Here is a 72089-nt window from a genome sequence, read left to right on the forward strand (position 1 = left end):
CTCTTTAAAAAAAATGGATAAAGGACACAAAAGGCAAGTAACAAAAATATAAATGCTTGAAAACGTTGAAAACCTCAGCCTCTCTAAGACTCAAAGAAATGTATATTAAGATATTGAGAGTAGCCCGTGTTATTTAGAAAAGGGGGAAATAGACTCTCTCAAGCATCACTGATGGAAATTTAAAGTGGTATGACCTCTCTAGAGGGAAACCTAGCAATAGGTAGGACAATTTCAAACCGGCAGACCCTTAACTCAGCTATTTTACTCCCAGGTATCTATTTTGAAGCAATAACTAGACAATTCACAAGGATATATGTGCAAGGATTTCCAGGGAAAACAACCTAAACTCCACAGTAGAGAACTGATTATATAAGTCAAGCTACATGGAGACATGTACATGATCCATGATATAGCTACATGCTACATGATGTAAAATGGTATTTACTGACATGGAAAGGAGTCCACGATATCCTAAGTACAAAAGCTAGATTACAGAACCATGTAGTATGTGATACAATTTTTTTGAGACTATATAAAAGACTATACAATTTTTTGAGACCATATACATATATGTGTATATATGTATATACACATATATATATATGTACATATATATATACACACACATATATATACACACATATATATATATATACACACATATATATAATTTGGGTTATTTTTGGATTACAGAATTTTGTTTGATTTTTAGTTTTTCATATTTTTATGTAATTTCCGAATTTCAAATAATGAACACTTGTGGCTTTTCAATCAGAGAAAATCAGTAATGCTGAAATGCTCTGAAACGTGAAACTCGGTCAGTAGACCTCAGGAGAAAGGAGGCTCCTTTCTCCTCTGCCGCTACCCAGAAGCCAATCCATCATGCCATCTCCAGATAGGATCAGGCTTCCACTATCTCAGGCACATGAGCATTTATCCTATTTTCAAAAGCTCCCAGAGAAAGAGGCTTCAAAATTCCCCCCTGATAATCCATTCCAGGGTTTATCAAATTCACCTGAAAAAGAAATTTCCCCTCATATCTAATCTGAAACACTCGTTCGATGACTCAAGCCATTGCTTTTCTCTCTCAGCTTTCAGTGAAAATAGGAAATGGTGACTGCATTTGTCCTTATCGAGAGCAATTATTTTCCAGAATGTCTAGAATGATACACACTCTGCAAGTTAAACGCATGTGTGTATTCTCTCTCACACCCTCATATACACATACACACACTTTCAGGACAGTCTAAACTGGCATGGCACATAAACAAACATTACATTCTGGGCCTTCAGCTCAACTGAAGAAGCCATTTGGAAAGCCCATCCCATCCTTGGCGGCTCTGAAGCACTTTCAACCCCAGGTGGTTTGTCTCATCTTTCCAGCAACGCAACCATCAGGAGCATAACCTTGAGCAGGAATCAGAGCTGGAGATGTTGCAGGAAGCTACCTCTTGTACTGTTCCAGTTGAGACAGGAGTGTATCACTCCCAAACCTTGAGAAAAGGAAAGAGAACAGTTTGCTGATGTCAACACATTGTGAATGATACATTGTGACAAGAGCTTTTCCACCTCTCTCCTTTTAATCCCTCCTCCCTCCCTCCCTCCCTTCCTCCCTCCTCTTTTTGTTGTTCCTTCTCTTCATCCTCTCCTGCCCTGTCCATCATCCTCCACACCATTGTAACCAACATTTATTGTGCATTTGCTGTGTGTCAGACACTGTTCCAAGAATGCTGCATGTAGTAGATTCTCACACAAACTCTAGGAAGTGGATTATACTAACACCATTTACAGTAGTTTCTTCCAAGAGCTCTCTCCTTTATTGGCTGGGCACCAGAGAGCCTCTAGATGCAGCACTGGAACCATAGAAGGGTTTTCCTGCCCTTAGAGAAGCCTGGGGGCCGGGGATAGTGGGGACGTGCTCAGGAGCCTAACATGACTCAGGGACCAAGGCAGCTGAGCAGGGTAGAGTGGTGTGCAGACCCCAGGCTTTATAGCCTAGAGCAAAGGCTATCATGTCTCCACCCACAACCGTGGACAGTCATGCATTCCAGATGACTTCCAATTGTCAGGGTCTGCATCTCTGCATCTGAGGGTGTTTGTTCCCCAAATCAGGCATTCAACCAATGACTCTTGGACATTGGTGTATAAATACCCAGCTCCCTCAGCTCTTGAGTGGGCTAATTTTGGGTCATGAATTATGTGCTTTTTCTTTTGGAGATCAAACCACAGTTGACAGTGTAGTAGCTGATGTAATAATGCATCCTTTATTGGCTTCCTTACTTCTCCTGGATTAGTCTCCATGGCCCAGGACATTATTTATTTGAGCACGAATCCTTGTCTCAGTGTCTCCTTCTGGGAAAAGGTTACTACGGCAGACTCTAAAACAGACCTCTCTTAATTCTAGCTCCAGTGCTTTCTTTCTGTATGATCTTTGAAAAGCTATCACTCTCTGAAAATGGGGAAATCTGGTATAGGGCTTAGACATTTTTATATATAAAGTTCTGGCACATAAGCCCTCCAGAAATGGTCATTCTTCCTGTTACTCTTTGCTGAAGGAGATGCTACTGTTATATGGTCACTGTTCCTATTCCTGAACAACTATAAAACATCTTTTCCCTCCTCATTAACACTTCTGGAAACTTTAACCCCAAAGGCTTAAAGCTGACTGTTCTCCAGCCTAGGACCAGGAAAGCCAACAGCAAATTTGACCCATTGTAAAGACCTGATGTAGCTGCTCAGAGTTCAAGTTCTATTTCAAAGAAATAATTGCAAGTGATTTTCCACGAATGAGTTTTGTCAAATTGTTCCACCCACCTGCTAATTCAGGGATGCTAATTCCTTCTTTGGGTAGAGTGCTTTAATGTTGTCAGAACCTCTCCATCCAATGTTTATAATTGCACGTGATTTTCATGTCTGATCTTTGTGCCAAGAAAGGATCGGTTGTGCTTCATGGTGACCCCCCACAATCTCAGTGGATTAACACAACAAATCTGTATTTCTTGCTTGGTCTCTCGTGAGTCAACTGGGGGATCTACCCCATGTCATCTCTGCAGGATCTACACTGGCAGAGCGGCCATCACCTGGAACATGGCTGCTCCTTGTGGCACAGGAAGAGAGCATTCAGGAGTGTCCCATTCTAGCAACTCATCATTGTGCCCAAAAGTAACACTCTCATTTCCTCTCACAATTCATTGGCAGGGTCTGGTCATGGGGTCAATCCTATCAAGCACCTGGAAGGCAAGCAACAAGAAATTGCTGTTGAATAGAAGTAGTGACTACCGCCATATTATTTCACCCATTGTATTATGGAAGACATAAGAAATGGCGAGTTCCAGTGCTTTCTTAAAGTCATCCAGAGAGTTTGGGCCTAGGATTCTGTTGTGGTTCCTTTTCCCTGAGATGCCTGAAGAAGACTACATTAGGAGGCAATGAAAGTCTGGTTTCTTGACTATCTCTTTCTACAACTCAAAAAGCCTAAATTATCTTTGTAATTGTCCTACACACAGCAATCTCAAGGCCAAGGACTGAATGGTCAAAAGAATTGAATTACTGGAAGAATTTAGGGATCAGGTGATAAGGGTTTTTTTGTTTTTTGTTTTTTTTGAAAGCAGTAGGTTGTGTAAAGAAAGTGGCCCCTCCCTCTGCTCTACCTTCTTGTCCCCAGAATCAGGTACAACTCTACAACTAGTGGAATTGTAAAGCCTATATTGCCAAAATGTGGTGTTCTCCTCTGCAGTCTCGAAGCTTCTACCCAGTAGCATCTTGGAGCCTGCTCACATCAGCCTTTAAGAACCAACTGTGTGCATCCTTTCCCAGTGCCACATTCGGGAATGTCACAATGGTGGCTTGAAGTTGGCCACAGGAGCAATATTTACAGCACAGAAATTGTAAAAACTACAAATTAGGGCCTTTTTTTCCTCCCAGACAGCTGGTTGTTAAAAATGTACAGGTTTCTATGCTTAATCCTTCACATGCAGTTGGCTTCTCCTTCATGCTCTTGCATACCACGTGGGCATACATGGATCCCTGAGGACTGGCGAGAGACTTTGCCTCAACCCTTTTTAAAATTCTTCCCTTTCCCAGCATATACTTCGATGTCCTATACTATTTGCCATGCATTGTTCTAATTACTTACATGTAAAAAGTCTCTAATCCCTACGAGGAAGGCACTATTATTTTACAGAAGAATAAACAGGCACAAAGAGGGTAGGTAACTTTCCCCAGTCACACAACCAGGATTTGAGCCCAGGTGGTCCAGTTCTAGCGTCTGGACTTATAACAACCATACTCCACTGTCGGGCTCTCAGAGCACACAAGAGAAGAAAAGAAAGATTTTGATTCATCAAAAAAGGATGTTAAACACCATTTTTTCCCCCTGAATATACAGTATCAATTATGCCTGGCCATGTAAAGTGGATTTTTTTCATTTAATATTCGTTCATGGCACACTGGCTATATGCTAGGCTCTGTGCTAAGTGATGACAAGAATACAAGCCTGACAGTAATAGAAAGTGCCATTTACTGTGCTCTTATTAAACAGGCACCACGGCAGGTGCTGAGGGGCTACAAAGATGATGATGACGACTGATACGATGACAGCAGTAAAAGCTACATCACCTGAATGCTTGATGTGTGCAACACACTGCTGGTCATTACACTTCACTCTTGCCACACCTTGTGAGACAAAGATTTTTCATTTTTTGCCCATGTTACAGGTGAGGAAACTGGGGCCCAGGGAGGTGTCAACACACCAAAGAGCTCACAGATCAGGCTGCTCCTGTATACTCTGTCTACAAGGCAGTAGAGTTAGACTCTTTGGGGTTCCCCTCCATCTCCTTCACACCACAGCTAGGTGCTTCCATCTCTGTCCAACTCAATTCTGAAAGATTCCCTTTTGATCTTCGGGAGAGCTTTGAGGTTGTCAGTCTAACATCTTGAATATAGATATAGTGAGAGGAAGTCCAATAAACCGAAAGAAAAAGGATTTTTCCAAGCTTTTTGTAAGAAACCTGAGTCACTAGCATTCTGAAGAAGCCTATAACAGGCACAGATGTACATGATATTCACCGAGTTCAGCACACGGTGCTACTGAGACCAGAAACTCATTACATGCTCAGTACAGGGCTGAAAACCAAAGTAGGGACCTCTTCTTCCAATGTACACCCGACTTTGTAATTAGAACCTCCTATGGGAACGTTTTCAGTACGAACAAAACCTTGCACTTGGAGTTACCACAGTTAACATTGAAATGAAATGCCACTATCAAACAGTGGGACAAACTTCTAAACAAACATGCTAGAACTTAAATGTTTATTTCAATGCTTTTATCTTTAAAGATGTCACTGTAGAAGGTTATTCTCTTGTTTAACTAACAGTGTTATCACTTAAAAATATTGATAGCCCTATTTTTAGAGTTGTTTTCAGGTTTAATCTAGAAAACACAGAAAATGCAACTCTGTGTGCATGTGTGTTTGTGTGTGTGTGTGCTTCTGTGTGTTCCTATGCACTCCATATTTCTGGTTCTCTTTAATAGCTCACCTTACTGAATAGCTTTGGTTCCAAATGACTTTATGCTCCTTCTAAAATTAAACTACCTGCCATAGATATTATGACCAATAATGGAAAGCCAAAGAATATGCCACAGGCTCTGCAGGGCAATTCCAAAAGAACGGTCCCCAAAATGACTTGAGGGGTAACTTCATTAAAATATTCAATGAATATTGAATATTCACACACTCAGTGGTAGGATTTTAAAAAAAAAATTTAATGTTTATTTATATTTGAGAGAAAGAGAGAGAGAGAGAAAGAGAGGGAGAGAATTAGTGGGGGAGGGGCAGAGAAAGAGGGAGACACAGAATCCGAGGCAGGTTCCAGGCTCTGAGCTGTCAGCACAGAGCCGGACGTGGGGCTTGAACTCACAAACCGTGAGATCATGACATAAGCTGAGGTTGGACGCCCAACCGACTGAGCCACCCAGGTGCCCCACTCATGGGTAGGATTTTTAAAAAGACTTTTTAGGGGTGCCTGGGTAGCTCAGTCAGTTAAGTGTCCAACTTCAGCTCATGTCATGATCTCACGGTTCATGAGTTCAAGGCCTGCGCCCAACTCTGTGCTGACAGCTCAGAGCCTGGAGCCTGCCTTGGATTCTGTGTCTCCCTCTCTCTCTGCCCTTCCCCCACTCATGCTGTCTCTCTCTGTATCTCAAAAATGAATAAATGTTAAAAAAATTTTTGTTAAAGTTTTTAATCTTACTGCTTTCAAAAGGATTCAAAGCAGTCATTGACCATTTAAATTCTCACATCAGTTTATCCTAAGATTTCATATGACCAAGTTTCAGAGAAATACTTGTTTTGTTTCAATGAAAAGGAAAAAGATGAAGTTTTATGTTGAAGGATGTGAAAAGGAGATCTTGGGAGGAAAAGAGCATAAAAAGTCTCATTTAAATATAGATTTAACATAATAAAAACATGACAAATACATGAGTATATAAAGATTGCATGCAAATCTATGGGAAAAAAGTAGTGAGATCCCAATAAACGGGTAAAGGGTGCAAACAGACTAGTTCAACCCTTCTTCAAAAAATGATTAATACATAGAAAAAAATATATTCAACCCTAAGAATAGTCAGAAAAATGTAAATTTAAAAGCTATCATTTTCCCCAATGAAAGTAGCAAAGTGTTTTTTGGATAAAATATTCCATACTGGCCTACGTATGGTGAGATAAACTCTTGCGTGTTCCGCTGGAGTAAATATAAACAAAGACATCTTTTCATGAAAACAATTTCGTGGTTTGTCTCAGAAGCTGAAAAATATCTGTAACTTTTGACTAAACAACTCTATAATAATTTCAGGGTGCTGGCTTCAGTACAATGCTGTTTATGAAAAGGACATCCTCCAAGTATGGTCTCCAAAAGACCAAAGGCAGGTATCCCAGAATAGTTCACTGCCTATGGTTTGAAGGTCATCATAACCTTGTCTATCAAAAACTAGCACTGGATTAACTGACCTAATGATTAAAATTTAATTCACGGGACAGAATGCTTTCCCACCTATTATTCACATGCTCTTTAAACCCACTAACTGCTAGGTGGGCAGCATGAAGTTGTTTTACAAGGAAAAACTTAGCAAGCCGTCTACCAGCCGGGGCTGTCTACTAATACTCGTGGTGTTATTTGTTGCGCCTGATTATGGCTCAACAGAGCAATCACTGTCTACAATATGTCAAAAGGAACCATGCAATTAAGTCAATTCAGGCCCAAAGTCAGTGAATTCAATGAGACGAACAAGGTTTAAAAAAAAAAAAAATGTCAGTTGGCATCACATGAAGCAAAACGGATTGACTGAACTTCTCACTTTTCAACTCATTTGCATAGTATTCTGAGCAGTCCAACCTGCAGCTGTTTCCAGCTACACTACCTCACTAGAGCCAAAAATAATTGTTAAAAAAATCAGCTATACATCAAGGAACCACTGCTTCCATTCTGACTGGCTGCCTCCCAAGGCACAGCCTACATGAACTGCAGGAGCCGGAAGGGGAATGGCATCCAGCCTTACGCCAGAGCAGAAATCCTGAGGAAAATGAGCACTTCACATCTGAATTCTCAAGAAAAAGCAAAAGGAGCAACTTCTAACAAAAGCTACTCTGCTGAAATCAGCCATAATTCGCAGCTACTTCCCATTACATATATATTTTTTAAACTCTTATTTTTTATTTTTATTTTTTTTATTTGAGAGAAAGAGAGACTGAGTGAAGGTGGGAGAGGGGGCAGAAGGAGAGAGAGAGAGAATCTTAAGTCTGCTCCAACCTCAGTGCAGAGCCTGAGGTGGGGCTCGATCCCACAACCCTGGGATCAGGACCTGAGCCAAAATCAAAAGTCGGGTACTCAACGGACTAAGCTACCCCAGGCGCCCCTCCCATTACATATTCACAAATGGTTATGACAGCCTCAGTGGCTACAACAGTTTCCTCAGAACTGGAGACTGTTGTGTTACTGTTGTCTTCCCTCTTTTTTGTCCTCTCTGGGTATAGTCATCCATTAGGCTAGAAATATGTGTTCTATTAACACCTCCAAAGAAAATAAGGCATGCCACCAGCCCACTGTGGAAGGAAAGTACTGCCTTGGAGGTAAGGAGTCCCAAGTCTGGTCTCAGGGATTTCATTTACAGTAAAGACCTTGGGCAAGTTACTCTGTTGGGCAGCTGTGCACTGCATGAAAAATGGAAAGTTTGAAAAGTTCCATATTCAATAGTATGAAATCCTTCCCTAAATGCAAAATAAAATAAATAAATGTAATTTAGTTGAAATGCATAGCTAAGCTTACAAGAAAGCAAAGGGAATCCTCAGAAGACCAAAAAAAATGAAGTGAGAGCAAGAAATCAGAATTTTTTAAAAGCGGTGGACAGTTTCCAGGGGACGTTTCCTGATATTCACTCCCCAGGAAGAAAGAAACGATGCCTTGGGCCGTTAAATGGTATCAAGTCGAAAAGCAGATACTCCCTTCGGCCATCCTAACTCCATGAATTAAGTTCAATCTCCAAAAGGCTACCTACACCTTGAGGAAAGGGGTGACAGCAAAAACAAGAACAAAATTGTTGTGTGAAGGCAGAGCTATGACTCCAGGTGAATGGGGAAGCAGTCTCCCCTGAGAATTTGTAACTTCACACCAACCTGCACTTATTCATTCATTCATTCATCAAATATTTATTGAACACCTACCATGTGTTGGGTTGTGAGCTAGACATCGAAAATCTAGCAATGGACAAAGCAGATCAGCCCTGCCTTGAAGGAGATTATATTCTAATAGCAGAAGACAGACAATAAAAAATATATATAAATCAGGTGATGATAAATGCTAAGAAGAAAAATAAATAAAAGTAAGGATGATAATAAGTGACTGGGTAGGAGTGGAGCTTTCTATAGTTGGGTGAAGGAAGGGCTCTAATGACATAACTTCTTTTTTCTTAATGTTTGTTTTTGAGAGAGAGAGAGAAAGAAAACAAGCAGGGCGGGGCAGGGGGAGAGCAGGTAGAAAGAGGGGGACAGAGGATCTGAAGTAGGCTCTGTTCTGATAGCAGATAGCCTGATGTGGAACTTGAACTCACAAACTGTGAGATCAGGACCTGAGCTGAAGTCGGATGCTTAACTGACTAAGCCACCTAGGTGCCCCCTGGAATTAGTATTCTTATATTAAAAAAAAAAAAAAGACCCCATAGAGCTCCCTAGCTCTTTTTACCATGTGAACACAGAGCCAGAAGATACTAGCTATGAACCAGGAAGGTTCACCAGAAAGCAACCGTGCTAGTGTCTTGATTTTGGACTTCTAGCCTCCAGAAAATAAATTTCCTTTCTTTATAAGTCACCCAGTCTGGACCCTTAACCAGTAAGGAATTGAATCAATAATCAAAAATCTCCCAAAAAATAAGAGTCCAGGGCTGGATGGTTTTCCAGGGGAATTCTACCAAACATTTAAAGAGGAGTTAACACCTATTCTTTCGAAGCTGTTCCAAAAAACAGAAATGGAAGGAAAACTTCTAAACTCATTCTATGAGGTCAGCATTACCATGATTCCAAAACCAGTCAAAGACCCCACTAAAAAGGAGAACTATAGACCAGTTTCCCTGATGAACATGGATACAAAAATTCTCAAAAAGATACTAGCCAACTGGATTCAACAATACATTAAAAGAATTATTCACCATGACCAAGTGGGATTTATACCTGGGATGCAGGGCTGATTCAGTATCCGCAAACCAATCAATGTGATACATCACATCAATAAAAGAAAGGACAAGAACCATATGATCCTCTCAATAGATGCAGAGAAAGCATTTGACAAAATACAGCATCCTTTCTTGATAAAAACCCTCAAGAAAGTCGGGATAAAAGGATCATACCTCAAGATCATAAAAGCCATATATGAAAGACACACTGCTAGTATCATCCTCAATGGGGAAAAACTGAGCGCTTTCCCCCTAACGTCAGGAAAACAACAGGGATGTTCACTCTCACCACTGTTATTTAACATAGTATTGGAAGTCCTGGCCTCAGCAATCAGACAACACAAAGAAATAAAAGGCATCCAAATTGGCCAGGAGGAAGTCAAACTTTCACTTTTTGCAGATGACACGATACTCTATACAGAAAACCCAAAAGATTCCACCAAAAAACTGCTATAACTGATCCATGAATTCAGCAAAATCTCAGAATATAAAATCAATGCACAGAAATTGGTTGCATTTATATACACCAATAATGAAGCAACAGAATGAGAAGTCAAGGAATCTATCCCATTCACAATTGCACAAAAACCCATAAAATACCCGGGAATAAACCTAACCAAAGAGGTAAAAAATGTATACACTGAAAACTATAGAAACCTTATGAAAGAAATGGAAGAAGATACACACAAAAAAAGGAAAAATATTCCACGCTCCTGGATTGGAAGAACAAATACTGTTAAAATGTTGATACTACCCAAAGCAATATACATATTCAATGCAATGCCTATCAAAATAACACTAGCATTCTTCACAGCGCTAGAACAAACAATCCTAAGATTTGTATGGAACCAGGAAAGACCCCAAGTAGCCAAAGCAATCTTGAAAAAGAAAACCAAAGCAGGAGGCATCACAATCCCAGACTTCAAGTTATATTACAAAGCTGTAATCATCAAGACAGTATGGTACTGGCACAAAAACAGACACTCAGATCAATGGAACAGAATAGAGAACCCAAAAAATGGACCCACAAATGTATGGCCAACTCATCTTTGACAAAGCAGGGAAGAATACCCAATGGAATAAAGACAGTCTCTTCAGCAAATGGTGCTGGGAAAACTGGACAGAGACATGCAGAAGAATGAACCTGGACCACTTTCTTACACCATACACAAAAATAAACTCAAAATGGATGAAAGTCCTTAATGTAAGGCAGGAAGCCATCAAAATCCTTGAGGAGAAAGCAGGCAAAAACTTCTTTGACCTTGGCCACAGCTACTTCTTATTTGATACGTCTCTGGAGGCAAGGGAAACAAAAGCAAAAATGAACTATTGGGACCTCATCAAAATAAAAACCTTCTGCACAGTGAAGGAAACAATCAGCAAAAGTAAAAGGCAACCGATGGAATGGGAGAAGATATTTGCAAATGACATATCAGATAAAGGGTTAGTATCCAAAATCTACAAAGAACTTATCAAACTCAAACTCAAAAACTAATCCAATGAAGAAATGGGCAAAAGACATGAATAGACACTTCTCCAAAGAAGACATCCAGATCGCTAACAGACACATGAAATAATGCTCAACATCACTCATCATCAGGGAAATACAAATCAAAACCACAATGAGATACCACCTCACATCTTTCAGAATGGTTAACATCAACAACTCAGGCAACAACAGATGTTGGAGAGGACGTGGAGAAAGAGGACCTCTTTTGCACTGCTGGTGGGAAAGAAAACTGGTGCAGCCACTCTGGAAAACAGTATGGAGGGTCCTCAAAAAATTAAAAATAGAACTATCCTACAACCCAGAAATTGCACTACTAGGTATTTATCCAAGGGATACAGGCATGCTGTTTCAAAAGAGCACATGTACCCCATTGTTTATAGCAGCATTATCGACAATAGTCAAAGTATGGAAAGAGCCCAAATGTTCATCGATGGATGCATGGATAAATAAGATGTAATACACACACACACACACACACACACACACACACAAGGGAGTATTACTTGACAATCAAAAAGAATGAAACCTTGCCATTTGCAGCAATGTGGGTGGAACTGGAAGGTATTATGCTAAGCGAAATTAGTCAGAGAAAGACAAATATACTATGACTTCACTCATATGAGGAATTTAAGATACAAAACAGATGAACATAAGGGAAAGGAAGCAAAAATAATATAAAAACAAGGAGGCAGACAAAACAGAAGAGACTCTTAAATACAGAGAACAAATTGAGGGTTGCTGGAGGGGTTGGGAGTGGCGGGATGGGCTAAATGGGTGAGGGGCATTAAGGAATCTACTCCTGAAATCATTGTTGCACTATATGCTAACTAGTATGTAAATAAAAATAAAAATAAATAAATAAATAAATAAATATTTAAGGTAAAAAAAAAAAAAAAGTCACTCAGTCTGTGGAATTTTGCTATAGCCATCCAAACAAACTAAGACACTTGGTGTAATGGAGATGGGAAAAGTGGCCAGGTTCTGCAAAGACCAAAAGGACATCCTGATTGACAGGAAGTAGGTTTTAGGAGAGGATCAAACGTGACTTGAAGACTTGTGGCCTGGTTCACTGGAAGAAGAGGGTTGGCTCTCCTCAGATGGGGAAGGGCAGGGGAGGAACAGGTGGATGACTGGTGGAGATCACCAGGTCAGGTGTGGACATACTCCGCTTCACATCATATCAGACCTACGAATGGAATTGTTACACCAATACGTTTTGACAAAATAGACAAGTTCCAAATAAAGTCTAACTTTCCAACCCTGATGTAAGAATAGGAAACCTGACTATTTGAAATCAATAATAAGCTTGAAATCAATTTAATCAGTGGTTGTGGGTTTTGTCTCCCCCACAAAGAAAACATTAGTAAATTCAAACCAACAACATTCAAGAATTAGAAAATTTCCATCCTAGTTATACAACCCCTTAACAGGAGAAGGGGACAGAGAAGAACAAGAAGAGGGAGGAGAACATGAGGGGGAGGAAGCTGAGGGGGGGAAGAGAGAAGGAACATCCTAATTAACTTCATAAAGCAAATGTATCACATAGAGGTGAAATTTGTACAAGAAAAAATATACAACAATCTCACTTATGAACATAAATGCAACATTCTTAATCACATATTGGCAAACCAAATCTACAGTATATGAAAAGTAAAATACCTATGACCAAGGTTAGTTTAATACTAGAAACCTTTTATTCTACCTTATCTGAAATTAAAGATTATGAGTAGTCATTTCACCACAAAGGAATTATAAATGGTGAGCAGGATGATGAATCCATAAATATATGGGAGATGTTCCAACTCATTAGTAAGCTGGAGAAATATTATTTTAAACATACCAATCCGACAAAGTTCTTTTTTTAATCTGACAATACCAAGGGTAAGCGATGATCAACCCAATAACAATAAATAATCATTAATAATAAGCAATAACAACCCCTAGCACCTAGATTATTGCTTTTAATACCATTTCTCAGGATTCTGGAGAGATGGCTGATTCCAGGCCTGTGACATAAAATGTATGAAATGAATCTGGCAATTCTTGTCATACCAGAAAATTAGGAAGCTGCTGACCAGTGTTACAGATGAATGAAAAAGACATACACACCAGGGCGCCTGGGTGGCTCAGTCAGTTGAACATCTGTCTTCAGCCTGGGTCGTTATCTCACTGTTTGTGAGTTTGAGACCCACATTGGGCTCTGTGCTGACAGTGCAGAACCTGCCTGGGATTCTCTCTCTCTCTCTCTCCCTCCCTGTATCTCTCAAAAATAAATAAATAAACTTAAAAATAAAAAGAAAGATTCTTTCCCTCTTTCCCTCTCTAGCCTGCCCATTCCAACCGCTCAAGTGCGTGCTCTTTTTCTCTAAAAAAAAAAAAAGAAAGAAAGAAAGAAAGAAAGATAAAAGAAAAAAGAAAAAAAGACGTACACATCAACTTAAAGAGAAGCTCCTACCAGCCAGAGATGGGACAGTTGATACTCAATATGTTGAAGAACTGCAATGGACTGAAGTATTAAATATATTTCAAATGTGGTACATAATAGTTTTAAAATTTTACTGGTCATATCTAGAGGATGCTGGACACTAATTTGTTATTTTAAAAACTATTAAATAAGGGGAAATAATCAGGCCAACTGACTGTTTACAAACTGTATCTAAGGATAACAAATGGTTGATGAGAAAAAGGATTTCTTTATAGAATATACCAGCTAAGAAATGAAGTGGGGGTGATAGAGTTTTAATATTTTATTTTATTTTATTAAAAATTTTTTTAATGTTTTTATTTATTTTTGAGAGAGAGAGAGAGGGAGAGAGTAAACAGGGGAGGAGCAGAGAGAGAGGGAGACACAGAATCCAAAGCAGGCTCCAGGCTCTGAGCTGTAAACACAGAGCCTGACGTGGGGCTTGAACCCATGAACCGTGAGATCATGACCTGAGCTGAAGTCAGATGCTTAACCAACTGAGCCACCCAGGTGCCCTGAGTTTTAATATTTTAATGCCGTAATTAAATAATGACTCTAGACAATAATCACTAATGGCTGTTGGTAACATCACAAAAAACTACAGTTAACCAGATACCATGTGCTCCCTGATGGATAGAAGTGCACCACATTATCTGAAGTATTCTTTTCAGAAAATTAAAGCTAAATGAGACCAATTCTCTAGATCTTATCACCAATTTACAGGAAATAGAGGGTTCAGAGGAACATGTTGATTGACATATTAGAATGTAATTATAAAATCTAGACTGTGGGAAAGTATACAGAATAAATGACCTGGTTTCTTCAACAAAGAAAACTGTAAAGAACATACTTAGAGGTGGAGTACCAAAGGTAAGCAAGACTGCTGTATCCTCACGCTTGTGAGAGCGGTAACTGACACAATCCCTCTGGTAAGTAACCGGTCAATATCCAGGGCACTCAGGGCTGCACAGACCCTACAGGGTAGTTCCTCCACTTCTAGGCTCAGACCTTGGAGAAACCCTTGCCTGTGGGCACCAAGAGACAGCATGGGAGTGCTCATAATGATAGCATTTGAACAGTAAGAACCCCCTGCCCAAATGTCCAACAACCACAACAGTAAAAGTAAAATGTGGTGTGTTCACAAAAAGAAATGTCACATTTCAGTGAAAAATGGGTGAACAGAGCTACCTGGATCAACATGGATAAATCTCACATCATGTCACATATATTTGAAGAATATGTACAGAATAACACCATTTCTACAAAGGTCAAAAACTTTTAAATCTAAACAATATATTGTTCAAAATCATGTGTGTTTGATGGGCTTCAAAGGCCTGACACAGGTTGGGCCTATCTATAGATAGTAAAACCATATAGAAAAACAAAGGAGTGATGGAAACAAAATTCAGCCAAGGGTTAACCTTAAGGACAGAGGATAAGAGGGGCTCAGTTACAGAACCGATGCACAGCTCCTCCAATGGCACCACCTTCTTATAGCGATTGTGGACATATGGGTGTTTGTTACATTACTCTTTATAATATATACATAATATGTGTTTCTATTCTTCTGTGTATATGTACTATTTCGAAGTCTCTTAAAGGGAGTGAACTAAATGACTAGAACATTTTCTATAATTTAAAATTCAACCCATGTGACTTATTTCCTTCACATGCCCATTGGGAAACATAATAATAATTTTCTCCTCAAACATGGTGAAGATTAAATGAATTAGTGCACATCAAGTGCTTGGATTAGAGCCAGGCATATATTAAGTGCTCAATAAACATAACTGGTACCATTGCCATTATCTTCTTATTTACCACCAGAACTGCCTGGAGAGCGGATCTTTAATTATGATCAAGGACAGGAATTACTAAAATCTCTCACCAAGGAGGAAGTTGTCATAGAATATTTTATATTATTACTTGCAGCAAAGTGAGTGCCAGCCAGGGACAACTTCATCCCCCTCCCTCTGCCCTATGGCTGGCTTGGTTTTGACTGAAACCACAGGCTGAGCCCAAAGGCTTATGCCCCTAAGAATCATGATGTAGAACGCTGAGAACATAGCACCATGGTTTTCCTCAACAGCCAAGTATTCTCAAGGAGCATCAAGAAAGCTGTGTCCTCCTGCCTAATTAAAAGAATGTGATGACCTCATTCAGAACTGTCTGTCCAACCTGCCCCAGGCCTTTTAAGCCTGTCAGACAGACACAGTCACCACCACAACTTGGTCTTCCTCGTTTGCTCTTGACCTGCATTCTCCCCAGTCTTGCCTATATTGGACACGGAACCCTTGACTCCACGATTCCAGCTGCTGCCTCTCTTGAGGCATTTTGAACTTGGTCTTGTCTTAGTCTCCCTATCATTTCCATTACATTTCTCCCTATCAAACAAAGCTTGTCTTGCCCTATGGTGCTCTGTCTTCTGGGATGCACTGAATAGGAAAAGGGTCTCCGGTTCCAGGCACAATCCTCCTGGCTTTGTAAGATGCTTTTGGTTGCAAGTAACAGAAACTCCAAGCTAAATTGACATAAGTTATAAAAAGAGTCTTGGCTCAGTAATTAAAAACCACAGTAATAAGGTGCTCAATGGTGGCACCAAAGATACAGTGTCCTCTCATCTTCTCTTCTATGCTGTTTCATCCTCAAGCTGACTCTCCACTTGAACTGCAAAATGGCTGAAAGCAGTTTTAAGGGCTACATGTTTCTTCATTTATGACTAGCAGGAAGGTGGGGGAATCTGTTTATCAGTAGCTCTCAGAGGAATGAGACATCTTCTTTTCCAAAAGTCTTTAGAAAATCTTTCTTTTCATTCACTGACCTGAATTGGGTTGTGTATCCTGAACTAAGCACTATGGCCAGGGGAATGGAATTTTCTGGTTGGGGATTAGGTAATCAGAGCCTAAGCCTGTGCTTTCAGAGTGGTCTCCTCTCCCAGAGCATGAAGGCTGCTGGAAGGGGCATGATTGCTCTGCTGTTTCACCCTTACCCCCAGATCCATTCTCTGCTCTGTTCTACACCTTCAGGGGCAAACTTTTCAGAGTGCATTACACCAGCTGTCTTGCTCTCTAGTTTCTAGCTGCATGTTATCCTGGGAACACCAATGGAAGATCAGAAGGTGGGAGGGGAACAGGGTGGGGGTAACTATTTTCCTCAGCTGCTCCCTGCCTTGCTCTGTCTCTGACAGAGGCCGTGTTCCTCTAGAGGGTCAACTCCTGTTGGGTGTCCCCCAATTCCTCCAGCTGCAGCTCTAGCCAGGCCCTGGTCCCCTGTTCCATTCCTCCTTCCATCAGGCCAAGGGATGAATTGGGTCTCTGGCTCTCTGCTATTGCCAGTCCCTTAGCACTCCATCCGTCTTTGTTGGTCCCATCCCACTTCCATCTCTGCAATGGACCCTTCAATATGCCCTGTGGTTGTATCTTCTGTTTCCATCCCAGATCTTGACTAGTACAATATCTGAATGAAGATTGGGAAATGTTACCAGGAGGAAGGTAGAATGGATAACAGCAAATATCCTCTGCTATCCACTATTCCTGCCCTCATACATGGATGGGAAACTAGAAGCCTTCCCTTCATTGGTGTCTAACAGACAGTTTACTATTCTAGCTTGTGATTCTGCTATGGATGACATACAATGTCAATAATATTTTAAAACATACACACACATAGTAGGAGTCCTGTCTCTTTCTAGAGAAATGCTCTCATCATTCCCTGAGAGCAAAGGACTTGCTTCAGGAGCTCAATCTCAGGCAGAACAACCCTCAGATCTTCACATCTGGTCTTTCTGCCAAAAAATGGTACCTGATTGCTGATAGCACATTTCAATAATCAACTGGAAAACAACAGACAGGAGAATGGGGGAGAGAGAGTGAGTGGACAAGGACTCTCCGACTGGAACAGGGCCTAAATGGGTGAGTTATCCCACAAGAAATGCACACTTCACAAGGCTCCTGGTTACTTGACCAGACTTCAGCAATGGTGGCAAGTGTCCCCTCATTATCACCAAGCCCTCTGAGGCTGTGACCCTGGGGAGGAGATCTTATGCTCAGAACAGCACCGGGAAGGTCAGGCTAAATCAGTTTTGGGGAGGGAGGCTTTGTATAGGAAAAGGGGTATAAGATATGGGGTTGGGAGCCTGCTACACAGGAGAATTCCTACTGGGTAGAAAATATTGCAAGATGCCCACATACAACAGGGAAAAGTGTATTAAATCATGTAAAGGGATGGGCTCAGGACTGCAGAGAAATCCTATTCCAAAAAGTTACCATTCTGGAAAGAATGAGCCCTTGCAACCGGTCTAACTGGTTGTCAACTAAGATGAATTGAAGAGGAAAACTGCTGGGCTTTGTCATGAGGAATGTTCGTGTATGTATACACGTCTGTGTGTATGTGTGTGTGGGTAGGTATGTGTGAGGTTCCCCGTTACAGATAAGGTTCTCCTTTCTCCTCTCACCTCTTTGTAGTTTCATGATCGTGCTTTACTGGGGGAGCCACCTACATCCATTGGACCCCATCCTGACAGCTGGGGAAGGACCTGCACACCCACACAGGGGCGAGCACCTGGCATCCCGCCTCATAACAGCTGTTCCAACCACGTAAGAAGCATGGGGGTCACCGGTCATTCTCCATGAGAACAAAGGGCCAAGGATGCAGAGATAATTGTATCAAAGGGATTCAACTTCCTAGATGACCTCATTCCAAAGATCTGCAGAGCCCAGATAAGCATCACAGGGCTCTGGCAGAGGGCCCCTCCAGGGAAAGAAAAGGGACAGGAAGCTGACTTTCCATAGTCTGCACTGCCTTCCTTGACCAAGATACAGGGCACCTGTGGCCATCAAAAGTCATGATGCCTCCCCCCAGCTCCCGCCAACTCCACAAGAAAGACGAACGATGGTCATATCACCCCCAGTGTAAGGACTCCACTGAACCCACAAGGGTCCCCTAGGGAGCTTTTCTGTCTGTGTCCCCGGCCATACATTTCTCTTATTTTCATTCAAATAAATTTGCATGACATTCTTGAAAACGTTTTCTTTCATGTTATCAGAATATACAGAATTAAAAATAGTAAAAATAGGTCAAAAAGTGGTACATTTTAGAATATACTTTTTGAGCCTAATAGCTATAGTTAGCAATACAGAAAATTAAATGATGTTTCTAAGCTTTTATTGATTCAGGGTCTAATCATTTTTCAGCCCTTTCTGTGCCAGACACAAATTCAAGCCCAGGAGACAGGAAGATAAAACATGTCCCCTCTTCTGAAAAAGCTCACAGATTTGTTAGAAGTCACAGATACTTAAACAAATGGTTATAGGAGTGCTACAAAGTAATTTTATCCCTAGAAATTCTACTAATATTATATTACATAACAAATAAGCCAGAAGACCCATTTATCAAAACTTTGTTTTATATTTTTCAGTTTGGCCCCAGAATTTGTTATTCAATACTCTTACCCCAAAACAATCGCCTTGTTTCAACAGAAGCTTATGCAATGTTGGACAGGTTCTAAACCTGTGCTGTCCAATGGCACAGCCACTAGCCACAGGTGGCTATCGATTCCTTGAAATATGGCTGGTGAGACCGAGGAACTGAATTTTAGAATTTAATTTTAATTAATTTAAATTGAAATCGCCACCTGTGGCTAGTGGGTACAGTGTTATATAACACATTTCCAGCAGATCTGGTCAGATTTACTGAAACCCATGAAGGTTAATCAACTGAGAGTAAAATCAAGTAACACATCAGTGGGAATGGCCAATGAAGCATTAATGAGTCAACTGCCTGCCCACCTGGACTCACTTGGCCTTGAAAGTCTGGAAGAAAATGAGCCTGTTACTCAGATGGGGCAGGAAACGGGGTAGGAAGTGTGACCCTAATGCAAGGCTAAGTGGCTAAAATGGAGGTAGGAGGCACGAACAAACCAGAGCAAGTTTGGGGCGGGGAGGGTGGGGAACAACACAAAGCTGGTGAGTGTCAAAAAGCAAAATTAAAGCAGATTTGAAACCCACGTAAAATGTCTTAACATTTGGGATATTAGGGAACTCAATTAAATGCAATTCCCAAACCACCCCCCTTCTATCAACAAACGTTTTTCTAAATGCTTCCCATGTGCTCAGCACCAAGGGGGGTTATTAAGAAATCTATATTTAACATCAGTCTCTGTCTTAGAGAGGCTGAGGTTTTTGCTTGAGACACCAAACACACGCACACAGAACAGTGAGAAAACTATACGAGACAGTATTCAGTAGAGCACTGAATTGTACTTAACTCAGCCTCGCTAAGGCTTACCTGTAAAGGGTAAGCGCCCAGGCTGGTGAGGAAGGGAGCGGGCAAGCGAAGGCTGCGGTCACCCCGGGGTCTTCGCTGAGAAGAGCTTTGCCACCGGCTCTGTGCAGCTCTCAGGATGAGTTCAGGTTAGTCCGGCCTCCACCCACCTCCAGCAGCATCCTTCAGCACTCCCACCCCACCCTGGATTTTACCAACACGACTAGCAGTTTCGCAATGTGCATGCCACCTGTCGTGTTGAGCCACAGTATAGGCAGCAGCATTGGTGGACCCGCCAGGGATGACCAGCGCCAGAGTCACAGGCCTCGCCTTACATCCCAGCTTCATCAAGTCCTAGGTGGGGGACTCCCAGCAAATCCCTTAATCTTTCTAAGCCTTGGTTTCTTCATACATGAAATCAGACTAATATTATCCATCTACAGGGTTTTTGTGATGATTCAATGAGACAAGCTTACACAGAGCTAATTTTTTTAAACTGCTTTTCATACTTTACCTGGCAATTTCCAATGTATCTTTTTTTAAAAAATTTTTTTTAACATTTATTTATTTTTGAGACAGAGAGAGGCAGAGCATGAACAGGGGAGGGGCAGAGAGAGAGGGAGACACAGAATCTGAAACAGGCTCCAGGCTCCAAGCTGTCAGCACAGAACCCGACTTGGGGCTCAAACTCACTGACCGTGAGATCATGACCTGAGCCGAAGTCGGACGCTTAACCGACCGAGTCACCCAGGTGCCCCCAATGTATCTTTTTAAGATTGGTACTCCCTGTCCCAAGAAAGCTTGTCTGTCTGGAAAATAAGGGAAATTATGCATTAGGTCCTGTGTAAAATATACCGGAGTTAGAGACTCAGAACTCCTGCAATAAAATATATAATGGGTTATCTGAATGCTCTTGTGGTAGAGGTTTTTCATTTATAATATGGCATAAAATTACATTTATTTTACTCTTTTGTTAATACTTTTTTGGGGGGAGGGGCTAGGCAATAAATATTTTCAGCTGCGACTGAACAAAAAAATGTACATGTTTGGGGAGTCTGGGTGGCTCAGTTGGTTGAGCATCCGACTCTTGATTTCTGCTCAGGTCATGATCTCACAGTTCTTGGGACTGAGTGTCACATCAGGCTCTGTGCTGACAGCACAGAACCTGCTTGGGATTCTCTCTCTCCCTTACTCTCTGCCCCTTCCCTGCTTGTGCTTGCTCTCTCTCTCTCTCTCTCAAAATAAATAAATGAATATTTTCAAAAATGTACATGTTAAATGAAAAACTACTGGATTTCTGTGCATTAAGAAAGTTGATGTATATACAAAGTGCATAAGATCTTTGATAACATTTACCATCCACTGTTGGGTTCTGGTGACATCCCCGACCACATTAAAACCAGACAGAAATCTACTGGAAAAGTTCCAGCCTCTATTTCAAAAGTTAGAACTATTTTTAAAAGGCTATGCCCCCAACTGACAGTTTCACATATGCAGCTGCAGTAGGAGTGTTTACATATCACTCTGTGAAACAGGACTTCTGATTTAGATCAAATGACTATTCGTCTCAATTAATTTTGCCCATGTTTATTCCAGGTCCATACATACAAAACGTGAACTGATAGCTGTATGTGTGTTGGTGATGTTTGCAAAAGAAGAGCTGTCAAACAGCTGCATGAAGGCTTGTTTATATTAGAGTCCTCCGATGCTTCAATAAGTCCTCTGATAATTGATTAATTCTAATAATGGTGTGATTTTTTTCTTCCCCATACAATTCATGAAATCAAAGTAAACTGTTGGAAGTTTATTCACAGGTAAAACATCTGACATCGTTGGGTCTACTGTGTTATAAATTCAGCTCAAAATTCAATATTGAAGAAAAAATGTGTTTCTACAGTAATAAAAGGAACACAAATTTTGTTGGGGGCTTAGGTTCATGGAAAAATAATGTTCTTACTACATTAAGAAAGCTATAGAGCAGGATGTACTTGGAAATTGTTGTGGAGCACATAATTCATGATTGTATCCAAACAACTGTGGTATTCCACCAAAGGAAACAGAAAAACATCATTGTCAAAAGTTACAAATGTTTCACTGGGGCACCTGGGTGGTGTAGTCGGTGAAGTGCATGACTTGAGCTCAGGTCATAATCTCACGTGTTCCTGGGTTTGAGCCCTGTGTTGGCTCTGTGCTGACAGCTCAGAGCCTGGAGCCTGCTTCAGATTCTGTGTCTTCTTCTCTCTCTCTGCCCCTCCCCGGCTTGTGCTCTCTCTCTCTCTCTCAAAAATAAATAAACATTTAAAAATTACAAATGTTTCTATATGTGAACAAAGTAACTAAAGTACAAAATTCTTGTGACAGAGCTTGTATTAAGTATCAGATCACCCGTCTCAAATAAACCCCACGCATCAATAGCAACAAAAACTTCAGTTTTCTGGCAGTACACATTTTCTTCCTTTCTCTGTTGCCCATCAGCAATCTGGTTTTAGAAATGTTGAGCCTTTGAATAATAACTATTTTGTAAATCACCCTACGTGTCCTGGAATACTATTGAATTCTTTTGAAATAATTCCTTAAATGTTGGTTGCATTTTGATGAAAATCAATTGGAATCTTTTAATAAATTATTCAATAGATGGAGCACAAAAAAAAATTCAGGTTGTGAAACTTTTTATGAATCGTAATTATCTAAAACAAGCTTACACAGGGAAAGATTGAATTTGTCTCTACCCAAGGAAGGGAGCAAATGAAGAAATTAAACCGTGGAGCTCAGAGGTATACACTATCTTGATTTGTGAGAAAAAGCTTTTGATGAAGCTCCTATTTTTAATTAGGATCAATTTATATTCTGTACTAAAATGGAATTGAAAAGGCCTGTAATTTTACAACATCTAACTTCAGTGAAATATTCAAAAGAATCATAAATAGCAAGAAATTATTTGCCAATTCATGCCTTATAAAAATATTTGTTGAATAAAGATGCTCTAAATGGCAGCAAAAGACATACACTGTGATGTTATTTGAGCTGAAATATTAACACATTCTGATTTGAAACATTAGAATGGAGACTATCCTCTATTTATCTGCATTTGCTCGGAGGTTACCAAATAATTCAGCACTTCTAGAAAGAATATTTTCTCAATTAAAAGTATTTTGGTCCGGGGGCACCTTGGTGGCTCTGTCGGTTAACTGTGTGACTTCGGCTCAGGTCATGATCTCATGGTTTGTGGGTTTAAGCCCTGACATGGGGCTCTGTGCTGACAGCTCAGAGCCTGGAGCCTGCTTTGGATTCTGTGTTGCCCTCTCTTTCTGCCCCTCCCCCACTCACACTCTGTTTCTCTCAAAAATAAATAAATGTTAAAAAAAAAAGTATTTTAGTCCACAGAGAAGGATCTATTTCAAATTATTATAAAATGCAAGTGTAAATAATATGGCAATTTTACTTTAAAAATAAAAATTAAAAAGACATTAGCATGAATACATTCTTCCAAAATGCCAGGGACTTAATACAATAGAGACAGATATGACTGAAAAGCTGATTAAAGTATGCATGTTTTTATGTACAATATTACAATAATATGTACACTATGGCATTTTGCTTATATTTTCTTAATATAAAAGTTTATTAAAATTTTTGCTTTATGTATGTGAACATTTTTATTTTTTAAAGAGAATTTCATTTTTATATTCATTTTTATAAAGTTTATTTATTTTGAGAGAAGGAGAGTGAGCACATGGGAGGAGCAGAGAGAGAGGGAAAGAGAGATTCCCAAGCAGGTTCCACACCCTCAGCAGAGAGCCCGTCTCGGGGCTTGAACCCATGAACCGTGAGATCACAACTGAGCTGAAACAGAAAACATCATTATCAAAAGTTACAAATGCTTCACTGGACACTCAACCCACTGAGCCACCCAGGTGCCCCTATATTCATTTTTGAAGAAAATTATCTATAGCTCTACCACTGTGCTGAAACTAATTTGTCAATAAATAATTTCAACAGCTGTGTATTTTTCATTATATTAAGCCCCCATTGCTTAGGTGTGCCAGGTTGGATAAGTCCTCAGTTTACCCCAGCTGTAGCTCACACCAGCCTTCTTCATGACTACACATCATCCTTTCCCATTCCACCGGGACTGCCTTGATTTGATGTGAACAGCAAGGGTTTGATGTCACTGACTCAGTATCCCTTTACTTATTGTACCATGTGCCAGGCACTAGTTAGCTAATTTAAATTTATTTTTTTAACGTTTATTTGTTTTTGAGACAGAGAGAGACAGAGCATGAACGGGGGAGGGTCAGAGAGAGAGGGAGACACAGAATCTGAAACAGGCTCCAGGCTCTGAGCAGTCAGCACAGAGCCCGACGCTGGGTTCGAACCCACATACCGCGAGATCGTGACCTGAGCCGACCTGACGCTTAACCGACTGAGACTGATTAGCTAATTTAATCTTTGTTAGCCTCTGAGATGGGCATTCTAATTATCCCCATCTACAGATGAGAACACTGAGGTGGGGAGAGGTTAAGTAATTCTACTATGGTTCCACCTCCTAGACAGTGATTGAGCTGGGCTCTGAGCCCAGGCAGTCTGGCTGTGGAGCCCATGTCTCTAACGACTACCTCATGTGGCTTTCTCTCAGTAAATACCTGTGGAATAAATAAAAACAGGAATGAATGAATGAATGAATGAATGAACGAACAAGCAGCAAGAAAGCAATGGCAATCGTTGTCAGCAATTGGTGAACACATCACAGTGGGAGGAAGTGTCTAACACACAACTCCATATTCAAAACACAGCTGAAAAGCTTGGAATTATAACCAGCACTTTTCAAGGGAAAAGGAATTACTGTAAGTAAACAGGATTGTTTACTCAGCACACCAACTGCCAGGATGCGAGGAGTCAAGAAAACAAACATGCTTTCTCCCCTGCTGATAACAGGGACCTCTTCGTTTTGCTTGTTTACTCAGACTCTGATAACCAGGCACTCTCTGGCTAAAACAAGGATGTTGTGTGTCCTGTCCTGTAGGGCCCTGGATTTTGGATCCAGCCCCACTGGAGGCGGCCTGGCCTGTAGCTGGTGCCTGAAGGGCAGGAGTAAAGCCCTGAAGAGCTCTTTCTCACATGTCTGGGATTGGAAGTGGGGGCTGGTAGAGTGTCTGAGGCGTCAGGAAAGGAACTAAGGGTGAAAGCCAAGAGAGGAATGCTAGACTGATGTGCCTTTGACAGAGTTGAAACCCCAGGAAAGAAAACTGTCACAGAAAGGAATATGGTCTGGGTGGGTTGGGCATGGTGAGTTTGAGACATTTGGAAATTTGGTTGGAGAGATAGAATGTGGAACACTGAGAGAGGGCTGGGGTGCCCTGGGTGACCTCTTGTCTCAGGGGTGTCGTTAGGAAGAAGGTGTAGAGGTGATGGAGACACAGGTCTCCTCGGATGGAAGAAACACAGCATGAGAAGACATTGCTTAGAGAAAGAAAAGCAATAACCACTGTCGCACCCAGATAATCCCGATACTCTAAGCCTCTGTCAGAGAGACAGCACTCTGATTTCGCTTCAAAAAAGAATTCACCCAATCCTGCTTCTCCCATTTTCCCCAGGTTTTTCCCCAATAAATCTGAACTCAATTCTGTTCCAGTGTCTGGTTCTTGAAGGACCCGAACATACTCCCCAAGTCTCTGAAAGTGACACTCCTTTTCTAAGAGCCAGAGAAAATCCTACTGTCAGGTTCTCTGGTTACCTTCAGGAACCTAGTACCCAACATTAATGGTTCATCGATTCACTTTTTCAATTCATTATTCGTTTGATGAACCGCTTTGATAGGTTTTAGTCATGTCAGGAACTGTGCTGGATCCTGGGGATATCACGGTAAATGGGGAACACATAAGTGACCATCTTGTTTAGGCAACTTGGAAAATGAAAGGTCTAAGGAGTCCATGGAGGAAGAGCTCTCTCTGGGTGTGACTGAGACTTGAAGCAGTATCTTCTACCTGAAGCAAAAATCTACAAAATGACCATCCCAGTAGACTGAGAAGACCTTCAGTTCCATGCAACGTAAGTCCTCTGCTTCTGTGCCCCACACTGTGCTTGTGAAGTTACCACCACTGGCAACCGCTGGAGGAGGCCAGCAGCACATCCGTGGCAAGACAATGGTACGGCATTGCCGACTCCCGTGGCCATCTAGGGGTTGACATTGCCAGCTGCCTTTTATACTTTCAGCTCCTTCTCCTTACCCACCCCACTCCCCAAACCAAGAGTTGGGCAAAACCCTCCTATTTGGCTGGAGCCGCCATGAATTTGGTTTATAGAAAGTCCCCCCAAATTCATCCCAGCTGAACAAGCTCCAGGTCGGAGAAGCCGCTGACCAGGAGCTGGCATCCAAAGGAAGGTGGAAGGTCACATGGAAGCCTGCAGGAATGGGCCAAAGGAGTCCTCATGGGTCGCTGGCCAGCCCACGAGGCCATCTCTGTGAACTGGCTCTCAGGGGGATGCTGACTCCCACTACCCCTGTCCCCCCCAACATCTGACTGATGCAAGGAAGCCAGAGGCCACTACAACCTCAGGAGCTCTTGGGGAAGAGTGGCCACAGAGCCGGTGGGGCCTGTCCGATGAGGTAGAGCCCCTCTCATGACTGTGGTGCAGGGCAGGGGCTCTGGGGGAGGTGGTGGTTCGAATTCCAACTCTGCCATCCCTGACCTATGACAAAATCAAGTCCCTTACCTTCTCCAGGCCTCCATTTCCTCTGCTACAAAGGAGAGACAGTGGCTGCCCCTATCTCATCGGGCTACTGGGAGGATTACATGAGGTAATGTCTAGAAAGCACTTAGCACTCTGCAAGGCAACTGGAGAGTGTGTGACCACCACTAGTTACTAGTATTCTTGTATGCCTGGCTCCAGCTGCCACACTGGCCTCAACGGCCTCTAACTCTGTGTCATTCCACTCTTACCTACTTCCTCATAAAAAGAAAAACTAAAATATAAACCCCTTTCCACTTTCAGGAAGGGTTTTCTGAAATTCACACCCATCAGGGCCAGTCCCATGGTAGACACACTGCTCAAACTCGTGGGGCAAATGGCCCATAAGCCCCAGACTCAGCTACTGAGGGGTCTCTGCTTCGTCCACTCACAGCAACCCTGGGAGAAGCATGGGCCCCAGACAGAACAATAGGATGGATTGTGTGTCTGACACGGATTCCACCTGTGGCCTGAGCAACAGGTTTTGCTCATCCTGGCTCTCTGCCACTTGGGAAATGAAACCCTTTCCAGAACACTTGCTGTTTTGTGGGTTTTCCCCTGGAGACGGGCTAACTGATTTCACCTAGAAACTTCGTTGATGAGCTGTGCGTTGCGCAGAATGTATCCCTGTAAAACCTGATGGTTCACTGCTCCCTAACACTCTTCGGGGTGAGTGGGGACGCCATGGTCCCTCCCCCTAAACTGACAATTGGACACTCCCCCACAAAGTGTGCATTTTCTGTCCCCTGAGCCAGCTCTGGGCTGTCCACTCAGTGTGAGGTAGCAGAGAGAATGGGAAAGAAAAAAATGGCCCTTGTTTCTGCTGACAGGTTTGCCTTAAGAATCTGGAAAGGGAAGCTGGTTGCAGTTTGAGGGCCTCTGAGCCAGGTTGGGAGCAGGGGCTTAAGGAGCTTCCCGGACCCTCCTGCTGCATGTGTTATCAGCAAGAGTGATTGCACACCAGTTCTGCAGATGGCCATAAGGCCCTTCTCGTGGAGGAGTTCTCCTGGGGGAACAGCTTATTCTGGAGCCTTGGAAGAACAATGGGAAATCTTTTCCCATGACCTTCATTTCGCTCATTTTAAATTCCATTGTACTTGTAACTCCAGATAAGAGGGACTGATTTCTGCAACTCTTCAGGGAGGACGGCTGGGCCATCACCGCCCCAGCCTTCCAATCTTTCCCTGCTCTAGTCAGTCGGTGGCGCTGGGATCCTCAGGCAGTTGAGTGAGAGCCAGGCAGGAACCAGCCGGCAAAGGTGGCTATAAATACTCCTCTTGGCTGCTGGCCTCCCTTGGGAGCCTGCAGCTGAGGGGCGGGCCGGGGAAGCACCTGCATCTCGTCAGGGCACATCCGCCCCCGGGGCCAGGCTTCCTCGCCACCCTCCGCCTGGGGTGGCACTTTCCGTGTACATTTTCCCCACTCTGAGGAAGCCGGGTGGTAACCTGGCCTCCCAGCTGAACGCCAGACTCCAAGTGGCTAACCCCCTTTAAACTCAAGAGCCTGAGCTTCATTTCCACTGGGGTTGATGGAACTGAATAGCGGAGGGTAAAATGAGGAAGGAGGGAACAGGAAGAAAGTAAAGGAGCCTCCTCACAGGATGATTTTCTTCTCCTTATTTCATTTGTGCGAGGAAGCTGGAAACAACCAGTAATCAGTCAGGCCTCCGTCCCCCCATGAAGTAGAGACTTAACAATTTTAAAAATTAGTGAATACCTCCCCCTCCCCTTTTAAATTTTATTTATGGGCATTTTAAATAACCAGAAGCAAGTCACAACAATAGCTAATGGTCAGTTGTAAATGGAATTTTGTGCCATTGTCATTCAAAATGAGAACTTAAGAGCCAGGTTCAGAAGAGAGCAGAAAGCATTTAAAAATTCATTTGATGATCAAAATAAAAAGCTTCTGCACAGTGAAGGAAACAATCAGCCAAAGTAAAAGGCAACTGACTGAATGGGAGAAGATATTTGCAAATGACATATCAGATAAAGGGTTAGTATCCAAAATCGACAAAGAACCTATCAAACTCAAACTCAAAAACTAATCCAATGAAGAAGTGGGCAAAAGACATGAATAGACACTTCTCCAAAGAAGACATCCAGATCGCTAACAGACACATGAAATAATGCTCAACATCACTCATCATCAGGGAAATACAAATCAAAACCACAATGAGATACCACATTATACCTGTCAGAATGGCTAACATTAACAACTCAGGCAACAACAGATGTTGGCGAGGATGCAGAGAAAGAGTATCTCTTTTGCACTGCTGGTGGGAATGCAAGCTGGTGTAGCCACTCTGGAAGACAGTATGGAGGTTCCTCAAAAAATTAAAAATAGAGCTACCTATGACCCAGCAATTGCACTACTAGGTTTTTATCCAAGGGATACAGGCATGCTGTTTCAAAGGGACACACGCACCCTAATGTTTATAGCAGCACTATCGACAATAGCCAAAGGATGGAAAGAGCCCAAATGTCCATCGATAGATGAATGGATAAAGAAGATGTGGTAAATATATACAATGGAGTATTACTCGGCAATCAAAAAGAATGAAATCTTGCCATTTGCAACTACATGGATGGAACTAGAGGGTATTATGCTAAGTGAAATTAGAGAAAGACAAATATCATATGACTTCACTCATATGAGGACTTTAAGACACAGAACAGATGAACACAGGGAAGGGAAGCAAAAATAATATAAAAACAGGGAGGGGGAAAAACATAAGAGACAAATATGGAGAACAAACAGAGGGTTACTGGAGGGGTTGTGGGAGAGGGGATGGGCTAAATGGGTAAGGGGCATTAAGGAATCTACCCCTGAAAACATTGTTGCACCATATGCTAACTAACTTGGATGTAAATTAAAAAAAATAAAATAAAAAGAACAAAAAAAATTCATTGGATGACAGTTCTCACACTCCGGTGAACTGAAGAATCACCTAGAACCCTTGTTCTACATACAGACCCTCATGCCCATCACCTGAGACTAATCCTGTATGGCTGGGCCTGGGCCCCCACATCTGCATTTGGGTCCATAAGGAAGTCTGACTTGGAGAAGCAATGCCCAAAGGCAGTAGTTCATAAAGTGAGGGCCCCCACCAGTAGCAACCAGCCCCCAACAGTGGCATTTGCTAGAAATGCATATTCTCAGGCCAACTCCAGACTTAAAGAATCAGAAACGCTGGAGACAGGGCCCAGTAATGTGTTTTAAACAAATCCCCAGGTGATTGTGAAGATTGAGAACCCCTGATCTAACAGATTTACTTTTTATTTTTAATTTTTTGTTTACTTATTTTTGAGAGAGAGAGAGAGAGACAGAGAGAAACAAAGAGCACAAATGGGGGAGACAGAAAGGGGGGGGGAGACACAGAATCTGAGGCAGTTTCCAGGCTATCAGCATAGAGCCCAACTTGGGGCTTGAACTCACAAACAGTGAGATCATGACCTGAGCGGAAGTTGGACTCTTAACAGACTGAGCCACCCAGGCACCCCTCTAACAGATTTCTTACAAGCCAGGAGCACGAACCCTGGAACAGTGGTGATTCCAGCATGCAGCCAAGATTGAGAACCACCGCTCTGTGTCTGTTGGCATATAAATGTTTATATCACCTTCATAGTCCCCATTTTCTGAGCATCTACTTTTTTTGAGCCAGCGTTAGCATCAACGATGTGAAAGGGGAAGAATGTGGATCTTGTTTCAGACAGACAAGGACTCAAGGCGTGGTCCCAAATTTAACCTCCCCGACGGCCGGCGTTTTCACCTGTGAAATGGAAAGGACAATACCTTTCCCATGCTCATGATGCAAAGAGTAATGAGACGTCACTTGGGAAAGCACTTAGCCAGCATCTAGCACATCGTAGGAACTTGATTTTCCTCTGTGCCTCTCTGCAATCGTTATTTCCCTTAGTTTAATTGAGGTCTGGAATGAGATTTTTAATCTTTATAGAAATATGGCTTGAGGGTATACTCCCTAGAGAGCATCAAAAACCTCCTTTTAAAACCATCCCTCTTATTAGCATAACTGCACGAAGAGCTTGGCGAGCAATCCTGATTTTAAAGACTGGTGGCCGGAGCATGGAAGCACTGTTAATACTGCTTAACCTAATTCAGCTGCAGCCAGAGTCACTTTGTTTCATTCACAGATATGCCAGTGATGGGCAAAACCTTATAATTTTATTACTATGCTCTTTGCACAAGCACTTACTTTCTCAGTTGATCTCTCTTGTTTCTAAGATGCCACATCAACTACGACCAGTGTAATGACAGAAATCTGCAATCAACTGGTGTAAAGAAATCACTTTGTGTGTGTGTGTGTGTGTGTGTGTGTGTAATTCCGCTGGTGTGAACATCAGCCAGTACTGAACACTTATAAGAGAGCAGATTCAGTAACCACTCTGGCATGAAGCTATGTTGTCCATGTTTTGTATTTTCTATAATACTTAATGGTTTTATTGACCCTAAATAAGTACTTGACAATGACCTCTTCATAGATTCTAAAGATGAAGTGGTTGCAAATGGGTCTCTCCCAAGGCAATGACAGAAGCATGTGTTGTTTGCAGCATGAAGCTTACACTGACCACATTTTGTTGTGGGAATGAAGTAAGCGTTGTCCACATGCAACGATCAAATGTTCCACATAGTTGCATTAGGGTGGAAGGTCCTTTATGTGACCAAGACCTGGAACACTGTGCAGCCTGAGATGGCTAACTAGTTTATGGTAGAGTAACTGGAAGCCCTCAGGGCAGGGGAAGGTGGATATACCCAAATTTCATACCATCTAGTACTTCAGCTCTAGCTTTGACTAACATTTTCTGAGCAGCTGCCATGTGCAAAGCACATTTACATGCACAATCCCAGCTAAGGCTCACATACAGTTATCATCATCCACTGGTTTTTTAAGTTTATTTACTTATTTTGAGAGAGAGAGTGAGTGAGCACATGCACAAGGGGCAGAGAGAGAGAGAGAGAGAGAGAGAGAGAGGGAGAGAGAGAATCCCAAGCAAGCTCCACATTGTCAGCACAGAGCTTGACGTGGGGCTCGAATCCATGAACCGTGAGATCATGACCTGAGAGGAAATCAAGAGTCAGACACTTAACCAAGAGCCACCCACGCACCCCAACCATCCGCTTTTTATAGACTGAGATCAAAGGGCAGAGATATGAAGATATAAGCATCATGCAACCAGTTACTAGCAAAACCAATACATCAGCCCAGGTCTTCTGTCTTTAGGATAGCATTGTTCTACTACTCCATGGTGTCTCCCCAAAAGGTAAAATCAACAGTTCAGCTGTCCCCGAATTGAAATTTCTAAATCCATTTTATAGATGACAAAATAAAGACAAGACACACGGCTTTAAGAAAATGCACTATTGGGGCGCCTGGGTGGCGCAGTCGGTTAAGCCTCCGACTTCAGCCAGGTCACGATCTCGCGGTCCGTGAGTTCGAGCCCCGCGTCAGGCTCTGGGCCGATGGCTCGGAGCCTGGAGCCTGTTTCCGATTCTGTGTCTCCCTCTCTCTCTGCCCCTCCCCCGTTCATGCTCTGTCTCTCTCTGTCCCAAAAATAAATAAAAAAAAAACGTTGAAAAAAAAAAAGAAAATGCACTATTATAAGCCATTCATTCAGCCACAAGTTATTCTCAAATAAAGACAGAGGAGACACTTGGACTGACTTGGCTCCTGATCAGGGCCCCAATATCAAGTGCATGATGTATTGTTGCCATTTTTCATAGGCACATTTCCCCAGCAGGGAAATATTTGGCCTAGAAAGAGGATTTCTGGCTTGTAGTTGCTGATTCGCTTATTCATTCATTTATTCATCCAGTCACCCAACCAGTCTTCACTCATTCATGTTTTATTTTAAGCAAGGCGACTTCCTTTATTCACATATCTCCTAAAACAATTGAGAAAATTACTTATCCTCTTGAACTTCTTAAAGATGAAATCTAAAGTTTCTTTCCCGGTATTTAAACAGTTGCAAAAGTACTTTTGGCATGCAGTCAATATTGACAATTTAAAACAAAAGTGTTACTGTATATTTTATATGTACCTGGAGGACTACAGATACCTTAGCAGTTTTAGATTTATCATCATCCAAAATTTTAAAACACATGAATGATCTTTTACTTAAAACACATGAATGATCTTTTAGTTAGAACATTTAGTGTTCCTTTTCTTCTTTGAATTCATATTCCACTCCACTTCCCCAATTTTACCAGATTGTAATGTAGTTCATGCTTGGAAATCTCTTATTAACCACCTTAACATATCTTACATAACAATATAAATCAACATCATCTTTTAATTTCCTGTAATCTTAAGTCCTTAAAATGTGAAAATTTTCTTTTGGATTGAGTTATGACTAAAATTAAGGAACAAAATTAGTCAAAACAACCAATATATTACAGCTTTAGACAGTGCACCATAACATCTGGAGAAATGAGAAGTACAGCTTCCTTTTTGAAAGTAGAAGGTGAGCTGAGAAAGAAGAACCTTTCCCATGGGATCTTCCCTGCAGGCAGGTTCTCAGGCCAATCTTATTAGGAAAGAGTACATGTGGAAGTCTAGGATCTGGAAATTAATTCCCTGACAAACATCCAATCTAACATACCCCAGCCGGAAGGATGCCCCCTAGGAGCCAAATGCACAGAGGCCCCACAAGAGACACTGCGACACATACACAGACGGCCACTGCACAATCAGATGGGTCAAGCGTTGGATCTGTCAGTGACCAGTCAAGAGACAAACCTCATTAGTAATCTGAGTGTAAAGAACTGTGAACTAGGCAAAAGATGATTAACTACCAAAAGGGATAAAAGAGAACTAACTGTAAGGTGTAGATGCAGAAACTTAGAAGGCAGCTACCATCCATGAGGCTGAAGGAAAAGTAAAGGAGGAAAGAACTTAGAAATTCAGAGGAGGATCCTGCAAGGTGGAGACGCAGACCTTGAAAAGGGGGAGAGGTTGCCGAAACAGCAAAGAAACGGTGTTGGAGGTGCTCACCCCAGGACACTGAGAGCTGCCACCACTGCAGGGAAAACTGCTGGGATCCTCTGCACCCGGATTTGCTAGCAACTGTTGGGGAAACAGAACGGAGCGCACCTTCTTCTACCTCCCGCTTCACGGCGCCCTCTATTGGTAGAGTGTACCAGGCAGGCGGCCATTAAGGAGAAACGCAAGGCTCAGAGTTCGGCTTCAGGAGGACAAAGCAAGACAAAAAAGGGTGGGTGCGCTTGGAACCGAGAGGCAATACATCAACAACTGGAGCAAGCAGGGAGAGACAATTACAGTTAACGGATTGCATGAATCCAGAGAAAGGAGAAATGACTTTTCATCTCCCCTTTTCCCAAATCGAAAGATGGGTAGACTCTACACCAGCTCCTGAGCTAACTCCTTTGGTCCCAGTCGCATTTGCAGTTTATAATCGCATGCACAGGAGCAATCGCATGCACAGGAGCTCCCTTGCAGTGATGTCCAGGGCTGAGAATCTTACCCCAGGCTCACAAAATCTTGGCTTTGCCTCTGTGTGCATGCAAAGCCGGCCGGTTTTCTTACAGGCTCAGGAAGCATCGCCAGGATTCTGGAGGGGAGAATTATGTATATGTCTTTGCGGGAGTTGCTCACCCTGACACCAGTCCTTGGAGACGGCTTTTACTGCTGAGCTTTTCCTCCTTTGATTCTTGCCCAAGTAGAGTGGGAAGGCGGGGAGGCGCCGCTCATCTATTTTCATTTCTCCTATTTCTGCTCTGTGTTTTGAAGTGAAATGATTTCATACAGCCACCGAATTGGCACCAAGTTCTCCCTTTCTCCAACTCCTCTGCAGTCTTTATCACTGCAGTCAAGGAGACATTACATAAAAAAAAAGTTGTGTCAGTGCCAACCAACTGTGACAGAATTTTATTTCAAAATTATTCTGTTGGCTTTCCTTGTATGAAGCTCTCTGCCATATTCTGAAAAACACATTACTCATCTCAAACATCTTTAGAAAGAAACCCCCTGAAAGGCCACATGATGGGCAGGAAGTGTACTGGTTGGGAACAGAAAGCTCAGGTGTTCCCATTTTTACCACTAACTGGTAGCGTATACAACAGAAATCATTTGGTGTCCCATCCCGTCCCTCAGCCTCGCCCACTGAACACTGCAGGCTTTGGGACAATATTTGCAGTCATCAGCCTCACGTTCATGTTGCTGAGCATCATTGAGATGGATGGGGCCAAGGGAATTAGCTAAGGGAGACCTTGTCTAGACAGCACTTTTTTATGACCTTATATTTACATTCCCTTTTTAGTTTCATTAGCTTTTAAAAATTAAGGTATAATAGACATATAGTATAGTGCACAAATTGATAATGTTTACATAAATATACAGCTATGTAACTACCTTTTGATCACAACATAGGTATTTCAAATATCCCCCCAAATCCTTGTGCCCTTTCCTAGTCAATATCCACCTCTGCCCTGAGAAGTAACTACTATACTGACTTCTGTCACCATTGACTGGTTTTGTCTCCTCCTGAACTTTGTATATACGAGATTTTACAGTATATACTCTTTGGCATCTTGTTTCCTCCATCAAAACGGTCTGTGAGATCCATCCACAGCTCCCACCGCCATTTATCCACTCTGCCATTGATGGACATTTGGGTGGTTTCCAGTCTTGGGCTATTATGAATAAAACTTCTGTGAACATTCTTGCACATATCTTTTGGTGGATATATATTTTTTCTTGGATCCTGTGTCAGTCTGATCAGAAGAACAAAGCCACATACTTTGAAAAGGCTTAATATGAAGAATATCTTAATTATAACAGGAATAACAAGAGATTGGCCAGTAAGAAGTAAAGACTATAGGGGCTCCTGGGTGGCTCAGTCGGTTAAGCGTCAGACTTCAGCTCAGGTCACGATCTCGAGGTCCGTGAGTTTGAGCCCCGCATCGGGCTCTGGGCTGATGGTTCAGAGCCTGGAGCCTGCTTTGGATTCTGTGTCTCCCTCTCTCTCTCTGCCCCTCCCCCGTTCATGTTCTGTCTCTCTCTGTCTCAAAAATAAATAAACGTTAAAAAAAAAAAGAAGTAAAGACTATAAAGATTACAGAAAAAGCAGATATGAGGAGAAGTTACCAACCCCAGAGCTGAGATAAAGTACTCGAGGAAGAACCCTTGCCCTTACGGCACGGTCGGAGATACAGACCTTGTTGGACCGCATGGCTGTGGCTCAGTGAACAGCAGAGAGGTCATTGTATTCTTGCACTGGTACAACCTTCCAGAAATCTACCCTCTGGAAGTTGCTGGAAATCCCTATTTCCAATCTGGGACACCAAGGAAAGCCATTGCCAGGGCAGTGTTATCCCTGAGGCACTCTACTACAAACTGACTCAACTGGTTGCCCATGGAAGACGCAGGCCACTGGATACTGCTGGCTGCTATGCATGGCAGGGGCTTAGAACTGGGGAGCCACCTGTGCTTCAGGAGGTGGACTCCAGAGAGAGCATGTGCCCTGCAGGGAAGCTGCTTGTGCTGCAGGAGCTGGCCGGCCGGAGGAGCACTGTGCAGGGAGACCGAGGAGCAGCCCGCTGGGCCCAGGGAACACAACTCCTCCTCCAGTGATCTCTCACCAACAGCCTTTACTGATCAAGCTTCGGTACCAGCTGGCAAAGGAAGAGCTATTTAAAGGGCCCAGGTCCATTTCCACAGAGCAGTCAAAAAGGGTGAACTTGTTGCTGAGAGACAATAAATCAATCCGTAAGTGACACAAGTTATATACCTAGGAGGGTATATGGGTCACAGAGCTGCTGCAGATGTAGCTGTAGTGGATTTTACTCTGGAGTTTTCCACAGGGCTGCACCAGTTTAGGATCTCATGGGCAACATGCAAGAGTTCCAGTTGCTTCATATACTTGCCAGCACTATACTGTCGGTCTAATTTTAGACATTATGGTGAGCAAGAAGTGGTATTTCATCATGATTTTATGCAGCATATCCTTGATGAGTGACGACGTGTAGCGCCTTTTCATATGCTTACTGCACATTTAGAAATCCCCTTTTTGAAAAGCCCATTCAAGTCAGTTGCTCATTTTTTATTTTCATTTTCCTATTGAATTGTAGAAGTGTTTTTTATACATGAGATATGACTCCTATATCAGATATGTATATTATAAATATCTTCTCCCAGTCTGTGGTTTGCTTATATTACTTTTTAAAAAATATCCAGAGAGGGGGCGTCTGGGTGGGTCAGTCGGCTAAGTGACCAACTCTTGATTTCAGCTTAGGTCATGATCTCACGTTTCATGGGATTGAGCCCCTTATTGGGCTCCACACTGACAGCACGGAGACTGGGATTCTCTCCCTCCTCTCTCTCTGCCCCTCCCTTGCTCTTCCTCTCTTAAAATAAATAAATAAACTTAAAAAAATTAAAATCATCCTAAGTCATTTACAATAATTGTCCTTGCCCTCTGCCAGTTCGACTGAAGTCAGAGGTTTCTGAAGCAGAGTTAAGTATGGTTTGAATGTCTTATGGAAAGCTTCTACAAGATCAGATTGGATTGTCTTCCTCAATTCTCAATGGAGATATTCTTTTAAAAAAAATCAGCAATGCCATTTCTAAGCACTCTGGTGCCTGGCTATCTGCTTTCCTTCTCAATGTTAAGTTTCTTGAAAACAGGAACCAAACATTCATCTGTAGAAGCCGAGGGCTAGCACAGGAACTGGTGTGCCCTGTGCATTCAAGGAATGTTCCTTGAGTGTTTTGACTTAATCAGAGCAATTATCTATTCCAGCTGTGAGGCAAACTGAGCTTTTACCCATATGTACTTTTAACTGATGTTGGGGCTGATGACAGCTAAGAAGGGGAGAGATGGGAACCTGGAAGAAAGGTCTGGTTTCCTGAGGCATGAAAAATGGGAAATTGGAAGCCTCAGAATAATCCTCCAGAGATGGGGACTAAGAAGAGAGGGGACAACAGTCTAACATGGACCAAGAAGGAATCAGAAAGGATCTTGATGATATAGTGCCAGAAGGAGGCTTGGCTGGAAGAGACAAGAGAGCAGAAGGAAGGAACCAGTCCAGAATCCCTTGGCAGAACTTGCTACCTCCAGCTGCAGGTGACACTTCCCGGTCACCGGCGCCTGGGTCTCACAGCAAGGGGGTGGAGCAGTGAATTGTATTTTTTTTTTAAGTTTTAATTAATTTATTTTGAGAGAGAGACAGAGAGAGAGAGAGAGAGCACGAGCAGGGGAGAGACAGAGTGAGAGGGGGACAGAGAATCCCAAGCAGGCTCCAGGCTGTCAGCACAGAGCCCAACACAGGGCTCGAACTCATGAACTGTGAGATTATGACCTGAGCTGAAGTCAGGAGTCGCACGCTTAACCGACTGAGCCACCCAGGTGCCCCTGAGCTGTATTTTTTTTTTTTTTAAGCATCCCAGGTGACACTGATGCTTGGCAAAGGTTAGGCTGGAGGGCTTCTCTCCAAGTTGGACCCTGAGTTCTGTGTTAAGCAAAGGCTGATTCATATACACTCCTTGGAACATCCAGATGATCCACCTATTAGACATCTGGGTGCTGCCTGGTGAGCAGTTTTAACCTATATCTGAGGGGTAGACTTAGGCCTTGTGTAATGAGGACTTCACTTTCTTTCACTGCAGAGAGAAAAGTAATACAAGAGTTATGACTTTGAACTTGGGGTAGAAAACAGAAGGTGAATTAGGAAGCAGGAAAGGTGCAGACCCTAAGTAATAAAACAGTTAGCCAATTGAATCCCATTTTGCTACAATTGCTACAATGAGCCAATTGTATTCTTTTTGTACCCTGAGGGTGGCCACACTGTGATAAAGTTATTTTAGCGATTAAAAGGTTGAGACAAGAGCGTGGAAGGTTGAGACAAGAGCGTGGAGGGCCTTGGATGCCAAGGTAAGGAGAGTGGACGGTGCCCACTGGGCATATTTCTGCAGACTAGGGAACTGGTTTCTGGGCTAGATGGCCTCACTGGTAAGTCAGTCTCAACCCTAAAAGCCTACAATTCTATCATATATATTGACAAGATGCAAAGTAACTACTAGCTTTTTTGAATCTGAGTTTTCCTCACATAATATCTTTCTAATGCCAACTTGCATTAGTAACTCGTGTTTTCCATGTGAATACAACTGGCAGTTGCTGGAAGGGCTTAGGTCAAGTACAGAGAACCAGCAAACCAATGGGAAAGTTTTAAGCCTTGCAAATCTGTGGTTTAGAAAGAAAGTGCTAAGTCAACTGCAAGGTCCCTGCCTGCCTCCATAATGACATGGTATTAGAAAAAGAAAGTGTATGAGGTTAGAAGGCAGTGTAATTATTGGTGTTGCCCTACACCGAAATCTGGGGGTTCTGTGCCACAAAGAACCAGCTGGAGAAACCAATTCTCCAGCCATTTCCCATCCTGACCCAACTCTCACACAGCCTAACCTTCACAGCTCCTGTCTAACAAGTCCAGATAAACTGGTCCAATAGTTTATTTTGATAAGGCTTATTACTAAGAATACTAGACAATATAGTCTAAAGGAGAAAAAATGAGATCATTTTGGCAGGGGGAGCTATACTTATTTATTCAATAAATATGTATCATGTGATAACTACGTGCCAGGCATTGTGCTAGGGGTGCCAAAAACACAGAGGCAAAAAATGTGATCCCTTTCTTTATGGTGCCAAGACTGAGGAAGAAACAGATGTAGAAACAGGAAGTCAGTTTACTGAAGTGCAATGATAGAGAGATGCACAGGATTTCATGAAAGCAGGCAGTAGGCTTTAATCAGGGAAGGAGGAGGAGATCTCTTGGAGGAGATGCTATCTGAGCTGATAGGTGGAGTCAAGGATGGGCCGAAGCCACTTATATTGGCTTGCAAAAGCCAATTACTGCATTTCTCCCCAATTCTGCATACATTGACCATACTAGTAATGTGAAATCAGCAACGGCTTGAGTATTCACACCACAGAAATCAGAAAATCCTACAAACCAAGTTTTTCCTCTTGGAGAGATGGTTGTTAAACATTTCCCAGCACACCCTTGGGTGGGATGCGGTCAAGAGGGAGGGAAGGGCATTACACGCAAAGTTTACACCATAGGCAAAGGCATGGAGGCAGAAGAAGCATGGGGGTGGGGACTACAGGACTTTAATTTTTCTAGACTGTGAAGTGCACAGGTGTAACAGCAGGAAATAAAACAGAAAGGAAAGCAAAGGCTAGATTACAGAGGCCATTGTACGTATTCCTAAGGAGTTTCCCCTTTATCCAGTAGGAGATGGGGAGGCAAAGAAGTTTTAAGCTAGGGTGTTGTCTTCTAATATTTTAGAAACATCCTGTTTATATCCTTGATGAGAAACAATCATATTATACAACCTGAATTGATGAGATTGGAGAAATTTTGCTCCTAAAGCCACCCTCAAAGCCAAAACTAAAAAAGCAAAATAAATTTAAAAACATAAATTTTTAAACATTATATAGTGACAGATGGTAGTCACATCTATAGCACGCATAACATACAGAGTTGTTGAATCACTATATTGTACACCTGAAACAAAGGTAATGTGTATCAATCCAATGAAAAATAAATACATTTTTAAAAATACAAAAAGTTTTTAAAAAATACAAAAAGTGTGGAGTGCCTGGGTGGTACAGTCAGTTAAGCATCCAACTCTTGATCTCAGCTCAAGTCTTGGTCTTGGGAGTTAGAGCCCTGTATTGGGCGCTCTGGGCTGGGTGGGAAGACTAAAAAAAAAAAAAAAAAAAAAGTTTAGTCTTAGTGCCCTGATTTCCCACCACAATAGCATAATTTGATTTGAGAAGGTAGGTGGTCTATGGAAAATGCGGCAGCTTTGGTCTCATCAGAAGATAGATTTCAGACAGCAAGATAGAAGGAAACTCTGTAGGGTTCCCTGGGGTCTCTCTAGTGCCCTCTATTTTAAAAACTTAACATTTTGGAGAGCCTGGGTAGCTCAGTTGGTTAAGCATCTGACTTCAGCTCAGGTCATGATCTCACAGTTTGTGGGTTCAAGCCCCTCGTTGGGCTCTGTGCTAAAGGCTCAGAGCCTGGAGCCTGCTTCAGATTCTGTGTCTCCCTCTCTGGTCCTCCCCCATTCATGCTCTGTCTCCCAAAAATAAATAAATGTTAAAAAAAATTTAAAAAAACAACATTTTAAGCTCACTTATTTAAAAAAATGTTATTGTGTGTGTATGCAAATATGTATATATACACACATATATAATAAAAATATAATTCTTATTTTATTGCTCACTTTAAAGGAAAAATACTTAAAGTAATCTCATTGTTTATCACAGAGCATAATGAAAGGTATATTTGGAGCTGATAGCTGACATCAGAGGTCAAACATTCTAGTGGGAAATGAAAAATGTGGTCCTTCTCCTGGCTATGTAGCTCACAACACTGAATAAAGTAGCTGTGCTGAATTTCTTATGGCATCCCTAGGCCTTGAGGAATTGCTTACCACTCATTCCGGGTATCAGCTGGGGGAATTTGGCTGTGTTGCAGCTTGAAAGAGGATTAGCTCAGTTTCTGCTGTGACCTCAATGTGCTCTCTCATTTATTCCTTCCAGCCACTAAGTGCCCTCGCTCTCTGGAGCTCTACTCCAGCATTTGACTGACCTTCCCCAACTCACTCACAGGTCATTGTTCTGGGACCCTAACGTTTCCACAATTCCAGACCACTGGGTTACACCAAATGCTCCACTTTTCACTGTTGCTCTTTGGGGAAAAATCTGTGGTTGCTTAATTTTCCTGATGATGCAGATAAGCTCCCATCATGGAAGACCGTGGTTAAGAGCTCAGGTTCCAGAAATCAGACATACCCTAGTCCCTGTATTTAGTTAAGTTGTGCATTAAGTCTTGAGACCTCAGTTTTCTCATTTATAAAAAGAGCACCTATTCATGTGATTGTTAGAAGATTAAATGATGGGTGCCTGGGTGGCTCAGTGGGTTAAGCATCTGACTTCAGCTCAGGTCTTGATCTCGAGGTCTGAGTCCGAGCCCCGTGTCGAACTCTGTGCTGACAGCTCAGAGCCTGGAGCCTGCTTCAGATTCTGTCTCCCTCACTTTCTACCCCTCCTCCACTCAGAGAGATGCTCTGTCTCTCTCTCTGTCTCTCAAAAATGAACAAATGTTAAAAACAAATTTTGAAAAAAGTATTAAGTAAAATAATCTGCATAAAGTACAGAGAAATTACCAGTAGCACAGAAAATGCTGGCAATAGTTACCATTACCATGCTCTTCAGATGGCCAAAACTCAAATTCCCAGAGAAATAGCCAGGTATGCCTTTCCTTCCTCAAAATGTTAAAAATGTAACATTTATACTTACTATAGTTTTGAGTATCATTACTACCCAACAAAAAAAGAAATGAGTTGTTTTTTGGGGGTTTTTTTGTTGTTGTTGTTGGTTTTTTAAGAAAGGAGTTTTGATGAAATGTTTTTTACTCTCCCCTGGTTTGGAGAATTTGCAAGGTTTTGTCTTTGATTTTTCTTTTCTCTTTTTAATTCAGCTGATAGTGTTGTTCATTATCCACTTGAGGTGGCATTAGAATAAATTAATATTAAAATATTTAAATTTAGAACTATGTGTTTGAAATGCCATTAGGAAGATTTATCACCTGCAATGAGAAATCAGTGCTCCATTAGCTACAGTCCCCTCTCCAGTAAGTTTGGAGACCTCGGGCTCAGATCATTACCCCAGCACCTCTCTCTCTCTCTCTCTCTCTCTCTCTCTCTCTCTCTCTCTCTCTATCTATCTCCTGATACTGTGTGGACTGCTGTTCTTGGGTTTACTGACAATTTGTTACACTCATCGCTTTGCACCTCAAGACACCTGTAACCACCAAGATGCCAAGGCGAGGCCAAGTAGCAATTCAAGAAAAGACAAAACTCACTTGTTCAACCAACTATTAGAGATGACATAAAATGGACCCCAGGAAAGGAAAGTGATTAAGAACTACACTCAGAGGACAGAGCTTTGGCCGGGAATCCCACCAAATCTGTAAGGCTGCACAGTGTGGTTGTTAAAAGCATAGCATCTATAGCCAAATTGCTTGGGTTCAGATCCCAGTCCTGTCCCTTGCTGTCTGTGAGGTCTTCAGCAGGTTACTTTATCTTTCTGTGATGTGATTTCCTCATCTGAAAAATGGGGATGATAGCAATACCTCCCTCAGTCGACTGTTGTAGGGATTTTCTGAGTTAATATATGTAAAGGGCTTTAAACATCTGACACATGGTTAATGCTATGGAAGCATTTTCTGTTATTACCTGGTCTTTGAAAAAGACTTAAGAGGAAATATAATTACAGGTTCTTCCAATCAATTAAGCACCTGCCAGCATTCCAGAAGACCCCTTATTTAGAAGATCCCTCTCTTTGGCTCAGACTTGTCTCCATTTGCCAATTTAATTCAAAAGGATAATGGCCTACTTTTAAGTAGAAAGCCCCTAGGAATTCACTCAGGAAATTTCTCAGGAAATTCCCTAGTAATCTATGAGGGGGTAAGTATCAGGATCTTAAATCTGCTGAAAATCCAGCCAGCTCCAAATTAGTCTACTTCGTTACGAGTCAGGATAGTGGGCTAGTAATATACTGTTTCTTGATCTGATGCTGAGTCCTTGGGTTTGCTGACTGGGTGGAAATGGATTCAGCCATGGACTTGTGCTTCGTTCACATTTTTGTCTGCATATATAACTTCAATGCAAATGTTATTTAAAACAAATTCCCTACCAGGAGATACTCGTAGTCCAAGCTCATCCAAGAACCTTTGAGTCTCTTCTACATCTTCCTCATGGATATTTGAAAATTTCTTTGGTGAAGAACTCCAATCCTTTTGTACATATGCCGAGGCCTGAGAATTAAGTAGCTTCTAAGTAGGGCCCCCAAAACATCAGTTTTGTGGTATAAATTTGTTCCATGTAATATTTGGGACATATTTATACTAAAAAGCACTTATTTACCTGAAATTCACATGTAACTGGGCACACTATTTTACAGGCTAAATCCAAATTCTGGATAAACCATCTTCTGGCATATCTCAAATATTATGTGGAATGAGTTATACTAAAAAAATATTCATTTGAAATTCAAATTTAACTGGAAGTCCTGGATTTTATCTGACAACCCCATTCTGAGTGCTTTATACATATCGATTCACTTAACTCTCATACAACTGAATGAGGGAGGTACCAATATCATCTCCATTTCACAGATGAGGAAACTGAGAAAAATAGGCTTAGTAGTTTGCCTAAAAAATCTGAAATATCAAATACTGATAAAGGTACAGAATAGTTGGAAATGTCATACTGCAGGTGGAAATGCAAAATGGTACAGTCCCTTTGGAAAATCATTTGGCAGCTTCTTAAAAGTTAACATACACTGTAATATGACCCTACCTAAAATATTGCCTACCCAAATACTTTGGAAAAGTATTTTTGGCTACTGTGAAGCTAATGTGAAAAACAATTGTGCACACACACACACACACACACACACACACACACACTGGATTCTAGTTGGTAAATCTGTTTCTCACAGGGGCAAGGATTAGAAATTCTAAAACTATCTGTATACTAGGGAGGAAAAAATAAGCAAATATAAATAGTTAAAGCCAATCTCTCACTATTGGAAAAATAAGTTACAAATGAGGAAAGTAGGAAGGCTAGAATAAACCCTCAGATACTGGATTGGAATCAGAGGTCTCAATATTCACTTGTATCTTTAAGATACACTCACACACAGAGATATAAATAGATACAAATAACAACAGAGGTGTGTATATGCATGAGGTAGTATAACACACATATATTACCTAATTCTGTCTACTGAGACAAGCTAGAAGCAACAACACTCCAGGAAAAAATGAGCACATCCAATGCCCAGATCTTGGTTTCTAACGCCATTCTTTAATAAAAGGAACCAAGAATCCCTGGAGAGCTGGTTGATTCTAGGATTGGGGCAAAAAATAAAGTAAGATGAATTTGGGAGTTTCTTGTGGTTGGTGCCAGAAAGTAAGGAACAACGAAAAAACAAATTCAAAGAGAGGAGCCTATCAAAGGGGCACAAGAGCCACCAGAAAAAATCTCCCAAAGGCCAAAGTTGGAACCATTTGAACCACAAACTAAATGAAGGGATTGGATTAGCACCCAAAGAATGACATAAGTATCTGTGAATCCATACTGCTATAAATTAAATAAATAAATAAATAAATAAATAAATAAATAAATAAATGGAGAATTGACACATCTTCTTCACAGAATTCCAGTCAACAAATGCAGAAGGCATGAAGGAAGTAGCAAATCACCATTAGACCATCACAGTAATGCTGAAAGCAAGATCCAATGAAGGATCATGGGGTCAGGGGGACAAGAGTTTAACCAGAAGCAGGATACTGGCATAGATTCAAAGTATCTCTCTTCAAATGTTTAATAATTACAAGAGGAAAGTTTATGGTGGAGAATCTTGACAAATACCACCTCAGCCAAGTGACCAAGGTTAAAATCACCAGTTAACACACACCAAAATTATGTATTCCTGATACAATGCACTGAGAAGCTCAACCTTCTGATCTATCCATCCTCAAACTACATAATCTTAATCTCATCATGAGGAAACATCAGATAAACCCGAACTGAGGAACATTCTCTAAATTAACTGTGCTCTTTTCAGAGCATCAAGGTCATTAAAGACAAGGACAGAATGAGGAACTATCATAGGTGGGGGTTGGGGGAGACTAATGAGACATAACAACTAAAAGCAATGTGGGATCCTGGAATAGAAAAAGAATAGTAATGGAAAAACTGGTGAAATCCTACTAGAGTCTGTAGTTTCATATATTATACCAAGTTTGATTTCTTAGTTTACATAAACATTCTATGGTTACATAAGATGTTAACATAGGGCGGGATGAGTAAAGTATACATAGCAACTCCACTATTTTTGCAACTCTTCTGAAACTAAAATTACCTAAAAAATAAAAATACTACCCCCTAAAATGTAAAACCCTCATTTCTCTCACACAATCCCTTTACTCGGCTAAATAAATAAATAAATAAATAAAAACTTAAAAAAAAATTAAAGAGCCAATTTTGGCTGTGAGAATAGGGCCAGGCTACCAGATTTCTGACTATTAAATTATTTCCCTGGTCCTCCTTTCATCTTCAAATCAGGTCAGGAATCCTCAAGAATCTATTTTTCTCCCCTCTTTCCTTTTTAAAACTTCTAAATCGGGATTTCCTACCGAATGCAGCTGGTCTTCTCCCGCTCCCACACAGCTCGAGGCCTGCGGAGTGACAAGGCCCAGTTGGTGGACCGTGACCCTTCCCAGCCTTTGCTACACTTAAGTTTTCTAAGTATGGTTCTGGGAAAGTGGGTTCCCAGGGGTGCCACATCCTGTTAAAATGTCTGCAGACTCTTCTAGAATTTTTGCAAGAAAAGCAACGCAAAGGAATCTCACCCAAATCAAGAGGTGCAAGGTCTGGTCTCAAGTATCCTGTCGCCTCATTTTTTTTGTTTTGTTTTTGTTTTTTGTTTTTTTTTTAGGAAAAGAACTCCCATCTCTGAGTGTATAAATACACTATTAGTGGGCAACAAAGGAAAACCCATCTGCTGCCATCTGAAGATGCTGCCAGACCGTGACATTTCATAGGGCTGTCTACATCTCCCATCTTTCCACAAGGCGGAGTTAAATTGTGTTTAGCCTAAAAGCACATATTGTACCTCATTAAAGTGTTTGATATTGTATGAGAAATAGACTGGCTTCTGGCTTCTCAGTCAGCTCACAAGGTAAAGGCCAATCTTGATGAATACAAAATGTTTGCATATTGATTATATGAATCATTAGAGATAATTACTTTAAAAGGAGAGGTTTCCGCCTAATGGAAAAACAGGCTGCCTAGTAAAAACAAAAACAAACCACCACCAAAAGCCAGAAGCTCAGGAAGATACCATCTAGGTGGAAATACCTTTAATACGTTCAAGACACACTAGAACAATTTATGTTTTGAGGCTCAGGGATTCTCAGGACTTCCAGGATGAGAGAATTTGCACCATTGTTCCTTTCTCCAGGCATTTGGCCAGCTTCTTAAGGCCCCAGGAGGACTCACCTAAGTTCAAGGTAGCTGGGTTGTCCCAGCTTGATCACAACAAGTTATCAATCTGGCATGTTCACTGGTCACATTGGGATTTTTTCTGGAAAGTCTTCAGGGAGAAACTGTAGCTCAGAACAATCTTTTGGAGGGGCAAGGGCAGGGGCTTTCTTTACCTCCTATTTCTAGTTGATCACCTGTTGTTTCTTCTAGCTCCCTGTCGATCTCTCAGAAAACCGCAGTCCATGCTCCAAATTGTTGCATTTTATCTCAATCTAGAGGCGGAAGGCAACTTAGGATGAACGAGAAGCCAAAGAAACAGTCAAGGGAATGTGACGAGGCACACAAGACTTTTGTTAACTATCACAATTTCCAATTTCCTTTCTACTGTTCAACCTTCTTAATAAAACCCAGCAAAGGAGGGTGAGACAACATGGAATCTGTATCTTGAGCCCAAGGATAGCACTACAACAGTATAATTCTAAAATATTTTTACGGAAGATATGTTTTTGAGTTTGTTCATCCTACCTCCTGGTCCCCAAGCCCTAAGGATAACAACTCAGTATGTTTTGGGGTAGATGGGGAACTGGATTCTTCGGGTTTAAGATGTAGTTTTACTGTACAGCCAGCTGTGGGGCCAAGTTAGGGCTGGGACCCTTGGTGTTAGTTTCCACATCCTCAGGATGGAGGTCCTGCAGACTCAGAAGCAGCCTAGATGTGAGAATCAGCTGGGTGCTCCGGAGGCCCAGGCCATGCCTTGAGTGTCAGTGTGGAGCTGCAGTGGTGGTGATGGCAAGCCAGGAGCACTGAGAAAACAGAGTTCTGCTCCACCGCTAAAAACCTGCCTGGATCTACCAGGAAGCACCCATACCTGTTGCTGTATGTCAAGAGTCAACTCCAAAGGTAAGCGTATAAACCTACTGGTCACCAATGAATGATATGGTTTATTGTTAAAGCTCAAAAGGGTAACATGAACAATTATGGGATGCTAAATTCATTGCCTATTACATTAAGGGGAGGTCTACATATATAGGTCTATTTCCCTTCAGAGCATATATGTGTGTGTGTGTGTGTGTGTGTGTATATATATATATATATATATATATATATATATATATATATCTCCACAGATCTATTTATACATTTAAAAATATGTTATATCCAGGGATCAGCCAATTTCAGGCCTACATGCTAGACATGAAAAGACACTTTACTTTATGGTTGTCACCCTTGGCTGTGGCAAACACTGATGCCTGGTTCCTGTCACCAGAGATTCTGAGGTATAGACAGGACATTGCCATGTGCACCTCAGGTTGAGAATGAGAACTTTATTTCCAGTCTAAAGGCCCCAATTCTAATAGTGTTAATTTCCATGGGAAACCAGTGAGAGCCAGCTTCCTGTGTGGCAAGCAGAGGCCACCGTGGAGATTAAGCATGCTCTGTTGATGGCTCATGAAAGAAAACAGTCATGCAGCTGGTATTATGAGGCTCTGGTACTTATCAAAGATAAGCTAAAACTGTCCCATACTGACTACAGCTGTCGATGGGCTTCTGTCTGGGGAAGATGCTAGAGCAGAATTCAAACTTATGTAGCCACGAGCCCAAACAAGATAGAGTTATACAGTAGAGCTCTGGTCAGTTGCAGCCTCTGTGGGGAGCCTACTTTTGCCATAGGAGATATCAGAGATCTTATCATTATGGATCTGGATCCAAGTTAGAAATCTCTCCTGATTGCTAAACAACTAGTCACTTGACGCTCATATTTGGAACTAAGATCAGGTCCCTGATATCTTTGTCTTTCCAATTATCCAGCAAGCCTCTTAGTGTATCCATCTCTCCCAGGAGGAGAAGAATAGTGTAGACCTGAGTCCTCCAGGCTTGAAAGCAGGGGTTTATACCCATCAGCTCATTTCATCCCCACCACTGCCTTAAGAAGTGCCTCCCTGTCCTGGCCTTCATGCTGTTGCTCCTAATGGGCCACTGGCCATCTCTATAAGCCAGTGGGTTGGTATCAGTCAGGAAGGTGTGGTCAGCAGCAATTGCTTTTTGAACAGTGTTTTTTTAATGTTTATTTTTGAGAGAGAGCAAGCATGTGTGCACATGTAGGGGAGGGGCAGAGAGAGATGGATCTGAAGTGGGCTCCGTGCTGACAGCACAGAGCCTGATGCGGGGAGAACTCACAAACTGCGAGATCATGACCTGAGCCAAAGTTGGACGCTTAACCGACTGAGCCACCCAGATGCCCCTGAACAGTACGGTTTAAAGAGTTACATTTGCCTGGAGCCAAGGATGGAGGCTCCAGTTACTCTCTTGCAAAGGCAGCATTGTGCCCCTGCTGCATGCATCTCTAAGCACAGATGCGTACAGGCCAGGCTGGTCAGGCCGGGATCCTGGGCTTTCCACACAGTCTTATGTTACTAAATCTTTTTATCTCCCTTCAGGCAGCTGGTGGGAGTCTCTCCTGAACCTTAGTGTATTAGTTCTCTGTTGCTACCTAACAAATTACCATAAACGGAGCGGCTTAAGCAACACCCATCTTTCCAATGGGCAGGAGTCTGGGCACAGCCTGGCCGGGTATGCTCAGCAGGGTCTCTGAGGCTACCACCAAGCTGTCGGTTGGGCTGGGCTCTTATCTGGAGACTTGACTAGAGAAAAACCCCCTTCTGAGTTTACTCAAGTTGTTACCAGACTTGTGGCTATAGGGCTTGTGACTTGCAGCACTTGGGGATCTCACATTTTGCTAGATGTCTCAACTCCCAGAGCTCACCCACAGTTCCCTGCCATGTGGTCATCTTGCAACATGGCCGCATACTTCTTCACAGCTATAGACAGGGAGTCTCGGTCTCCAGTTTGCTAAGTTACCTACTCAAGAGAGTAACCTCTACAACTTTCACCACATAATGTAACCCAATCAAGGGAATGGCATCAGTAGCCTTTGCCATCTTCCATTGGTTAGGAGCAGGTCACCAGTTTCACCTGCACTCAGGAGGAGGGGGTACACAAGGGTATGACTCATTGGGGGTCACCTCAGGCTGTGTCTGCCATACTCAGCCAGTTGCTTTTGTATTGGATACAATGGCAGGATTGGATTTCCTCTTTGATTCTCCTTGCCAGGCCTGAACTTGACCTAAATTTTTGTTACTGATCCCTGGCTGCTTCCACTAGTTCCCCGACTCTTTCTTCATCTAGATGCTCTTGGATTGCAGTTGAATGTATTGGTGGCAATCAGCCTCGACAAATAGATACCATCTAACCTCTGAGGAAACTTAGGTTAAGTCGTCTTGTCCAATGTCACACAGGTTATAGAACGGATGGAATCCAATCCTGGGTCTGTTTAATTCCAAATCCCATGACCCTGTAGTCTGCTTAGCCTGTGTGGTAGTGATAATAATCTCACCCGTCTATCAGGACCAATAATGAAATAATGCATAGAACAGTACTTTGTAAATTGAAGAGTACTATGCAAATATTTATTAAGAATTTCATTCAGGGGCATCTGGGTGGCTCAGTCAGTTAAGCATCTGGCTCTTGATTTAGCCTCAGGTCATGATCCCAGGGTCATGGGATTGAGCCCCATGTCAGGCTCTGTGCTGGGCGTGAAGCCTGCTTGAGATTCTCTTTTCCTCTCTCTGCACCTCTCCCTTGCTTATCCTCATGCACACTCTCTCTCTTAAAAAAAAAAAAAAAAAGAAAGAAAGAAAGAGAAAGAAAGAATTTAATTCATTAAAATCATGGATTCTGGGCTTTTTAACAAAATAGATCTACACTTGGCATTTTACCCTTTGAAAACCCTACATCTGAGGCAAACTTTTTTTACATAGCTTTGTGGTATATTAACAAGAGTTAAATCTTTTCAAATGTTTCTAGTATAATCCAATGAGTAGCCTACAAAGCATAAGTGGAGGAAAATTAATCAAAGAAAAATCTTTAATCTTGCCTTCTTAGTCTTCCTTTGTTCTTTTCTGCTTTCTCTTAGCAGGCTTCCTATTTAGTCCCATGATTTCCATGGATGAAACACAGATCTCAGGAGAGACAGGCTGTCTGTCCAGACCCCCTCGACATCTACAAACACAGGCAACATGTACAGAGGCATCCTTGCTCCTCCACTTGGGTGTCCTGCACTGCCCACCTGAGTCCGGTGCTCTAATTTCTACCAGCAAACCTGTGGAGATGAGGTTGCTGGGAGGGTCTGGAAGGGGCTTGAGGAAGGACTCAAGGCTCAGGTGGAGAGCTCAAGTTCAGACAGGCCCCCGCAACTACACCAGACTGGTAAGACCTGAATCTGGTCACAAGTAGGCCTCCATTTGCTGGATAATGGACACTGGTCTTAAAAACAGATAGCTGAACAATTGCACCATTGTTTGAGAAGTCTGGGCTTTATCTTTGGTTATTTAAGGTAACGAGGACAGACCACGGAGATGCCCATATCTCTCTGGTGCTCACAAGGCAAAACTCTCTGTTCTTGCATACAGCCTCCCACTCCAAGATAAGAAGCTGTTCCTCCAGTTACTAAATGCTCTCTGTCTGTTCTAATCACAAAGTTCTCACAGGGGTGTTCTGAACATTTCTCTGTAACACCGTCTTAAGATACCCACGAGCTGTTGCAAAGTTGAGTTGCTTCTTAAGCTCTGAAGTAATGTGTGATCAAAAGTCAGAGACACCTGGATTGGAAAGTTCAGCTGGGCCATCAGGCATCTGGTTAATCTTAAGCCTCTCTGCGTCTTCATTTCTTCTCTCAGAAATGAAAAGATCACTACTACCTCACTCATTGCTATTGCTATGCTGTCAAACTTAGATGCACTCATGCATGTAAAATCTTACCACAGAGCTTGGTCTCAGCAGAACTTGCTGCAATGAAGGAAATGTTCTGTAGCGATGCTGTCCGACATAGTAGCACTAGCCATGTGTGGCTGTTGAGCACTGAAAAAGTGGCTAGTTTGGGTTTTGTTCTATGAATTTTATGTCCCTCCTCAATTCTAAGAAGGAAGTCAGGCCATTATGTTCCCTTACCTCAGGGGCACAAAGACCACTTTACTTTTACTCGGTGGTTTCAGAAACCAGCACTAATGGGTCACCCTGGGTGGAAAAGGACAACCATGATGTAACGAAAGCCACTCTGCAGCTGCAGGATTCCTGCCTAGCTCCTTGGTGACACCCCAGGAGAAACAAGACTCAGACGACTGAGTGTGGCACCCAGGAGGCGGCGTCTCAGCCCACCTGCCAAAATACCTGAGATTCTACCCCTGTCCAGCTTGGCAATTTGGTTTAAAGATCGCACCCAAAGGGACCAAGAATCATCCATGCTACATGATTATCATTTCCACCAGGAAATAAGCAATTCCCAGAGTTCCCTTGGGTCCAAATAAATCATAGACTGGTGTCGGGGATGGGGAGAAGGTAGGTGTAACAAAAAAGTGGGCAAAACAGGACACCTATGCTGGAGATGGAGGTGGTCCAATCGCCCACACCGAGAATTCTCTCTGCCTTTGCTTAATAGAGTTACACCAGAGTGTATAGGATTTTACAGTTTGCAGCCTTGTTCATTAAGAGCCTCTGAACTATAACAACTAATTCTGCTGCTCAAGTAAAAGACATTTTATTCATTACATTGTCATCCTGGGAGAATAACCTCCCATGGAGGGAGGGGCAAGTAGGGGAAAACCATTTACTGGCTGGCCAATATTTTCAATGGAACATGCAGACTTGAGACTCTGATATTCCATATGCTAACAGTAAGCCTCTCAAGGCTTTGATGCATAAAGTTCTTTCTCTCTCTAGAGCCACACTATGCGGGGTAGCAGCCTCTAGCATGTGTGGCTATTAAATTTTATTTGTAAAAACTCAGAATTAAAATTAATTCTATCCTCAGTCACACAAGCCCTATTGCAAGTGCTCAAGAGTCACACTGGGTTACTGTCCATGCTGTTGCACAGAACAGATACAGAACATTTCCATCATGGCCCCGAGTTCTACCATAGAATGCTATTCCATAAAGGAGTATTGAGTGCATATCTAGACAAGTGTTTTAAATAACTACTTTCTTGGTTGTTATGACTAATAACTATTTTATACCTAAAAAATGAAAATAAACCTTATCCTCTTCCAAAGGGTATAATGTAATAATAATGACAATTATACACTAGAGTCATAATTTTACAGATCATTCACAGCTAAAAATAAAAAGCGAAGTCTTCCTATACACACAACTTTCTTTTGAAAGTTGTGTTTGCTTCCTGGGGACTCATGACATTCTGATAATCTCATCAGCGTCTGTGAGTGGCAGTGTCTTCTGCGTAGGGAGACCCAGTTATTCCACAAAGGTGACAAGAACATGGGGACCTGCGCTCGGGGTACTAAGTGACTATTCTTGCAGTGGTTTGATGTTCCCCTTCACTTTCCCAGGGACAGCATGTCTTTAGATGGCACACAGAGTGTTGCTGCTACATTGGAGCATTGGAGACTAATGCTACCTCCCATTAGAAGCGTTTCTTTTTAACAGGTGCCAGTTGCAGCATGCCCACAGACTTTTAGAAGCATCAGGACCTGAACAGGATCATTTAAGTTCCGTGCTAAAGAGACTGGAGCTGCTGCACGAGACTAAAAAGCCAAAGGGAAGGATGGCATTCCAGGCCATGCCTGGACCAAGTCCGGCTCCGCTGGTGTGACCACAGCAAGTCCTTCACAGTGCATGGCCTTGTTTGCACAAGGACAGTGGTCTGAGATTACATTAAAACTAATAGTTACCAGTTATTAGAGGTTTACTCTGTCAGGCTCAGTGCTAAGCACTTAACAGGTGTTATGCCATGGAACCCTCCAACAGTGCTGTGAGGGGGTCACTGCTATGACCCCATCCCACAGTGCCTTAAACAAGTTAAGTGACATCCAAGCTCATGCAGTGAGAGGTAGTAGCTGAACTTGAACAAAGGGGATGTGACCACTTCTACCAGTTTCTGCGAGGCTCCTGTCAATTCATCTGTATACCTGTCCAGTCTACTGGTCTTTTAACCAGCGTCCCCATTTGCTTGACTTAGTGGTAAAGCACATGGACTCTGGGACCAGATCACTGGGTTTGAATCCCAGCTCTGAAGTAGCCACCCGTGTGCTCATCTAGGCTACTTTTTCATCTATAGAAGGAGGGAGATAGTGACGTCTGGCATCACCCGAGAGCTAAGAGAAATACAGAACTTCATGCCCGACCACAGACAGAGTCAGAACCTGTATTTCAACAAGATGCCCAGATGTATTTGCACATTAGAGTTTGAAATCACCATCCTGCACTAGGAAATAGTACACTGCAATGAATTGTTCAGTCAGATACCTAAGATTCCCAGATGAGTGGTTTTATAAGGCCAGACCCATATCACAGGTATAGTTCAACAGCACACGTGCACTTAGAGAGCTACAGTGCTCCTCAGGTGAACACAGCCATGTGAAACCGGAGGATTACTCTGTTGAAAGATGAGGAAACGAGGCTCAGTCATTGCTCTTAGGAGGACTCAAGTCAATGAGGTAACATTAGCAATACAGTTCCGGTAATTCATGAGGGCTGGGAAGGAGCCATCATTTAAGCAGAATAAAGTCTATTGGCATCTGTTCCCACAAAGATTTCATGCCTAATTAGGTCCAACCTAGGAAAGCCAAATCCTGCTCTGGGGAGGCTGGGAGGCCACTGTGTTCTCTCCGGGAACTGACTGCTTCTCACAGGGGCCAGGCAGAACTGCATCTGGGTCTGGTTCTCAGATTCCTAGAATTCTGCTTGCAAGGGAAGCTGCTCCCCAGCCACTCACCAGGTAATTTTGAATAAAGGATCCTGAGTGGCTCAAACCACGTCTGTTCCTTTCCTGCTCTCCCACCCCCACTCTTAGGAGGTTCCCAAAAAGCCGAACTTGACATAGGAACTCCTGTTCAAATGATTTATTGGGGGCATGCTCTTTAGGAGAAGGGGTACATACAGGGTTGCTGATAAAATATAGGATGCCTAGTTTGATTTTAATTTCAGATAACCAGCAGAGAGCTTTAATGCAAGCGTGACCCAAATATTTCATGGGATATACTTAAACTAAAAAGTTATTATTGGAAATTTAAATAGAACTGAGTGTTGTTAATTGCTAGATCTGGAAACATGAAGAGCAACAGAAGCAGGACAGGCAGGGAAGGGAGCTAAGTAAGGAGATGGGCAGACTGAGCTGGAACCTGGCTTTCACCTGAGCCCACAGGGAACCCAGAAGGTACCCAGAAGTAGGACCGTGTTGGGGCAAGGGGTGGCATTCTGTACTCCCATGTGACTCAGCCCTTGGGCATGTGGGTGGGGAGGTACTATTCACGGGCAAGAGGGGAAGTGGATCCCATCTGGCCAAGGGCAATTCTCCAGAGACCAAGCGTGGCTGGGAGTTGCTAACAGCCAATACTCAATCAGAGTGGGGGTACAACAGTATCTGTGATACCCTCCCCTCCACATATCACTCCTTGGCAATCCTCAAGTCAGCATCTTGTTGATGGTTTTAAAATAGGGGAGCATCCCTGGATCTTTTAGCCTCATTTCACTGGGGACAGATCCGTACATAGGGCTTTCAGAAAATAGAACAGGAACATACTTTATTCACTAACTACCAGATCTGCAGCATCAGCGTATTATCAGGTCAACTCTGGACATTTCCGAGAGCTGGGCTGAGCACTTTCTTTCTACAGTACTTCTAGAACAGACTTATTGTTCCACCAGAATGGGAAATGGGGGAGGGAGAAAAGCTTCCTCCCTGGGTTCCCGCCTTCCGGGCAGTAAGGATTTGGCAGTCCCTGCTGGAGGTTGGCTTGGCTGGCTTCACTTTCAGAATATGAAATGACAGGATGGCTGTCCCTGGTGAGGGACATAAGCAGCTAAAGCAGCTAAAGAGATTCCTGTGTTTTCGTGTACTTGTCCATTTAAAGCCCAGAAGAAAACTAGAGGTGTAAAAAAAAAAAAAAAGGTATTCAGGATCAAAGATGTCCCAATTCAGGGGCGCCTGGGTGGCGCAGTCGGTTAAGCGTCCGACTTCGGCCAGGTCACGATCTCGCGGTCCGTGAGTTCGAGCCCCGCGTCAGGCTCTGGGCTGATGGCTCAGAGCCTGGAGCCTGTTTCCGATTCTGTGTCTCCCTCTCTCTCTGCCCCTCCCCCGTTCATGCTCTGTCTCTCTCTGTCCCAAAAAAAACTAAAAAAAAAAAAAAAAAAAAAAAAAAAAAAGATGTCCCAATTCAGGCTGGGAGGAAGAAGGGGAAGATGTTGCCCATTTATTCAGCAAGGAGGCCATAAGAACTATACTCCCAAACTAGAGATTCCCAGCTTTCTTCATTGATATTGCTAGTTATCCCTAGCTCCTTGCCAGCTACTAGTAGATCAGTCTTTCCAAGAACGTGGCCCACAAAACACCTCCCTTGTAAGTGAGGTTGTGTGTTTAAGAGTTAGAAACTTTGCACACTGCAGCTATTTCTTTGGAGGTTCACAATACCCATTTGTGTTGTAAAGGCTCTGAGAAGTCCTGGAGTACAGAAAGCCAGCTGTTTGCTGAGGCACTGTTTTGCAGAACACCAGTTCTGTCGTTTAAGTGCCACCAGAACAATCCCCACAGTTCAAGGGAAAGAGTGCAGGAAAGCAAAAGGCAGTTACCTGAGGTAGGAAGGTAGGGGTCCCTCTCCAGGATTTATACCCGTGAGCCTGCATCAGTTCCTGTCATTTCCCCATTACTGGTTTCTTCTGGATAAGAAATTAAAGGCAGTTAAAGGGCTAACTGGAATCTGGAGGGGTAAAACTGCTATTGTCAGGCCTGTTACCCAGTAGATCCCTCACACCATTCCTCACTTCCTTCCACCTGACATCCACACCTAGAATAAACTCAGGAGAGCTGAGCCCTCAGCAGGTCTTCTCAGAAGCCACCAGACGCCCAGGTTGGGGGCAGGAGCGGCGGGGGGGAGGCGCGGGTGTGCTCTTGATAACATGAAAAGCATGTCAGAGGTTTGTGCAGGCTCAGGAATTGGAAGAGCATTTGTTCTCCTGCTTTTTGTAAAGAAAAGACTGTTGAGGGGAAAAAAAAAAAGTCTATACCTCATACTGAGGTAAAAGGACAAATGAATCCTGCTCATTCTGACATTTAGGAAAAAAGTCATCTTAGAAGGAAATAATCACCAGGGTTCTGTTTTGCTGTGTTGAACAGATTTTTATTCTATCGAAGGATAAGGGGTACAGACAGAATGTACCCACTTTTTCTCCAATTAAAAGAATAGGAATCATGGGAAAGTTGCCTGTGGGTATTATTTGGGAGGCAATGAGAAGGTCTTTCATCCCCAATTCATTTCTTAATATAATTTACTGTAACCTGGAATTCCACCATTAGAGATTTATTCCTTTGAGTTAAGTCAGTGGTTCTCAATTAGGAATGATTCTCACCCTCATTAAGATATATCGGGAAGCCCCACTCCCAGAGTCTGATTCAACAGGAACCAGAGAATTACATGCCTAACAAGTTCTGAGAGGATGCTGACGCTGCTGGTTCAGAGACCCCACTTGGAGAACTACTGGTTTAAAGGGCTGAATGACACAATGCATGTACATAGTTATTCATGTAATGCCTGGTGTATAGAAGCTTGCCATACTCAGTGATTCTCAAACTTGGCTGCACCTTAGAATCTCCTGGGGAGTTCGTGATAAACCCAGTGCTTGGTCCACATCCCAGACCAATTAGATCAGAGTCTCTGGGGGTGCAGGGGTCCCAGACATCATTTTTTTGAGGCTCCCATGTGATCCCAGTGTACAGCCATGGTCTGGATGCAGAGAGAGTCATTTGCAGCACCCAGTCTCTCCTACCTCCTTGACAGCTTGGGGGTCTCCCTTATCCCAAAGCACCACCAAGTTTAGGTCCTGACCGGTCCCCTCTAATGTCTGCAACTTCTACGCTGGTCCCCCTGCCTTGAGTAATGCTCAGCTCCATGCCTGTCCGCCCCCCACTCTGGCAGGGAGAGCTCCTGTTAATACATGGCACCAACTGCTCTCACTCTCTCCCATGCAAGCCTTCCTACCAGTTTCATGCTTGCTTTCTATGCTTTCCAGCCACACTGACCGCTTGTCTTTTTGGACAAATAGCCTCCACACAGGGACTGCTCACCCCCTGGATTCCTGCTAACTTGGCCCCAACCCAGCAAGACGTCCCTAAAGCTGTGTTCCTCTTCCTAAGGGCTGAGTTATGATAAAGTCTGTTACTATAAATATTAAGAGTCATCATAATTATTGGTTTGTCTTTCCAACTAGATGGGGGGAAGAAAGAGGGAACCTTCACTGATAACAAGAACCATCATTAATTTATCAAGTGCCCCCCCCGTTTTTTTTTTTTTTTTAGCCACGCAGATACAAAAGTGAAAAAAATGGCCCCTGCTCCAAGGAATTTACATCTTCTTGATCAGAGAGCCTCCTAAAATGTTAAGTCTAACCCAACTAAAAATCTGGACTAATAGTTTGATAAAAAGATTTCCATTATAGGGCTATTTGTTTGAAAACCCTTACAAAAGGAATCAAAATTAAAGCACATTTTGCTATACACTTACCATATGGCCCAACCAAAACAGGACAAGTAATACAGGTAAAGAAATACAAAACCGACCAAATTATACCAATACCTGTATGTATGTGAGTAGTTGGGATCAGGACTACCCCACCACTCCCATAAATGGTTATCTATACCCACAGTCATCCCAACCCATCCTTGAGGTTGGAAATGCAGGAAAAGACTCCTCCACTCCCACATGCCACCACTGGGAGACCGCTGCCGCCTAACCCTCCAGCCACATTTGAAACAGGTGGCCATACGCTGTCCCTGACCTCTGCTTCCTTTCTCTCCTGGCCCTCTCCCTCCACACCCCCTCCCAGGGACAGCTGCCCTAGCCACATAACCTCCAAGCCCCTGCAGTTCACCCAAGCAGATGCATTTCCTCTCCTTCCCCTGCCCCACCTATCCTTCCTACAGAGATTCATGCCTTCCGCAGGATTCCTGTGGGGCCATCCATTTTCTGTGTTTGTGTTTGGGGAAGGGGGTGGCAGGAATAAAGGAAGAGCTTTATTATTTGAGCCTCGACCTTTATAAGGTCATCTGTTATCCTGCAGGCTGGAGTAAAGGAGAGGGTCCAAATGATCTGGTCACTGAATGGGCTCCATGCCTCAGACAGTGGGAATCAGAGTGTTTGAACAAGAGGACCCCACCCCACTCTCTTCCTCATCCCTATGATGTGGCACCAAACCCTTCTTTTGAAATATTAATTTCAATCTTGAAATGGAAATCCAGTGGAGAATTTTAAATAAAATGCTTAGCTCTAAGAAAAGGAGAAGGTGGGAACCAGGGCTCACGGGAAGTCCCCCGTGCCTCATAGGAGCATCATGACAGATGATAATCCCAACAGCCCCCTGAGAGGAAGCCACAGCTGGCTGCTGCCCACCAGGGTAGACGCAGTGACAGGGACATAGGAAGATCTGAACCACCTGGGCCTTAACTCTAACGTCCCAAGCACATGGTCTTCAGCCTGTTGTCCGCTGCACCAGCACATGCAAAGGTGGTAGTTCATCAGCATCTAAGAGAAAAGCCAGGAAGGTTTCACATTTTGCCATGGACACACCCCCAAATGGATTGCAGAGTTAAGTCAGTAAGAAAATGTCTAGCAGTTGCAAAGACTGGGGTCCGCGTAACCTCAGATATGGTTTCTCATTCAGTGAATATACTGCTGTTTTTTTCTACCCAAGGCTTTTACTGAGAACAATCACAGAGCAGTCAACAGCGACACCTGCCTTTCAGAACAGATTCAAACCAGGTAAAGAGAAACCAGAACCTTACCCTCAGAACTGATCAATGTGACCTTAATGGGAAATAGAGTCTTTGGAGATAATCAGATTAATAAGATCATTAGTATGAGCCCTAGTCCAATAGGATTAATGTTCTTGTGAAAAGGGGAAATTTGCCCACAGAATATCACATAAAGATGAAGATTTTTGTGACTTTTTCCACAGAGATCAAGGGGATGCATTTTCAAGCTAAGAAATGCCAAATTGGCAATGAACCACCACAAACCAAGAGGAAGGCAGGAACAGGTTCTTCCAAGAACAAACCAACCCTGCTGTCACCTTGATGTCAGGCTTCTCATCTGCAGACTGTGAGACAAGTTTCTGTTGTTCTGTCATCCAGTTTGGGGGACTTTGTTTTGGCAGTCCTAGAAAACAAATATAGGCACTATTATAATTTGAGAGTCTGCTTCCATCGTAGCCTCAACTGGATGAAGCATCTGTGATAAAATCCAACAACTCACATGGGCTCTACTCCCCCTTACCAGTGGTCAGACTTTAAAGCTCAAAGATGCCCAGCAACTTACCCCGTTTCCTTACCTAAAAAAATGGAACCCAGTTGCCACTAACCTCCTCAGGGCTCATATGCATCCCTGATGGGTTCATGCATGTGAACATGGCCTATAAATTGCAAAGGGTGATAATTATAGTTATCCCAAGGAGTATTACTTTTCCTTCAACTGCCCCAGGCATGAACAGACTGGCCGGCCCTGAGCAGAATGAGGCTCTTGGTGTACCCCCACAACCACCTTATTCCAGGCCTTGGGAGGTTGATCTGTAGGGAACAGGTCAGTGGCTCCCTTTTCTTTTGCTATTAGTTGGGATTGGCCAAAGGGAGACACCTGCAGATGATCGGGTGGCATGAGAATAGAGATGTCAAGGCTTCTATCCCCCGGCACCCTCCCTATTGGGTTATCAGGAGTTGACTATCATCTATAGAAGGTTTAAGTTGGTAGCTTAAATATCCCTTTACAGTTACTCTCTCAGAGTTCCAGAAATTCTGCCCTCTCCTTGTCCCTTCAGGCTTAGGAAGCAACAGGTGCCTACAAGGGCTACCTCCAGCACCTTGTACTACACATGACCAATTTGCTTTACCTCCACATACACCTGGGCAAATAACCCCTCTAGTAAAGGCTCCTCAAAGTATCCTGTTGGAGTGTGCCATCCTGGCATGCCAGGACTGATTCAGTAATTATACATTTAGAAAGTATATTTTTATAGTATCAAATCATCACCTTGTACACCCTAAACTGATGTGTTTTATACCAATTATATCTAAATAAAACTAAAAAAAAAATGGACACAATTTGTAGTTCCTCCTGTGAAGAGGTACAGTTTATTTCTCCACCCTGATTCTGGCCTCGGCCATCTTCTTTGACTGTTGGGATAGTAACAAATGTGACATGAACAGAAGCTAAAATGATTGTACATCTGTGTCTTGCCCTTCTCTTACGACTCTGTGGTAGCCTTTGGGCCACCATGCAAAGACACCTGGACTGGCTTCCTGGAGGGTGAGACAACGTAAAGACAGGCCCCAGTCATCTCCAGCATCCCAGCTGAGGCACCAGACACCCCACTCTAGACCATTAGGCACCAGTGAAGCTGCTCAGACCAGAAGAAAGGTACCAGCAGCCCCACACAATTGTGAGCAAATAAAGTGATGTGTTTTTTTTTAATTAACCGTTTTTCTTTTTAAAGCTGAGTTATTTTGAGGGAGAGACAGAGAGAAAGAGAGGGAGAGAGAGAGAATCTCAAGCAGGCTCCACACGGTCAACACAGAGCCCGGTGTGGGGCTCAAACTCACAAACCGCGAGATCATGACCTGAGCCAAAGTGAAGAGTCAGATGCTTAACCAACTGAGCCACCCAGGTGCCCCTAAAATGATAGTTTTCTTACATCATTTTCTTTTGTGGTGGTTTGTTACACTTCTAAGGTTAACTGAAATAGTAACTATAGAGATCGTAGGGTCCACTGACTTTCTAATGGAACTAGGATGTGTGCAGAAGGAGAATGAGAAATTGAAGGCCATGAATATCCAACTGAGACTAGAACTTGGGAAGTCAGCAGCCTCTCGGGCAACGTTGAAGGAATCCTGCATCGCCTGGAACCCCAGGCAGATGTAACAAGGACAACACCTGGTAGTCAGGGCTGCAAAATTGCAACAGCAAATGCATATTCAAACCCACCAGGTTTCTCCAACTAAGACAGTTTCAAAATGTAGTTCCCATACCAGCAGCAACCATGTCAGCTGAGTACTTGTTAGAAATGCAAATTCTTGGGCTCCACCAAAGGCCTAGTGAATCAGACACTGGGATGGAGCCCAGCAGCTGTGTTTTATCAGGTCCTCCAGGTGATTCGGAGGCAGGCTACAGACAGATAGCCTGAGAACCACTGCATGAGCGTAAGGCTCTGGTGGAAAAGGAGTGGGGCTCTGAGGGACATCTGGACAGACACAAATGAAGCTGAGAATTTGGGACACCCTCCCCCCCCAATTCCTCTTAAACCTGCTTTGTCCTCAGAGGCTGTCCCTCTCCCATGGCGCAAACTATCTACACCTTTCTAAAACCTTTCCATGATTATCTGGATGTGCCTCCAGTCCCATAAGAAGAATCAGATCCCAGCATCGCCCAGATAAACGCTAAGGATACTCTGATCTGACCACTTTGTGTGGCAGGAGTCCAGGGAGCCTATGGAAGAGCGCCCACTAAGGGTGACAGACCACAGAGGAGGATATAGAGGGGGTGTAAGAGAATCCACTAGAATGGGCTTGATGGAGCCAATTGGTAACTTTTCAAGCCTTGGCATACTTGTTAAACATAGCCCTTATTAAAACAAATTGGGGGCACCTGGGTGGCTCAGTAGCTTAAGCGTTTGACTTTGGCTCAGGTCATGATCTCACGGTTTGTGGGTCTGAGCCCCTCATTGGGCTCTGTGCTGACAGCTCAGAGCCTGGAGCCTGCTTCGGATTCTAGTGTCTCCCTCTCTGCTCCTCCCCACTTGTGCTCTCTGTCCCTCAAAAGTAAATAAACATTTTTTAAAAATTTAAAAAAACCCTGAAATCACATAAACTTACACTTAGGTATACTAAAAATAAAGCTGATACTCAGAACTCATCACTCCTACGTATCCTCACTACATTTTACTATTATCTAGGCTTTTGAGGTTATTTGTCTATACCATATCTGCATAGTGGAAATACTATAACATGGTGGCCCACTCTGCACCTCTCCCCAGAGCTGTCTTCAGTACTAAGATGTTTATAGCTTAAAGAGAGCAATGGTGAGAATATCGACAACTCAGAGATGAGCAAACACTGGAAGCCAGGCTTTCCCCTGGCCCTGGACTGCTGATGAGGAAACCTTTACCAGCACATCACTCACCCGAAGGCTTGATAAGCCTCAATTTATTTTCATGGGTATACCCTTCTCAGATTTGGGTTGCAACATCATGCTGGCTGTAGAACCTAGCAGTGACACTCAGTTGGAACTTGGATTCAGTGGGAGCTACAGTCAATTCCTGTTGCTGTGGTGACAAGTTATCACACACTTAGTGGCTTAAAACAACCTAAACAAATGCAAGGAATTACCTGGAAGTTTGGGATGTCAGAAGTCCAAAATGGGCCTCACGAGGCTAAAATCAAGGTGTTGACAGAACTGCGTTCCTTTCAGGAAGCTCTAGGGGAGAATCTGTTTTCTTTCTGCTTCTAGATGCCCAGCAGTTCTAGGCTTGCGACTCTTTCTTCTGTCTTCAAAGCCCCAGTGACCACCTAACCCTTCTCCAGCCACAATTCTTCTCACATTTACTTTTCTACTTCCCTTTTCTCTATTTAAGGACTCTTGTGATTACATGGGGAGCACCTGGATGACCTAAGATCCTCTCCTTAAGCTTGGGCGTTAATACCTTAATTCCAATGGTAACTATTCTGCCTTCCACAGTAGTCTACAGTCAGAATGAATCACCAAAAGCTTCCTGCAGAGGCTCAGAGGGATAGGAAGATCAGAACGAATCCTCCATATGTACCCTGCTTGGGACTTGCTCCCCTCCAGTCTTAATCCACTCTAGACCTGGGAGTACTCTCCAAACACAGTGACAAGTGTATTGGGGATGGGACATCTGCACAGCTCGTTGAATAGCTCTGTGGTGGCTCTTCTCTGCAGGCAGGAGCCCAGGTGGAACCGCCAATCTGACAAGGTGGGCATGATTGCTACAAGAAGCCAGCCACAAGGGCAGAATGGTACAGCAGGGATTTGTGGCAATGACTAATTGATTATGGTGTCCTTAGAAATGAAATTGATAGATAGCCTACGAAAATGCAGTTTGACATATATAAGAAAAAATGTGAATTTATTGGCAGAAACCTAACTCAAATTATCCTAGGGGGATGCATGACCTCTTCTTTAGTTCAGAGCCCCAGAGCTCCAGAACAAATGTATAATGCAGCCATAAAGTATAATTAAAATTTTCTTCCAAAGCTTTCCCAGGGCAAACTGTGGCCATTTACCCTGGTAACTGGGGCTGGAGAAGGAAATATACAAACCCCCCAGGAGTTATTAGATACTGGCTCTGAACTGACATGAAACACCCGGAGACCTGAAATATTGCCATGAGCCACCACTCAGATGGGAGCTCACAGAGGTCAGGTGATGGATGGTGTCCTGGTACAAGTACCTCTCACGGTATGTCCAACGTGGACACTAACTGTGGTTATCTCCTCCATCCCAGGGTGCATAGAAGGAATAGGTAAACTTGGCAACTGGCAGAACGTTTACATTGTCTCCCTGACCTGTGGAGTAAAGGCCACTGTGGCTGGAAGTGTCACACAGAGTCAGTCCCCTAGAACTGACCCCTCTGCATCCCTGGGAACTGCCAAGATTAGTGCTGAGATCAATGGCCTGACAGTGCAGGGGTGGTGATTTCTACTGAATCTCATCATGCTTGGTGGGAGCAAGTTTCAGATGGCTCATGGAGAATAACTGTGTTTTCACTAATTAGGTACTTTTGGATTTTTAATATGAATTTTTCATTCTGTACCTCAGGGAAAGAAACATTTTTCAAAGGAAGACCTAAAACCCAGAATCCCTAAAGACAAAGATCAATCAATTCGATCACATAAAGGTTAAAATTTTCTGTATGAAAGAATTAAGTGAAAAGATAACTAAGAAAAAAAAAGATACTTGTATTACAAATAACAAAGGACTCATTTACTTAACATAGAAAGAACACTTGCAAATTAGTAAGGAAAACGAACAATCTAATAGAAAATTAGGAAAGAAGCCTAAATAGAAAAAGAAATCCAAATGGATCATAATTATATAAATGGAATTACTACAATAAGAAACCATTCTTCCTTGCCTTTGCATATTGGCAGAACATTTTAAAGTTTAACAACAGGGGCACCTGGGTGGCTCAGTTGGTTAAGCACTAGACTCTGGCTCAGGTCATGATCTCATGGTTCGTGAGCTTGAGCCCCACATCAGGTTCTCCGCTGTCAGCTCAGAGCCTGCTTTGGATCCTCTGCCCCCCTCTCTTTCTGCCTCCCCCCAGTGTTCTCTCTCTTTCTCTCTCAAAAATAAAGATTAAGAAAAATAAAAAGAGCAACAATCTTTCCTAATTTTTAGAGTTTGTTTTCACAGTTATCTATCAAGACTGCTGACCTGTAACGTTAAAACCATGTATTTGTTATTGGAAACTGAACGTAAATGCTTATTTTAGAGGTCTGTATTTGTTTTCTTGCAAACTATGTTTGCATAACAGATTTAACTGCTTATCAACCTGAGACACTGCACTACTAACTATGACCTCATGGGTCTTGTAATAATAAACAAACCCACATGAAAAACGTGAAGTGTCTTTTGGAGTTAAGAACATCTTTATTTTGGCTTTTCTGCTCTCACTGGTTTGTGGAAGTAAAACAGTCTTTAAGTGGTGTTAATATCAGATCTATTATTTACAATACAATTCAAAATATTTTATCTTGTCCAATTAGCTAAATAAATTATGGCACAACAAAATAATAGAAAAAGGAAACTTCAACCCCCGTGGTTCCTGAACCTGAGCAAAGAGGGCTTGTTAAACACTCCTCAACAAGCCCCAGCCAGCCATTTCTGATTCCTTTGGCCTTGATAGGGCCTAAGAATGTGCATTTCTAAAGTTCTTTGATGATGCTGGCATAGCTGGCCTGGGGGACCAACCACCCTTAGAGAACCATTACTTTAAAGGCATGAAGCAGCTCTCTAGACATATAGAAAGGTTACTTCCCCAGGACACAATAAATTAAAAGAACAAAAGACTGATCAGTATGTCATCTTTGCTTACGTAGACAAAATACACTATCCAGGCTTGGGAAATGGCTGGAAGGAAATATGAAGTTGGAGGTGGTTTCTTTTTTTTTTTTTTTTTTAATTTTATTATTTTTAAAAATTTTTTTTTCTTTAACATTTTATTTATTTTTGAGATGGGAGAGACAGAGCATGAACAGGGGAGGGTCAGAGAGAGAGGGAGACACAGAATCTGAAACAGGATCCAGGCTCTGAGCGGTCAGCACAGAGCTGGACGCGGGGCTCGAACCCACAGACCGCGAGATCGTGACCTGAGCCGAAGTCGGCCGCTTAACCGACTGAGCCACCCAGGCTCCCCGGAGGTGGTTTCTTTAGGACAGTGGGCAAAGGTAGGAGAAGAGCTGACCTATATTGTATACTTTTTTTTTTTTAAATGTTTATTTATTTTTGAGACAGAGAGAGACAGAGCATGAACGGGGGAGGGTCAGAGAGAGAAGGAGACACAGAATCCGAAGCAGGCTCCAGGCTCTGAGCTGTCAGCACAGAGCCCGACGCGGGGCTCGAACTCACGGACCGCGAGATCATGACCTGAGCCGAAGTCGGCTGCTTAACCGACTGAGCCACCCGGGCACCCCTATATTGTATACTTTTATACTGCTTCAGTTTACCACCAGCATGTATTCGATTAAAAAACCTGACCTAACTTTTAAAAACCAAAATCGGCAAGAGACTGCGGAGTCTGGCACCCACCGAATGTCTCTAGGGAATGCATCCCCTTGTGGAGACTAGGTCCAAGCAGGGTATCCTGGGCTCAAACCACTTCCATGGTCAAGTTTTTCCCAGACGATGCCCTGGGGGGGACGTGGGATGAACCCAACAGGAAAATAGGCACGAATGTAAGCGGGTTCATTTCTAATCCTGGAGGACCATGGGAAGCAGGCAGAAACTAGCCAAAGGGGCCAGGACGAGGGAACTGACTCGCCTGCCTCCTTGGGGACGGGAATCTGCAAGCCTGCCTAGGAGAGCGGACAAAACAGCTGCCAATCTTCCCTGGGCAAGGGAAGTGAAAGTCCCTGGCCCTGGAGTCGGGAAGGAAGGCTGTGACCTCAGAAACTTGACTGAGGCTGCAGAAGGGTGGGGAAGGGTGAGGAGGGGCGGAGCGGGGAGGGAGGTCTTTGGGAGACGGCAAAGCCTGCGCAGAAAACTCTGGTTACCCCTCAGTGTACTTGCAGGCTCTGACCCTCCGGCGGAGATGAGCAGGAGCGCATCTGAGATGCACCTGCTCAGTGGGCCGCGGCAGCTGGCATCTGAGCGTAGGTGCAGCACCCAGCAAGGCACCCAAGTGGGAGGCAGGAGGAGGAAGGTCTCCGATCCCCCAAACACCGCGGTCCCGATAACAGTCTGGCAGAAGCGCCCTCTCTCCCCTCGGCTTGACTTTGCGCACCGGTTTCCTAGAAGGTGCGGCCGGTGCTGCTCCGGGTGCTGCGGCTCCCGGGACACCGCAGTGACGCCGGTGGCAGCTACCTTCAGAACCGCAGGCCCGCAGCAGCAACGTGCTTTGCCGCAAATGGAAGCAGCAACTTTGGCCACAGGAGGGCGCAGCTGCTCGGAGGGTTTTGTAAAAGGCAAGGGCGTGGTGCTTGGGCTGAGCGCGTCCACAGCCCACACGCTGCAGAGGCCAGGAGGGGAGGGGACTGGGGTTCAGCCCCTCGGTTGAATTCACACCCTGGACTGTGCCAGAGTGTTGGTTTGTTAGTTTGGTTTGGTCAGTAATTTTGCCAGCTCCCACCATATCCTCCACCCCCTTTTTGGGTTTATGGTGTTACACAGAATAAAATTCATCGATTTTAAGTGTCCAGGTTGATAAATTTGGCAATTCTATAGAGCCGTTTAATCACTTCCACAGTGAGGACATAGAACATTCCAACATACTGAAAGCTCCCTTGTGCCTCTTTACCCTTCATCTTCTCCCCCATCCACCCGCTACCCAGCGCAGGCAACCCTTCAGCTGCTTTCTGTTGCTAAGTTTCCTTTTCCAGAATGTCTTCTAAATTGAACCATGTAACCAGACTTTTTAAGTTTGGAAAATGAGCCATGTCCTTGTATGTTTTCATCCATGCTCCTTTCTATTACTAGGCAGTTGTCCATGGTATGGGGACACTACAATTTGTTTCTCCGTTCACCACTTGGTGGACATTTGGGTTGTTTTCAGTTTTGAGATTATACAAATCAAACTGCTATGAACAATATTGTACACATTTTTATGAACATAGGTTTGTATTTCTCTTTGGTAAATACCTAAGCAGTGGAATTGCTGGGCCAAATGGTAAATGTCTGGTTCACTTTATGAGTACTGCCAGCCTGTTTTACAAAAGGGCTGCACCATTTTGCATTCCCACCAGTAATGTAAGAAGGTTCTAGTTTCCCCATATCCTTGTCAACACTTGGTATTGTCAGTCTTTTTAACTTCAGCCATTCTTGTGGCTCTGACCTCCAAGTTTTTATTTTACCCCATTAGGCCGTGGGTACCCGCAGGGGACACAGCAATTGCAAGATGCTCCTACCGCAATGCACCAAGGGCTGCTGAGGAGTCTGTGAGCCCAACAAGGCAAGATTCTATGGATTGTAACCTTTGTTTCAGGCCTTCCCAAGGCTTCTGAGCATCAGCAGCTGTTGTAAAACAAAGTTCCAATACACAGGTAGATGGGATGTCTTCATGTACAGAATCAGGGAATGAACACCAGAAATACCCCAAAAGCTTCTGAATGTACTGGATATATTCAGGGTCAAAGGAGAGTTGTCAGCGGACAATGGCATTGGACTTGTGGACACCTATATGGAAGTGTCTTGCTTGGAAGTGATAAACATCGGAAATTATTTATATCATTCCAGATGCATAGTTTTGTATAAGTAGTGATTATATTACTTGTTCCTCTATGTTTTCCAGCCTCTGTCTTTTTAAAAAACATTTTCAATGTTTGTTTATTTATTTAATGTTTATTTCTTTTTGGGAGAGAGAGGGAGACAGTGCACAAGCAGGGAGAGACAGAGAGAGAGAGGGAGACACAGAATCCGAAGCAGGCTCCAGACTCTGAGCTGTCAGCACAGAGCCTGACACAGGGCTTGAACCTACAAAGTGTGAGATTGACCTTAGCCAAAGTCGGACGCCTAGCCAACTGAGCCACCTAGGCGCTATATGAGCCTCTCTTGCAGTTAGAATGAGACCATGTGGTTAAATTACAGAAAATGAGCAGAGAAGTTCCAGGCCAGACCCTTAAAAATATTCCACAGGATTCCTCTATCTCTCTCTTCCCCTGTCACAGTGACTTTATAGAACACGTGGCCCAGAAAATGAACTTACAGGTTAGAAGAGGGCTGTCTGATTCCACTAGATTTTAGGTCAATAAGAAATATATCTTTTCTGTTTTAAGTACTTGAGATCTGAGGACTTTTTGGTTACTAAAGCAGAGCCTAGCCTAACTCATATATTTAGCCAATCCCCCCATTCTTCCAATGTCTACAGAGGAGCAACTTGGACATGTTGCTAAGACCTCATTTGAGAGTGGGAATATGACAGTCCTGGAAAAGAGGATGTCGGGAGGGCAAGCATCTCATTTCTCCAGATGGACTAAGGAACCCTCCTCACTTCCTGCACTTTTCTCTTATGTCCTAATCTGTTTTGTAGCTAGAACAACAGCCGTGGTTCTGAGCTTTCTGAGATAAGGGAGAGTGAGAAACTGTACCTAAAAGACCTTCATTCTATAGAAGCAGCGCTCATGGCAAATTGAAATCCATAAACAACCTCCCATACTTCATTTTAGGTGGTAGTTTCCATAGCCCTCAAGGATAGTTTCCTTGTCCATGTTACAGACACATTGGTACACGAATATATGTCTGCTTTCATCCCCTTCCCCTTCTCTTACACAGAGGGCTGTGAGCAATAAGAAAGGAAGAGTGATCAAGGTCTTTGGTCATTGCAATAAATATGTATGCTTTATTCATTTATTTCAGGATTCTAGGTAGGCACACTCCATCAAACTTAGTAGGAAAACCCTCTGCTCTTGGTTATTATGTATGAACAGGATATTAGGAAGTCCCATGATGGCCAAGGCAAAGGGCTGAAGGCCTGAGGGGTAGGACAGTCTCACCTGAAGGCAGGTAGAGAGAAGAGGAAGGAACTTGCAGCCTCTCGACTGGCTGGCTGTGTCGTGACTTTGAGGAAGCCAGGGACTGAAAATCAGAATGTGGTGAACTGCATTCCAGGAAGTCAGGGGAAGCTGGATGTGGACTTTGTTTGCTCAGGAAGAGAAAAAGAAAAGATATTCTTTTTCTTTTGATTGTTAAAAAATATTCCTTAACACTATTTGTCTCATTGTCAGAACCTCAAATGAGTTGTGAGAAGCTCCAAGGAATCTTAAGAACATCCCTCCCTCCCTCTGATCCGGGTGTGATCTCCCTCCTCGTTCGTGTGTAAGTCAAGGGGCTTGCCCCGTGGGCTCTGTCCGCCCTGCCAGTCTGGGAGTGCAGGTCCATCAGTCAGGAACAAGGAGCCTAGGACAGCTCCAACCTTTGACAAAAGTCAAGAAATGGGGAAATCGATATCCTAACCCATATACATCTTATCCTCCTTCTCTGCCCCCGATGCCATAGATCTCACCCTTCCTGGACTCACAGGAGGCAAATGAATAATTCTGGCAAACTTTGTTAACCATGCAGCAATGTCCCCTCGAATACCCTGACCACAAAAGCCAAGGCAGTCCTGAGGACCCAGACAATGCTCAAGATGGTTTGCTCTGCAGCTGGAGCCTAACCTATGTCCTGTTCTGCAAGAATTATGTCATATTGTTCTGCTTCAAGGTCCACAGGATGAGCTTTAGTTACTGAAGGACCTTGTTGCTTTAACATCATATTTTTTTATTGTGCTTTATTTTTCTTGTGCTTCCAAACAAGGTGCTAACTGGTAAGAATGATTTGGTGAGAATGCTAATTTTTTTAAAGCTCTTTGATAGTAGAGCCCTGCTAAATTTCCTCTCCATCATACCGCGTATGTCATCTGACATTTGTTACTCTACTTAAATGGTTTTGTTAAACTTTCAGCTAAAATGTATAGTTCTTTCATGGTGGGATGAATCACAGGATAATAGTTAATAATTCTCCATGAATAATTCACTGTGTTCCAAAGATATTTTCTAGAGATTATTATACATGGATTCAGTAGTTATGTCACACACAGCAATTTTTGTTATGAAACTTTCATCAGTACAAATATTAACTTTTATTAATTTATGGATGTATTAAGGTACCACAAATACCAATATAAAACACTAAACTCTTATGTATCTTATTTTCCCCTAGATGTTTTCATTTTTAAAGTTTTCAGAGTTAGGATTTGAAAACAGAAAATGAAAACAAGGAAAAAAAAGAAGGAAAATTATTTGGATGCTTGAATATATTTTTTGGAGGAAATACAAGAAAGGCCAGATGGGGGAAAAAAGGAACTTTAGAGGTTCTTTATTTAATGGAGTGTAGCAGGCATAAGTCATGGATGGATACCCTCTACCTCTGTGTCAGTCATACTGAAGAAACATAAGAAAGGAAGGAAGACATAACACTCTCTCTGCCCTGCCCCCTTGCATGTGCTCTCTCTCTCTCTCTCTCTCTCTCTCTCAAACTAAAATAAAATAAACATTAAAAAAATTCAGTTATATTGGATACAAGTCCTGATACAAACTTTGTAGAATAGTTAATGATTATCATTAGGTTGCTCATTTCTCAAATGCAACTATCTCCCCTCTTTGCCCATTTGACCCTTCGGATGTTGTCTAATACACAAAAAAAATATTGCATGCATTCAGTAGGCCACTTATAAAAAACTACATCAAAACAAAACATAATGTGAAAGTCCAGGCATACGTAATGCTGCAAATATATTTAGGAAACATAATGAATTGCAACAGGAAATCCTCTAACATACTTCTAGGACATTCTATATTTCTTACTCTGTGTTCACTTGTGAGTAATGCAGCAAAAATCTCTCTTGACACTTGAGGCTTTAAAATATTGCCCAAGACATTTGCAGCTACATGAAATACAGAGTTGCATTAAAAACATGTTTAACCAACCTAAATTTGAGGCCATTTTCAAAGACAAAGTGGAAAGACTGAGTTCAAAAGATGCAATAGTC

General features: G+C 42.9%; 1 long non-coding RNA gene across 1 annotated transcript; it reads right to left on the minus strand.

The window, feature by feature from the left end:
• Positions 1–679: 679 nt before the first annotated feature.
• On the minus strand, positions 680–34037 carry LOC132679270 (uncharacterized). The gene is made up of 3 exons (XR_009610054.3): positions 33695–34037; positions 2815–3230; positions 680–1493 (listed from the first exon to the last, which is right to left on the minus strand). It is a non-coding gene; the product is annotated as an uncharacterized LOC132679270 (long non-coding RNA).
• Between the last annotated feature and the right edge of the window lie 38052 nt (positions 34038–72089).

The sequence above is a fragment of the Panthera onca genome, chromosome A2, assembly GCF_046562875.1.
Source record: "Panthera onca isolate mPanOnc1 chromosome A2, mPanOnc1 haplotype 2, whole genome shotgun sequence".
NCBI classification, from domain to species: Eukaryota; Metazoa; Chordata; class Mammalia; order Carnivora; family Felidae; genus Panthera; species Panthera onca.